Genomic DNA, 72,089 nt, shown 5'->3' on the forward strand with positions numbered 1-72,089 from the left:
CGAACAACTAAGAGTTCGATGACCATGATTCTTCCATCGTAATAGTATTTGTATGCATGTATGTACTGTTTTCCTGTTCAGATGAATGCAAGGAACGTATGCCGCCTTCAGGTGTATGCTTAAAAAAAATTGGTACGGCTATATTGTAAAATTTATTTGATTCACCAGAGCCATGGAGATTTGCAAGCGTGGGTATCGATTCAAGGAATCTTGTTATCTTGTGATAATTAAGCTGGATCTCTACAATTATAATGAATTTCCCCGTGCACTGCATGCACACATGTGGTGGGGTGATGAGTGCCCCGTGCAGTAATGGTGCCTTCGTGGTTTGAATGATCTTTTGGTTTCCTCCAATTTTTCATACTATTTGGCAGATTGCTTACACATTTTCTAATCACAGGTCTTGAATTGGGCCTGACTGAGAGTATTCATACAATGGGTATTCATGAAGCTCTGACCCTTCTTCATGCAGATCCAATTACTCATTTCATGAAGTTTTCACCTTCTTTTCTCTTCATTTTTGTTTTGTAAGAAGAACTACATCGTAAACAGATAACGATCACATGATCTTTCAGTGCCTACCCAGATAATGAAAGCTTTTAAGAAGTTCCTGGATGACTTGGCCAACACTTATCGCATGCTTGGATGTCCAAGGCTATATATATGTAGTCACACATCTGCTCACCTGCCTTAGGATTTAGGATGTTAAAGGTCCAGTGTTCATGAGTCTAGATGTGTTTTCTTTCATATTACTTTCAGTCTATGGAATACTCTGAAATATTGGAAGAAAGCAAAAGATCATGGTGAGCATTTACTATACTACTACGAGCCATTTCTACATGGACCTTCACTCGACAATCAGACAACGGTTTTGTACAATTATTGTTCTTCTGTGTAATGGTTTTTTATTCCGTTCGAATTAGATTCAACCAACCTCCAGGATCTGAAAATTGAAAGGTGGGGAAGCCAGACGTTGGAGGAAGATGCTTGCTCAAGTTTGAGCACATGTTGCTGTCTTCCATTACAGAGGCAAAAGTTGAAGAGTTTCTTGGATGCCCAGCGTCATGGGAGAAATTCGCAGAGCGTTGCACTGAATAACGTTGTATGCAATGAGCTTGTGCGATGCTGTTATAGGTTTGTTACGTATGTTAGAATAAGGTGGACCATAAAAGATAGTATGAATTACATATGTAGCAGTGTAACCCATTTAACTTTTCTAAGGTACAAGACGGCAAAATTAGAGTATTTGTGAGGTTGTGATCTCCCTTACTGGAATATGAAAGACACGTTTGTGAATTCATTGGACATTTCACTATTTTCTTTTTTCTTATAAAATCTGATATATTGGGTGCAACGAACACATATGTAATGTGCCTATTCAGCCTGCACACAAACAGTTGCAGTTCCCTCTGCACGGCTGCACATAAGCAAAGCTCGGTGGAAACCGATCGAGTACAGCCAACGTCCCAACTGGGCACAACTTTGCTGGCGTTGACGAGGGGAAATCGATCGAGTACACTCAACGTCCCAACCGGGCACAACTTTGCTGGCGTCGACGAGGGGAAACCGATCGAGTACACCCAACGTCCCAACCGGGCACAACTTTGCTGGCGTTGACGAGGGGACACGTAAGGTGATCTCCATGATGATCCGCCGGCATTGGCCGCCCCTCACCATCGGCTGTGAAATCACCCAGCGTGCCGACCTCATGGTCCCGCTCGATGATGATGCCGACTACTAAAATGCATCGAAATTGAAAGAAGTTTGCAACGCATACTTACATGATAATAAGGATGCGACACGACACAACACACATGATCGATTTCTACACCAGTAAATAAGATGTCAACATATATTAATTCGTATATCATCTCAAAATTGCACCCTTCACCTAAAGATTTGAATAGCCCCCTAGGCAGAGGTAACCTACATAAAATTAGGGTACTTAATGTCACCGCCCTAACCTACTACCGAGCCTCATATTCAAGAGATGCAAAACCATTTTAGCTTCAGGAGATCCAAAACCTTGCTCAACTTACCATTGCTACTTTAATCAATCAAAAGTTCAATACTGGCTGCCTACGGTTTTTATGTATTAGTGCCCCACCGACGGTCCAAGGAACCCACCTGCTGATGATGCAAAATCGGTTGCCCCACACAAGTCTGCTAAAGACCTTGCACAACCACTTCTGCCAAAATCTCAAGAGGAAGGGGACAAAAAGACCACGGAAAAACAAGAAACGGCAGCCAATCAACATAGGCAAAGAACCCACCACCAGATAAGCAGCAAATGGAGAAGCCCTACAAGGGAATCTGCGCAGAAAGGCACATGTCTGCTTCGAGTTATCTATGAGTAGTACTGAACACTGTGACACATCGCATTACCTCATAGCAAAACTATTCCTGGAAGGTTGCAATCACCTGGGCATTCAAAGGCAAGTGAATCTTCTTTCCCCTTAGTGCTGGTCAGGAAGGTCATCGAGGATGAACGGGCCGAGTTTCCCTGATCTGAAAAGAGTCAATAACTTCTTGGATGCTGGGCCATGTGAATCATCAAGCGGTTTGTGGGGTATTCTGAACACCTTTCGAAGGGCAACAAGCTGCGAGTCAATTAGACTTTCCAGCTCATTATCTTCATCGAGATTGCCTGTGAATTCCATGGCTGTACTGCACAGGGTTCTCTGGACCTCTATCACCAGGTCCTGTAATAGGAGGACAAGGTTGTTAGCTCCTATATATAGGAAATAGATGACTTGGAGGAAACCATTGATTACCACAGTACCATGGACACAGTAAGGTTAAATGTGCCATTTGCACCATACGAATAGTATGCATAATAACAGTGAACAACAAGCAGCTTTTGATTGGACAGAAAGATGATAGTGAGAGGTTCTGTCTAAGTTTATTATCCTGTGCTATCTTCAAATGTACTCCCTCTGTCGCAAAATAAGTGTCACTGCTTTAGTATAAAATTTATACTAACTTGGTACTAAATTTGCGTCACTTATTTTGGGACAGAGGGAGTAGATGACAACTGAAAACATTGAAAACAAACTCTGACACGCAAACACAAATGATGAAGCAAACAAGTGGGAACAATAAGGATTGAGCAGAAAAAACATGGAAATAATTGGCAAGTCAAAAAAATGTACTATGTTATAGCTCAATTATATTTAATTAGAATAATTAATAAGGTATGGCAGTTAGATACATTCACATGGAGTGAAAACAAAAAATGAACTATGTTATAGCTCAATACATAGCTTCAGGCTTGTTTTCACTCCAGTACTATGGGATGTGATAAAGTGAGGGGAAAATGAAAGAAAACAAGGCGGAAACTTGCTAGCTGATGTTGTAGCTAGTAGCACCAGAGCAAATCAAGTGATGAAGTCGCTGCTTGCCTTCCCTGCTAGCCGATGCTGTTGTCGCTCCTCTCTCTGCTAGCCGCTCCCACTCTCCGCTGCTGCTGCTGCTCCACTGGCTGCTACCTGCTTCTTTCCCAGGCTCCGTTGCTGCTCCGCTCCTGCCTGGCCGCTGACTCTGCAAGCAGCCAGGAAATTGATCTGCCGCAAGCAGCTGCTGCCGAGGAGCGCTGCCCAGGAATCGCAGCGCCGGCGACAAATCGATCCGCCTCCACGCTGCCCTGCTTCTCTTCCCTGCGAGCGAACGCCGCTGATTTTCCTTCGCTGCTTACCCTATGCCGCTAACTGCCTTCTCGCTGGGATTGGCACTGTATTCCTTTGCTGCTAGCCCGCCGCCACTGGCCTTTCCATCTTCGCCACCACGTTATGCCGGAGAGATGATGGGATATGTGGGTTGGGGGGGGGGGGGGGGGGGGGGGGAGCGACGTGGGTGGTGAAACGAGATTTTTTTTCCCGCTAAGAGCTGGAACCATGTAATTCCAAAGATTTGGAGGAATCGATGGATTCCGGATCTTGTAGCTAGAATAGCCACAAAATATGCCTAAATACGCTGATAGTTTAATCTGCAATGAATCAAAGATTGCGGCTTCAAAATTATCAACTCTGCCATGGTATTATACTAGTTTGCATGGCAAAGTTCTCATTATTCCGGACAATTTTGCAAGACACTAGGCCAGGATACAGCAGTGTCAAATGACCGAAGCAGCAAATTGTGGTACATAAAATGTCAGCAGTCTAGCATTAATGTATACTTTTTAGAAGAAAAAAAATATGGCAAAGAATTTATTTTGTAAATAAATTCACTATTGAATTTGTTGCCAGCAAAGCCGCACAAAGTTGGCTGAAATCCAACTTTGCTACACACACTCTGAGCAAACCTCCAAGCTGATTGTTTAATTTGCAAAGTTCAGAACAGAGTATGACAGAAAATAAACTAAGCAAAAACTAGATGTATGTGTAACTTTTGTTAATGACCCATCTTTGCCTACTGCTAGCCCCAGCTAGCAGTGAATTGAATATTGTGACTTCGATATATCATGAATACAAAGTGAAGATAAATGTATACCTAGCAGGTTGGCGATATCAATCACCAGCGCTTCACAATTACTTTGGAACTACCATGCCAGCTAGTGACAAGCTAGGAGCATAGAGTCCAACAGGGCAATTAACAAAGACGGTACCATGTCATGAAAAAAAAAACCGAAACCATGACTAGAAGCTACAAATAATGCAAGCTCACATCACATGTGAACCATAACCATTTCATGCTATTCCAGTGCATCTGATTTGAAAGACTTCAGGTAGTAGGATCCCACTGATTAAAAATATCCTTAGAGAGTTATTGTTATTTTCAAAATGCTAATCCATGTGATCCTCAAACCCTCATATATCTAATACATCCTAATGTCAGCAGATGGCACACAAGAAAAGTTTGCACGGTAGCACCTAAATATGGGTTTGGAGAGACATGACCCATAATTGGCTCATGCAGTGCATTTTTTTGTAAGAGCCAGTACCTGAACATACAAGGCATCAGAATTGTTAAAACGCCGCCTCCTCCGCAGTGAACCACTAGACCCTTTTTCACAACTGTCATCTGGCTCTTCATCAAATTCTTCTCTTCTGTGAAGCAATCGCTCCCAGTGTAGAGGAGTTTTTCTAATATTAAGAAGAGATAATAGATATTTGGCTATACGCTCCTCTCCAACCACCGAATCTTTGACAGCTCCTGCACATAAACAGAAAAGTACAATATTGATAAGTACGTGAAAATTCCAATATCAGAGGAGAGTAAAACTAGTAAACAAACCATGATGATCATTACAAGTAAGGCATGCCAATGATCTTGTTCTTCAGATAATTGTTGGCATAGTGAAAAGAACAGCACAGAATAAGAATCTAACCTGTCAGAGCAAGCTTTAGACCTGTTTCCATGTCTGGAATGCTTGGCACTAGAACACCTGGTGTATCAAGCACGTAAATGCTCGGTTGGCTTGCAATCTATCCAAAAAACACCTTATTGTTAAATGTACACAATTAATCATAACAGAAGAGACCAAACAACAGGGCACTGTCCTAGAAATGGCTCGTACTTCTACAAATGCACTCACTTGAATAAAGGCTCACTGTCACAGCAGTTTCATGTGTGGACAGTTGAAAAGTACTGAGCTGATTGTTTTCGTGAATGAGAATGGAGTCAGGGTTAAATGAATCAAGTACCAGCCGAGCGCGATGACAGGGCCACATATGGCATATGCTGGGCTGGCATGGGCCAAGGGCATATTTGGTTTGTAACCACACTTTATCAAATGTTAGGCAGACAAGTTAGGCAAGTGTTTGGTTGCAGCCACAACACACTTTCTTAACCTGTTACCCCACTTTTCATAGTCATTTGCTAGCCAACTTTTGCCACAAGTGTGCAACCAATTTTGCTGCCACAAAAACTGTGGCTTGCCACACTTGTAGCACAAAAGTGAGGTACAGCATGGAAGTCAACTACACATGCCCTAAATGAATTGTACTAGGTTTTGGGTTGCATGCCCAAGTTACCTATCGTCTGGATATGTTTAAAATGTATGCAGAACGAAGAGAATTGAGATCAAAGAAGTGAAGAAAGGCAATTCCTGGCATCTAATTTCTCATGTGTCTTTGTTCTTATGCTCTCCCCCAAATCTTAGCTAAGATTGTGCATATGTGCCGTGACTAGGATCTTCTATTTTGTGAGCTTCAAGGTACATAGGTAGCTAATTTAGTTGCCAGATGGAACTACAAAGCAAGACTTGCCAATATACATAAACTAACTATTATAAAAACTTCAATTAAAACATAGTTTATGTCTTCTTAGTAGGAAAAAGACGGAAATAGATTCCAAGCTTCCTGCAGTTACTCCATATCCATGGATGTGTGCCTATTCGCATTGAATACTACATCTAGTGTTGAATATGCGCAAATAACATAAAGTAAAAGAAAAAAAGGTACTCAGATATGACTCAATTGGGCAGTCATTCACATGCATAATATAACTGACAAAGCAGCCAGGCTAACATGTAACATCTGTTGTGTTTCCTGGTAACTAATACAGCGATAATGAGCGTCTGGAAAAAATAAATTAACAAATTCAGCTGTGTCATTGACCTCAGAGCCTCACCTTATATCCTGCAATGTCTTGTGTAACTCCAGGCAGAGGTCCAACTCTAGCCCGCTTGATCTTATCGTTCACTGGGAATAGAGCAACAATAAACATGGATAACCAAGGAAATAAACAATATCCGTCTTTATTCTAAAACTGACTCCTAATGCAGCACCCACATTAAGCCACATCAACCTAAAAAGGCCAGTCGTTGGATTATATCGAGGATCAATCAAGTCCAGTAAATCTTCACAGTTAAGACCTACAAACAGTCTTGTCTTTTGGTTAAATAAGACATCCCTTTATAAAATGGTGTCTCTTCGTTAAAAAAAACACGTCCCTTGGTGAAAAGATGTCTCCTCATGAAAAGACACGTCAGTTAGTGAAAAGGCATCTCTTCGTGGAAAGACACGTCCCTTGGTGAAATGATTTTTTTTTCATGGAAAAACATATTAGAAAATTTATGAAAAGAAACACAATATTTTTAGATTAGCACATTACAAAAGTTCACTTTGTAGCTTACAAAAGTTGCCGCCGCTGAAACTGCCTTAACTGTGCCAGAGAACAAATGTACTCCCTCCGATCTAAATTAATTGGCACACACTTAGTTTTGTACTAAGTGTGCGTCAATTAATTTGGATCGGAGGGTGTAGCAAAATTTAACATTTCAATTTGGATATGTGCTTTGCAACTCTGCTTAAAATGCAAAATTTATATAAAAATAAACTCACCAAAAAAATCTAATAATAACTGCAGCAAAGTGTGGGCTTTACACTAGTTTCTATTATAATGGTCATACCTGGAAATCTAGAATTGGCAATTCTATGAATGGCATTAATGAGTGCAGACTTTCCAACATTGGGGACACCAACCACCATAACAAGAAGTGTGGGCTCTTTCAAGATTGATTCCCTTAGTTTCAACTCCACAAGCCCAAGCAGCTGTTAATTAGAGAAGCAAACGTTCAACGTGTCAAGCCTACACTTAGGATTAAATGAAACAAATCATCATTTAGGCAAGGCAAAATTGAAAATCCAGCGCAGTAAAACTTAAAATACTTGCAGAGCCTAACGGAGGTTGAGTGAAATGAAACGATAAAGATATAAAAAATCCAGTTAATAACATACAAGACGCATTTCCATAAGTCTGAATCCTTGTACAAACCTACTTCAAGTGATATTCCTATTGATCGGAGAGTTACTATGAAGGTTCAGTCATCGTGTGTCCTATTATGTTAAGCCAGCTCGTGTCCTAGTAGGTTAACTTTAGAATTCCAGTAGATTCCCTAGTAGTGGAAGGTTTTGTTTGTGAATGACCTCTGCCAGCGCAGAATATAGAGTTTCAGAAGTGGTCTAGGCGTCTGGTGACCAGTTACCCCTACAGTTACTAATTAGGTAAATGAACCCCGCTCTCAAAGTTGCACAAAAGTTTCAGAGCATAGCATCTGATTGACGGTTTCAGTATAATACAGATATAGATGTCTTGTGAGGTTTACACAAAGAAAAATGGATAAACATGACAGTAACAGTTACTAACCTGATTAATAGAGTTGCTGCTATGTGCGTTTAATGAGATGCAATCTTGCTTACGTGACTGAAAATGATCAAGCCACATCTGCATAACGGCGTAAACATGATCTTGTGAGTATCAGCATCAGCACCAAATCTCATTGTGTATGATAACAGGATTAAATCTCAGAAGAAGCACATGATGAATGTTTGAACAAGAGATGGTGCTTCCGGCGTGAGGAGGCCGACCAAACTGCGGAGGCAAGAGATGGTGCTTCCGGCGTGAGGAGGCCGACCAAACTGCGGAGGCGCTTACATTCATTATATTGGGATTCGCAAGATCTTTCTTGTTTAGAGCAAGGATACGCCTCTTGGCCGCAAGCACCGGCTGAAGGTCTTCGTTCGCTGAGGATAACGGAATCTGGTCATGAGTCACATCAGTTGCGAGAAAGTGATCATCAGGCGAACAGAGAAACACAAGACACAAACACTCGTGAAATGAGAGGAAAGACATGCTGACAAAAATGGTTCAAGTTGCACGCAGGAAAGACATGCTGACAAAAATGGTACGGCTGTAACAAGAAGGGACATTTCATCGAACACCATGCGAGCACAGGGAAGCTGCCGCCCATGGGAGCGTCCCTTGTCGACAAGGGGAGACGTTTGCGAAACAGGGTGGCGGTGAGGAGGGGGAGGGGACGTACGCGGGCGTCGCGGACCTCGATGACGAGGTCGGCGAGCTTGAGGCGGTCGCGGATGGCGCGCGAGGCGGCAGCCATGTGGCCGGGGAACCAGTTGATGGCTCCGCCGCCGGCGTTCAAGGCCATCTCGCCGGCGCGCTTTCCCGCCCGCGTCAGACCCCGCATCCTGGCGTCGGCGGCGGCTCAACCCCGCGTCGGCGTCGGCGGCGGCGCTGCCACTCCGAGGGACGCCGTGTCTCTCGCTGCAAAAAGGCTTTACAAGTTGGGGGAAACCGTCAGTGCAGTGCTGGTTTTGTTTCCGGCCCAAGCAAGCCCACTACATGTTGCCTACTGGAGTACTACTGAATAAAAATGTATGACAGGTACGAGTATTTCCGAACGGAGGAAGTATAAGAATGCGCGCACGCACGCTCTATCCCTACGATCACTTACGAGATACTGACCCGACGCGTCATCTCGAGATCGACGTAATCGCCACAGATGCGTTCGTAGTTGACGGAAACGGTCTCCTCCTATCAAATGCACATTGCATGAAGTCTTGAAATAAATACAGAAAAATACGACTATTAGCGTCAAAGTTGACGACTTGAATCATATGAGCTACGTACGGGCAGTTTGCACACGTGTTGTGTCTTGTAAAAAAGTAATTAGGGTATTAGAGCTAGGTGGTCTAAGTTCCTATAACCGAGTCTTTCTGGCCCATGTGAACATATTTTCTTAATGTATTAATGAAGAGGGCCTCTCTAAACAGTGAAAATGGGTAGGTGTCCCTTAACGGCTATTTCTAGACAAATACATCGTCCACTTTTCTCATATTTGAAAATAGCATATCTTAAAATGTTTGATGTATGTTCTTGTCAGAATTTTATTGAATAAATAATAAGGATGGTTGTATGCATCAATTGTTGCAGAGGCCGGGGATCTTAACCTCCTTTTCTAAATAAAAGAAAATAGATCTTAGGAGGATGTTGGCAAAAAATAAGGGAAGACCCACTTTTTGACATACTGTTTCGTATTTTCAAAGGGTGCTGAATAGTAATTCAACTGATGCGGAGAACCTCGCCTACTTTCAAAGTCTTAAACAATGTGTTTATCTATCTTTCTTGATAAAAGTATGCAAACTCATCGAGTTGAAAAGTACGGACGGCTTATCCTGAACGATCTGCTCACGCTCAGGTGGCGCCCTTTTAAGATCGAACATGTGGTTGTTCACCATGGAAACCATAAGATGTAGAACTTCCCTATTAAAACATGTTGTTCAAAGGGTTCGTCTGTTCGTCCATTAAATATTCTGCTTTTTTTCTCTGTAGTTGCATTCAAATAATCATGGATATTTGTTTCTTTACTGGCTTTATATAACTCTGAAAATACAAATTATAATCAAGCCTCTTGTTCATACTCTCATCGAAGGGTGCTATTCTAATGCATGCACGTATGGGTCATCTCATTGGCTTTTTTTGCTGTGGTCTGGTTTTATTGGTTTACTCTTTATGTTTTCTTTACAGTTTTATTGGTTTTCTTCAGTTTTTATTTGACTTTTTCTTTCCTTTTTTAATATGTGTTTTCCTTACGTTTTCTCATTGACTTTCTTTGGTGTTCATTTGTTTTTTCGTTTTCTTTTGGATTTTTCGTGTTTTTATTTACTTTTTTGTTGTGGTTTTTCATTTTCATAAGGATTTCTCTTAATTTTTCATGTGTGTGCTTTCTTTACGGTTTTCATTGTTATTACTTTTGGGCTCCCCGATTTTCATTGTTTATTTACCAGGGTTTTTTCCATTTTGTTTTGTTTTCTTTACATTTTTCTTTTCGACATATATCTAATTTTTATACATATTTTACATTTTTTGTACATTAGTAACTTTTTATTCATGGTTAACATGTTTCAAATACATTATTAACATTTAGAAATATACTCTTTGATTTCTACATTTTTCTATTGTGTATATTTTTTTTATACATCAGGAATATTTTTCGATAAACGTTTAATATTTTATAAAAACATGGTTAATATTTTTCCCAAATATATATTTTGATGTCTACATTTTTTCGTACACATTGTTGATTTTTTGTATACATCAGAAACATTTTGTATATATGTCTAACATTTTTAATTGATAAAAAAGTTTAAATATATGTTTTTATGTCTATTTTTTCATACACGTAGTACATTTCATATACATCAGGAACATTTTTATATATATGTTTAGAATTTTAAATACATGGTTGGTATGTTTTTAAAATGCCAAATACACAATTTACAAAGACGTGAACATTCTTGGCCACAAACATTTTCTTTTTGAATGCTATCAATATTTTTGTTAGACATTACGCTAACAATTCTTTACGGCATGTTAATATTTATAAAATTCACGGTTTTCGGAAAAAATATCAATTTTATTTTTTGGAAATATATGTATTTAGAATGTTTGTCCAACATATATATAAAGGAAACAAAATAATTGAATGAATTCAAAAATAAAGGAAGAAACGAAATTAATTGAACGCCACTAGGGCCGGCCCGTTAGTAGTGAAGCCAGACGCGAGCGTACACTCGGTCTCGCACTAGGCGGCGTGCCCAAGAAAAACTAAGAGCACTTTCAGCAAGCCCCTAACACATACATGGTCACTTCCATGAGGATCTCCTCTCAACCTCGTGTTTCTCGCATTTCCCGAGCCTTGTAACGTCATCGTGCGGTACGACTTGGTGCTGACAACAAAGAGCTCGAGGAAGATATCACATTGTGTGTAATGTCAACCTTGATTGTTTCCGAGACCTCAGAGATATCTGAGTGGAGGCTCTTAGACAAGTGATCTTGTTATAAGAATGTGCTCTTGGGAAAAAATGTAATTGCCGATCTATGCACGGTCCGTCCTTCATGTTGATCTCTTCTTCCTTCATCTTGCAAAATTAAACGGAAAAAAGCGAAAACAGAATGGTCACATAATTTTGGAGCGTGTACTCGCACGATAAAAGAGAGGATAAAATGGGAGTTCTAGATGACTTCCTCAACACTATTTGCATGTTTTTAGTTGACAAAAACTATACACGGTCCTATGCTATATATACTCACCTACCTACCTTTTGAATAGGGCTGTCAAAGGTCCATTGACAAAACATGTTTTATTCTGTATCAGCTCCATCCTACAGTAAACACAGAGATATTGGAGGAAAACAAAACATCATGGTAAACATGCACCTTCCCGTGCCTGTTCCAGCATATCACCAGATTCAGAATTATAACTCTTTGCCAAGAACTCGAGAGTTATACAATTGTGTGTACAATTACCATATTTTTAGGCCAATATTTCTTATTCCAAATAGATTTTCTTCCTGTGCTGAATCCCCTCCGATTGAATGCCGAGACATCGATGAAGATGATGACATCGCATGTCATTGTTTCACTAGAAAGCCTGAGACCTCGATGATCTGCGAGTGGCAGCCCTTAGTCCAAGTGGTCCGGTCGATGGCCGATCTTTATTATGGCAAACAGAATTTTTTTTGCGGGTGGCGTCAAATTTTTTTTTGCACTCTGCTCCCTCCATATCCTCCCGGATTACCATAGTATCAATGCCCCTCTTCAGATTTTTGAAGCCCCTTTTCTCAGTTGAAGCCTCTGTCAAGCTGACATTATAAATGTACGGTATCTTCACACAACACAACAACACAACGAGTATATTCCATAATGTAGGAGTATCTCACTGAATTAACGTACCAAAGAGATGGATAAAAATTCAAAGTTTGGCGAATTTTCGCCAAATTTTCTACTCCGGTTTCTGTTCGTACTCCACAGTTGAACAATTTTAGCCCCATCTGACAAGTGGCCCTTATGTGTCAGGCTGATCTGCCTAGATCGGCCTAGTGGTTACTCGCCACTTATCAGGCTGATCTGCCTAGATCGGCCTAGTGCTTTGATCATTCCGTGTGCAAGTCAATACCATGGCTACGAAATTCGCCGGTACAATATGTGGTGTTAAGACATGACAATGGCCGGTAAACCGAAGGCGGACCAAAAAAAAGTAGTGCAAAACTGTTGCAGTGTATGTTACCCACAAAATTTGAAACAGCTGCAGAATGCTAGGCCTGTGAATGAAAACTGTTATGTTCCCGCAAAAAGTTGCGTAGATCGGTTAAATTTCGGTGATTGCATAGACCGGTTAAAGTTTGGTGATCGCATAGACCGGTTAAAGTTCCATGTATATCTAAACCGTTCACTATTCTTTGGACATCTCAGCGCCTGTAGCTCAGTGGATAGAGTGTCCGTTTCCTAAGCGGAATGCCGTAGGTGCGAGGGGGGTGATTGGATGTGGTGGTTGTGGATGGCAGAGAGGAGGAAATGGCCAATGTGACATAGGCTGGCGGGCCAGCAGTTGCAAGAGCGGGTGTCGCGCATGTTCGGTCCGTGTCAGCGGCGACGAAATCTAGCTCAAATTTTGGCCTGAAATGGGTCTATCAAGGATAAATAACGAATGCTCGTCCGTTTGGATCGACACGTTGGACCGTGATTTGTGTTCGTTTGCGTTCAAACGGACACGCATGTACAATTTGGATCCACACGCACTGGAGTTGCTCTATGGCATGCGATGAAGCGGCCGTCGTAGTGGCGATGGCATGAGTGGAGTTGTTGGCGCCGCCTCCTTGCAGCGCTGCTCTTCTTCCTCTTGCTGCCTCTCACAGCTCTCTCTTCTCTCATGTATCTTCCAAGAACACTCTCAGCACAACGACACACACAACAGGCAAACACACATGTACACACACCTCACCGTGAAGAAAAATAGCTTTGCCTCTTGCACCCGGTGAGAACACATGGACTACATTTTTCTCTTCTTCCCACAATTCAGAAGATGCAATTACACGGCCGGACACTCCCGGCTAAAATCGCAGCCACTAATCCATTACTTACTACCATGCACGCACGCTCCCACTGCTTGCATGCATGTACTCACAACGGTCCAGCCACACACATCGGCTTAGGTCCGATTACTACTCCACTTAGCCAGCTACACACATACATGTTTGAGCAATAATGCTAGACTTACGTAAAAGTCTACGAAATCTTACGTACTAACTCTTCATTTTCCTTAATCTAATACTTTACGTAAGTCTAGCATAGTCACTTCCAAATCTATCAGATAACAAACTAGGAGCTCCTCTACGCACGCCACAACTACTACGCCCACTTCTTTCTCCATATGTACCTGCTATGCGACTTGCCGCTCGGACTCCGCAGAACATAATGCATGCAGCTAACTGATAAGTCTAATCCTATGAATGTAATACTAATAACAAGATTAGTTTCAACATTCACCTGTCTAATCTTGTTAACTTATTTATCTCTTGAAGACCATGGTCATTGATGTTGCCGGTCCAACACGGAGACGGACGCGATTGCCATCTTGTCACATTGATTACCGCTGCCGCTGTTGGCCTTGATGAGAGCCACACCTCTTACGCCTTCACCACAAGCGTGCCGCCACCGCACGCTCGTTGTCGCATGTTTGCCACCGGTGCCGCAACTCGCCGATGACTCACCCCATGTTCACCACCGGCGATGCAACTCACCGGTGACTCGCCTCCATTTTTGCCACCGATGTCGCAACTCGCCAGTGACTCGCCTCCATATTGTCGACGATGACGCACTTTGTCGCCAACTCGGATATGGACGATGAACCCCTTATGGCAATGACCTCCGCAACATGGTCATACCCTCCTTGTTGTCGGTGACGCAATTTACCGGGCAACATACCATTCTCCATCGCTCGTGACCCAGCTCGACGATGATCGATGGAGACACGCACCAGCCACTAGCAGCATCGCGCCGCCAACGCCACCCACCTTGCGCCGACGATCCTCACCTCACATGGAGTCCGCCACGCCTCCACCATCGCGTCCGCCATAAGAGCCGCACCGACGCGCACCTCCATAGGCCGACACACGGCCCGAAGCGTCGCTCGGCTGCCGACGAACGCCGCCATCGTCGGCACGCCTCCGGCATGGCGACCACGCTCAAGATAATCAGGCTCATGATACCAATTGTTGGAGTTATCCAGGAGATCGATGGATACACACACGCAAGTACACGGTGGACACACCTACACTTCTCCGTGATACACAATGGAGAGGAAGAACACAAACACGAAGAGCTTTTCCGGCACACGCACTTGTACCTTTTCTGTATTCCTCACTCTCACTCTCGATGCAATGCAGATACATGGCTTAAATAGCCGACTCACTTGGCTATCACACAGCCACTACTCCACTACTTGCACGCACACAGCCGCAGCTTCTAGTGTTACAACACAGTTACAAATTAAACATGCTCTAACACTAATAACAAGATTAGTTCCAACAGGAGCGTCACTTGTCTAAACTTTGGATGGCAAGCTTGCCGGTGGGGGGAGTTTGGGATCTGGATGGTATGTGCTGGGTATGTTAGCAATTTTTGGAACAGCATGAAGCTTATAATATAATATATAAACATATATGTGAGCATGTATTGTATATAGAACTGAAACATCTATGAAAACAGGAAGCATGACTATCATATGAACCTGTAGATAGGGGATGAACAAATCATACACTCTAATAGCCGAGGATAAAATCACAGCGACGACTTTCTCAACAACCTTGTAGATCGTGGCTTCGGTGTCGACAAGGAAGTAATCGAAGCATAGGACGAAGACACTTCCCTAAAAGATTATTGTCCTTCTCCCGGTGCATAATCACAAAAGAGGTGTTGTGCCCACAGGCATATATAGTGGATGAAATTTTATCTGAGGGGCGACAGCTAGGATTGCCAACGCCTCCAATCATGAATAGAGCCAGTTAATGACTTAGGGTGTACAAATGTACTTCCACTACTTTGGTAACTAGCTTGCATACTATGGTGTAGCTCACACATATAGTACAACACTATACATAAAAAATAGAAGAGACTTGAGTAAAATTGTGATTTATTGAACTATGCACACCCACTGTTGAGATGCTCACGCTGCCTCCAATATATATGCCGTTAGGTGGCATGGCGTGGTGCGGCGGAGGCGATAGATGAGGAGCACGAGTGTATAACTCCTCTTCTCAAGTTCCAGTAAGCATGTGCAAGACAACCCGAAAGTGATCTTCTGAGCGCGAGCACACGTGCTCGCGGTATCCTTCCCGTATGTGGTCCTCGTGATCCACATTGTGACACGGATAAGCCTAGGTATTTCTCCCGTATATCTGTTAATGAACAACTCTGCTGGGCCACTTCTGCCCATAACTCCACACAGAATCTTAACAGTCTTTCTATATTTCCCTATGGCTTCGGCCACAGGTTTAAGAGCCACCACTGCTAGGAATACAATTTCTCCATGAGTTGATCAGGGATTGTCAATGAAGATTGTCTTTTTTTCCTTACGAAATGGCAATGAAGATTGTTGGCAATGATCAGGGACTTATAACACATATAATGAATCAATATCTAGTGGATTAGTTGAAATCTTAGAAATTCTCACCATCCGTCATGCGAATGACATTTCAACTAATCAGCTCATGAAGTTTTCACACCATTCTTTTATTTTGCAAGAGGAAACAAAAAATGAGTAGTAGGACAGTCACATCATTTTTACAGGGCTGACCCGTGTGATAAAGCAAGGAAACGGTTCTTGGGTGACTTGCTCACCACTATTTGTGTGCTTAGCTGACAAATACTATACACAGTCCTACGCGCTATATATACTCACCTAGCTCACGCATAAGGATGTCAAAGGTCCATTGCTATAAGTTTAAATATGCCTTCTTCTATACCAGTTTCATCCCATAGTAAACCCTAAGATAATGGAGGAAAACAAAACATCATGGTAAGCATTTGCTATTTTCGTGCTTGCGCCAGCAAATAAGTCAATCTAAAGTACGGTCATTTCCGCAAGAAACTTGAAAACTAGTCAATGATGTGTGCAATTATCATTATTTTTAGGCTAATATTTTTTCTTGTTCCAAATAGATCCGCCCGACATGGAATACCTGCCATCCGAAACACCGCAGGACCCAACTTTGAAGAAAAATGTCACACGGACTCTAGGATCACATTTCATCATTTCATCCGACAGCCAGAAACGTCGACGACTTGCAGGTGGCGTCTGTTTGGCCAGACGATGCTAGTGGAACTATCTTCTTTTGGTTAGTGAAAATACACCCGCCGTCCAGTCATCGAGCTGCTCGTTTGCTTCGTTGGGCACATAACAACAGAATTCAAAACAAGATCAACAGTTTGACACGGGATTCGACTTGAACCCATTCTGTTTATTGTAATTATGTATATCCCTGAATGTATCAGACTGATTTGTATCAACCTTACTGCTCCAGTTTCGATTTGCACTCCAACTGAACTGATTTGGCCGGTGGTTAGCCGTCACGTAAGAACCGTGTTTTCAGTCGGGGCGTACGTGCAAATAAATAAACGAAAATGGTGTATCATAGAAAAGAAATTATAACTTTTAAGTTCATTATTAGTTATCTATACTATAATAATACTGCAGAAAGCTTTCCTAGTTTGTATACAAAGTCTTGCACCATTCTTTTGAACAAATGAGCGCCTGTAGCTCAGTGGATAGAGCGTCCGTTTCCTAAGCGGAAGGCCGTAGGTTCGACCCCTACCTGGCGCGCTTTTTTATTTATTTTTTGCATTTCCAACTTTAAAAATTTAGACTCCTATATATTTCTACCAATCCACTGTCCTATCTTTCTTACCGTTACTCGATGCAAACCCTTTTTTTAACAGTGGCACACACAATCCATTCATCACTGGATGGAGGTCACTTTTCGGCACGCTCGTGCTTACATGAACCGTTCCTCCAATGGACTAGCTAACAGGATCTTTGTAAGTGCTTGCATTTTTTAAAAACATGACCTCTTGTCATGCAGAGTAAAGAGCCCAAACAAGCTCAATTCTAGATGTGACAACCAACCCCTGAAACAGCAGAGTGGAGGCGAAAGGATGGTGGGAATCCTCGGAATTGATGTCCGTGTCCGTCGAACCCAAGCCCCTCCTGCGGCCTCGTCCTCCTTCAACCAAGAACCCTCACAGCTGTAACGACGATGGCGAGCACTAACGAAACTGTTGCCATCGCACCCCCCCCCCCCCCCCCCGAAAGAGCGCGGGGTGACCAAGTGGGCCCCTTGACGATGGTGCTCAATGTGAAGAAGTTGTCGGTCGGCACGGGGGTGCCATCTCGTGGCTCCGCGGATGGTGGATGGTTGGAATGTTGAAAGTCGATCGGGTATTGTTAACAACTAGAGGATCCTATGTGTGGTGGTGCGGGAAATGGTTGATGGAAATTTGAGATGATAACAAAGAGAACTAAATAATAATATTCACATTTAAAAAAAATGTTCACTCTCTTTCATTTTTTTGTTCAAATCCCTGAAACAGCAGAGTGGAGCTGAAGTGGTCTTCATTTTCTTTTGTTCATGTTTCAAAAAACATTTTGATTTTCAAAAAATAAGGTTTGCTCTCTTTTAATTTCACGTCACAATTTTTTGAATTGTGAACCACAGTAATTGATACAATATTTTCCACAACTAGAGTAAAAATAATATTTCTTTAAATTCAAAAAACACAATTTTCAAAAAAAGTTTGTAATTTAAAATAATAATCAGTATTTCAATTTTGTTTTCAGGTTTTCAGAAATTGCGTGAAATTTCAAGAAGTGTTCATAATTTTCATCAAGGAGCTACAGTAGCAACTGCATAAATTTTACTTAGCTACAGTGCCTGCACCCTACGCTGAAAGGCTCCAAACAAGTTGGCCCAAGCTTCCCATCTTTGGGTTCGAAATACACGCTTGTTTCTCCATTTTGATTTTTTTAAACGGGTATTTGGAACCTTCTTATATTTTGGGGTAAAATCAACATCATAAAATTAAGAAGTGCATACGCATTGTTTGGTTAAATGGAGCGGTCGGTCTCTCACATGCATGCATATGTTAAAATTTTTTTAAAACAAGTACGATAAGGTACAGTCAGCAGGCTGTAAGGATTAAAATACTATATTTTTTCTGAGCTGGATGAGAGAGAAGGGAAGCGGGCTCTTCGTGAAGAGCCAGCTCTAGCACGTGCTCCTAGGTGATTTGTGAGAATGAAAGGTGGATCATATATGATAAAAGTAGTACTCTTTTATAGCTAACTATTGTACAAGCTAGCTATAAGATGAGCTATAAGACTGCTTATAGCCAGCAGTTGGCTATACTATTAACCATGCTCTTATCTCCTAACGCATGTGGATATTAGAATTAAATGCGTTCACATTGATTACTTCATTTAGGAAAAAACAAATTCACGTACATTTATTGTTGTCTGCCTCTATGTCCCTTCACTAGTAGGAAAGGGGTCATTAGTCCCGGTTCTGAAGGGTCTGTAGTCCCGGTTCTTCAACCGGGACTAAAGTTCCAAATTTTAGTTCCGGTTATGTTATGAACCGGGACAAAGGTGCTCCATGTGGCCGCTGTGGAGCTCGAGGGCAGGAGAACCTTTAGTCCCTGTTTGTAGCACCGACCGGGACTAAAAGGCGGCAACGCGTTAGCAACATCCAAGCGTTAGTTTTTTGAAAAAAGGGGTTTAGGGGTTTCATATTGTGTTTACCCCTTTTCTTTTCGTGTCCATCATCTTTGGTTCCTTATGCCTGTTGGTGTTCTCGGCCGATGCCACTATTGAGCTTCATTCAACTCGACGCTATCTAGTACGTTCATATAGCAATGAAGGAACTGTTACACGACATCGTCATGAATATAGAGATAAGTGACCTCTCTTTCTCCGTGCTTGATCCAACAACAAGTTTTCGTACATCCATTTGATGCTACTACATATAGTACACGTTCGTGCATATATACAATTATCTCTTGCGATCCCTAACTAGGGGTAGTTACCTCACATGTCCCATATACAACCATGTGGTAGCATACATACTACTTTATCATTGTAAGTATGTTGATATACTATATATAAGATACTTCAAACTGAGTTTTGTAAAAAAACTGCAAGTTGACTCATGATTTTTTATTATATTTGTGAAATACATACAAATATAGTTGTATTTCACAAACAAATATATATATTTCAATCAAAATAATAATCAAGCATGATAATGATATTGAAACTATAATGAATGAGAGACGCGCGGAACTAGCTAGTACTACTTACTTTGGAGTTGATCAAGGACTGACAATGAAGATTGCCTTTTTTCACGAAATGGCAATGAAAATTGTTGGCAATGGATATTGTTGGCAATGATGAGGGACTTATAACGCACATAAGGAATCAATATCTAGTGGATTAGTTGAAATCTTAGAAATTCTCACCATTCTTCATGCGAATGACATTTCAACTAATCAGCTCATGAAGTTTTCACACCATTCTTATATCTTCTTTTATTTTGCAAGAGGAAACGAAAAATGGGTAGTAGGACAGTCACATCAATTTTACAGGGCTGACGAGTGTGACAAAAAGGAAATGGTTCTTGGGTGACTTGCTCAACACTATTTGTGTGCTTAGCTGACAAATACTATACACAGTCATGCAGGCTATATATACTCACCTACCTCACGTATAAGGATGTCAAAGGTCCATTGCTATAAGTTTAAAATTGTCTTCTTCTATAGTAGTTTCACCCCCACAGTAAACGCTAAGATATTGGAGTAAAACAAAACATCATGGTAAGCATTTGCTATTTTCATGCTTGCACCAACAAATAAGTCAATTGAAAATGCAATCATTTTCGCAAGAAACTTGAAAACTAGTAAATCATGTGTACAATTATCATTATTTTTAGGTTAATATTTTTTTCTTGTTTCGAATAGATCCGCCGGACGCGGAATACCCGCCGGCCGAAACACGGTACGATCCAACGTTGGAGAAAAATGTCACACAAACTATAAGATCACATTTCATCATTTCATCCGAGAGCCAGAAACGACGGCGAGTTGCAGATGGCATCTGTTTGGCCCAACGATACCAATGGAACAATCTTCTTTCGGCGAGTGAAAATACACCCGCCATCCAAGCATCCAGCCGGCGGTTTGCTCCGCCGGGCACATAACAACAAAATCGAGAACGAGGTATGTTCAAGACGGGATTCGACTTGAACGCATTCTATTTATTGTGATTATGTATCTTCCTGAATGTATCAGACTGACAGAGAATGTTTTGAAAAGATTGACCGATTTGTATCAACCTTATTGCTCCAGTTTCGATTTCTACTTAAACGGAGCTTAGCTGATTTCGCCGCTGGTTAGCCGTCATGTAAGAACCATGTTTTCATTCGGGGTGTACGTGCAGATAAATAAACAAAAATGTTGTATCTCCAAAAAAATCGTTATAACTCTTAAGTTTATCAATGGTGAATTATTATACTTAATAATATACTGCACAAAGATGTTCTGCTTATCCAAAAGGCTTTGCACCATTATGTAAACAAATGAGCGCCTGTAGCTCAGTGGATAGAGCGTCCGTTTCCTAAGCGGAAGGTCGTAGGTTCGACCCCTACCTGGCGCGTTCTTTTTCACCTTCCTGTTTTTTTTTACTTTTACTAGATCCTCTGTCCCGCTTTTTACTACACCCTTTTTCCCAGAAAGATTAATACAAATAAATGAATCTAAAACCATAGATATATTTACTTATGCGATAAATAATTCCGGATAGAAAAGGTTACCTTTCTGTTTTTACTTTTTACTATGTCATTTGTTCCTTTTTTTACTACATCTTCTGTTCTAAATTTACTTCTCACGAAAATGAATAAAAATAGATGTATCGAAAATTAAAATATGTCTACATATATTTATTTATGCGACAATTAATACCGAACGAAAGAGATACTAAATAATAATTATAATTTCCTTCACTATCTTAGGGCATCTCCAACACCGACTAACCCTGTAATATTGGTACAAAATAGCAAGCAATAACTAGCCTTTGGTGTAACATGAGCTAAGATCTCTTTTGAAATAGGCTTTCGTCCATTTTATAAATAAAGCACCAAGTCCACATCCAAAAGTATCCCAACAAAAGCTAGCACAAATACACCCAAAGAAACCGCAAAAGAACGCATGATCCCTTGGCTTAGGCAACGGATGCCAATGGTGCAGGAAAGCGAGAAAATTTAAGAAAAAACGTTAAAGACGCGCCACAAGAAAATACTCTCGATCACCATCTTATTCCTCGTGGCCCATAGGGTCCAGGACATAGCAACAAAGATTAGCTATAAAAGGCTTAGGATGTAGCAACATGAGCTAAGTTGCAACAGGGAAATACTGGAATCAAAGTAGCGGGGACAAAAAAATCGGTGCCATATTTAGTTTTGATTCATTTGACATCGGTGCCCTCCATTGCCTGGTGCTTTAAAAAAATTGTAACAACCGGAGCAAGTAGTTGCACCGATGCCAAATTCACCGAGGCAATAAAAAAGTACATATCTTGCATGTAGACTACTCCCTCCGTTCTAAAATATAAGACCTTTTAGATATTTCACTAAGAGACTACATACGAAGCAAAATAAGTGAATGTATACTCTAAAATATGACTATATACATCCATATGTAGTTTATAGAGCAATATCTAAAAGGTCTTATATTTAGGAACGGAGGGAGTAGATGGAAAGAGTTCCGTATGGGGTGAACACTAGTACTTCGGTCAATTATTTTGCTAGATGTGGGCCAGTCTTTCACTGGTGCCAAATTGTCTACATTGTGAGAGGGATGCCAAAAGCTTTTCATCACACATTGATGTATACATGGCACACTTGTCAGAATTTTGGCACCAGATACATAGTGGACGACCTTAGGTGGTTCTAGGTGTCAGTCGATTTGTGTTAGCCTCAGATCGATGGCCTCTCCGCTGCATGATTAGGCTGGGAGTAGTCGTTGCATCTTCATTCGTTCGTCGAACTTGTCGCGCTACTCCACCTCACACAATTTGGCATCCCACCACATGGAAAATCCCTACTTCGCCCCTTCATCCCGCCCTTCCACGTCTTGCCGCCCATGGCATCGCGCACCTCCGTTTGATGCCCTCCGCAACCTCATCTGTTTTAGTAACTCTGGCGTAGCTGGTTGCAGCCCCCCAATGTACGTGGTTGTAGATCTCGATGTCACGATTGTAGCATCTCCAATGATGGTTCGTAACATCTTGTATGCGCGAGATCATGGTAGGCGTCATCCCCTCCCGGCGCGTTGTTGATTTAGGCTTCGTTGATGACCTTTCGCAGCTCCTACATCACACATCCGTAGCACCACTTCACACCGAGAGGCACCCTCGTGGCATACACCGAGGTTGGTTGAGGCAATCACTGTCCACGGTTGCAGAAAAGGCATCTTCACTTTAGGTTGAAGTATTGACATGGTCAGCATCGTCATGTGGTCGTAGCATTGCCGATGGCTAGTTCCAGCATCGCCGGGGGAACGTCCCAGCATAGCCGACTACCGGTTCTAGCATTGTCGGGCACTGTCCCAAAATCTATCTTCCAAATCAAAACATCGTCTCGCGCACGGTTCCAGCTCATCGTGTTTGTTGTATGTCGCATCATGGTCCTCTCCTATATCATTGCTGACGCATTGAAGCATCATCTCTCTCCCTTGCCGCCCTGCCGCACCATCGCAAGTGTCCCTCACAATCCCAATCCCCCATCGCCCCATTCAAATAGGTTCAGATACCCCTATGACAAAGGCCTTGTGAATCGCTTCGGAGATAGCCATCGCTCCTCGCGGATAGTTTCAGGAATCTTGTAAGTTTAGTTTTGTAAGATTCTACCATGGTCTTAGAAAAAATCGTCCAAAGACGTAGTAATTTACAATATTATAATTTCCGAAGATCATGTAATACCGATAGAAAACACCAAGCAACAACGGTCCTTTGGCGCAACAGGAAAAATTCCGAAACAGAGGAGGGAAGACAAAAACAAGACCGTCGGGGAAATGTGTCGGCCGACAAGCGCTAGTCACAAATCAACGGCCTCCTGCGTCGCACCATTAGGCTAGCAGCATCAGTTGGGTTTTCACCGTCGCTCTCGTTGCAACCCTCCTCCTCATAGTCTCGAGCCTCCCACCGCATGAAAAACTCCCTCCCTCGCCCCTCCAGGTCTCACCGCCCATGGCATCACACACGTCGACGTGCTGCAACACCCCCATCGCACGCCTCTTGTAGCCTCATCTGTCGTAGTAGCCCCAGTGTCTTTAGTTCCATCTCCCCAACCTACACGGTTGTAGCATCCGGAATACACGGTCGCAACAATATCCAACGTGTTGTCTATTTAGGCTTCGCTGATGACCTTTTGCAGCTCCTACATCACATATCCGTAGCACCACTTCACACCGAGAGGCACCCTCGTGGCATACACCAAGGTTGGTTGAGGCAATCACTCTCCACGGTTGCAGAAAAGGCATCTTCACTTTAGGTTGAAGTATTGACATGGTCAGCATCGTCATGTGGTCGTAGCATTACCGATGGCTAGTTCCAGCATCGCCGGGGGCCAGTCCCAGCATACCCGACTACCGGTTCTAGCATTGTCGGACGCGGTCCCAAAATATATCTTCCAAGTCAAAGCATCGTCTCGCGCACGGTTCTAGCTCATCATCTTGTCGTTTCTAGCTCATTGTGTTTGTTGTATGTCGCATAATGGTCCTCTCCTATATCATTTGTCAACGCATTGAAGCATCATCTCTCTCCCTTGCCGCCCTGCCGCACCATCGCAAGTGTCCCTCACAATCCCAATCCCCCATCGCCCCATTCAAATAGGTTCAGATACCCCTATGACAAAGGCCTTGTGAATCGCTTCGGAGATAGCCCTCGCTCCTCGCAGATAGTTTCAGGAATCTTGTAAGTTTAGTTTTGTAAGATTCTACCATGGTCTTAGAAAAAATCGTCCAAAGACGTAGTAATTTACAATATTATAATTTCCGAAGATCATGTAATACCGATAGAAAACACCAAGCAACAACGGTCCTTTGGCGCAACAGGAAAAATTCCGAAACAGAGGAGGGAAGAAAAAATCAAGACCGTTGGGGAAATGTGTCAGCCGACAAGCGCTAGTCACAAATCAACGGCCTCCTGCGTTGCACCATTAGGCTAGCGGCATCTGTTGGGTTTTCACCGTCGCTGTCGTTGCAACCCTCCTCCTCATAGTCTCGAGCCTCCCACCGCATGAAAAACTCCCTCCCTCGTGTTGGGGCATAGTTTATGCCTAAGTAATTTTGGTGATTGATGACAGTACCGCAAAGGACTAACCGTGTGTGATTAAGATTTCAGATAACACACGTCAACGGCACAAGACGACTCGCCCCCTCGTTCGTGGAACAGAAGGCCGGCGTTCTCTACGATTCTCTTTATTTGAGTCATAGGAAAGCCGTACTATTAAGAGGGGAACCGTAGTGGAAAGGTTTGGGTGGAATCAATCTTTGCACGCGCACACTTCACATATTTTCCCCTTGCCAGCATCTTTGGAGTGGCTCCCGCCTTTGTGTTTCCCTCTTCTGTGCAAATGGTCCCCCAGCGGTAGTACCGCTCCAGGAGCTCAGTACCGCCTGCCTAGCGGTTGTACGTGGACGGACCTTTTTGCGAAGATTTTCTTGGCGGTGGTAGTGCGTATGCACTACCAGGGGCCCAGCGGTAGTACCGCTGCAGCCAGCGGTAGTACCGCTGCATCGAGCGGTAGTACCGCTAGATTCGGGCTGAGAATGGGAAAACGGTTGGATTCCCCCCTCCCACTATATAAAGGGTTCTTCTAGCTGTGGAACCTAATCTCTTACCCTCCCAAGCTCCATTGTTACTCCCTAAGCTCAAAAGTGCCCGATCTCTCTCCCTAGCCAATCAAACTTGTTGATTCTTTAGGGATTGGTTGAGAAGGCCTAGATTCACACTTCCACCAAGAGAAAAGTTGATTCCCCCACCAATCCCTTGCGGATCTTGTTACTCTTGGTTGTTTGAGCATCCTAGACGGTTGAGGTCACCTCGAAGCCACATTCCATTGTGGTGAAGCTTCGTGGTCTTGTTGGGAGCCTCCAAGCTTTGTGTGGAGTTTGCCCCAACCTTGTTTGTAAAGGTTCGGTTGCCGCCTTCAAGGACACCTATAGTGGAATCACGGTACCTTGCATCGTGCGAGGGCGTGAGGAGAATACGGTGGCCTTAGTGGCTTATTGGGGAGCATTGTGCCTCCACACCGCTCCAACGGAGACGTACTTCCTATCAAAGGGAAGGAACTTCGGTAACACATCCTCGTCTCCATCGGTTCCACTTGTGGTTATCTCTAACCTTTACTTTGTGTATGCTTATGTTGTCGTCTATCTCTTACTTGCCTTAGTAGCTCTCGTTATTAGCTTCATTAGGGTTCACCCCATTGTTGTAATATTTGTGAACCCATATGTTGTTTACCATAACTTGCTAAGATTAATTAAAAAGTGGTCGTTGCCTATTCACCCCCCTCTAGTCAACCATATCGATCCTTTCACCTCGCCCCTCCACGTCTCACCGCCCCATGGCATCACACATGTCGACGTGCTGCGACACCCCCATCGCACGCCTCTTGTAGCCTCATCTGTCGTAGTAGCCCCAGTGTCTTTAGTTCCAGCTCCCCAACCTACACGGTTGTAGCATCCGGCATACACGGTCGCAGCAATATCCGACGTGTTGTCTATTTAGGCTTCGATGATGACCTTTTGCAGCTCCTACATCACATATCCGTAGCACCACTTCACACCGAGAGGCACCCTCGTGGCATACACCGAGGTTGGTTGAGGCAATCACTGTCCACGGTTGCAGAAAAGGCATCTTCACTTTAGGTTGAAGTATTGACATGGTCAGCATCGTCATGTGGTCGTAGCATTGCCGATGGCTAGTTCCAGCATCGCCGGGGGAACGTCCCAGCATAGCCGACTACCGGTTCTAGCATTGTCGGGCACTGTCCCAAAATCTATCTTCCAAATCAAAGCATCGTCTCGCGCACGGTTCCAGCTCATCGTGTTTGTTGTATGTCGCATCATGGTCCTCTCCTATATCATTGCTGACGCATTGAAGCATCATCTCTCTCCCTTGCCGCCCTGCCGCACCATCGCAAGTGTCCCTCACAATCCCAATCCCCCATCGCCCCATTCAAATAGGTTCAGATACCCCTATGACAAAGGCCTTGTGAATCGCTTCGGAGATAGCCATCGCTCCTCGCGGATAGTTTCAGGAATCTTGTAAGTTTAGTTTTGTAAGATTCTACCATGGTCTTAGAAAAAATCGTCCAAAGACGTAGTAATTTACAATATTATAATTTCCGAAGATCATGTAATACCGATAGAAAACACCAAGCAACAACGGTCCTTTGGCGCAACAGGAAAAATTCCGAAACAGAGGAGGGAAGACAAAAACAAGACCGTCGGGGAAATGTGTCGGCCGACAAGCGCTAGTCACAAATCAACGGCCTCCTGCGTCGCACCATTAGGCTAGCAGCATCAGTTGGGTTTTCACCGTCGCTCTCGTTGCAACCCTCCTCCTCATAGTCTCGAGCCTCCCACCGCATGAAAAACTCCCTCCCTCGCCCCTCCAGGTCTCACCGCCCATGGCATCACACACGTCGACGTGCTGCAACACCCCCATCGCACGCCTCTTGTAGCCTCATCTGTCGTAGTAGCCCCAGTGTCTTTAGTTCCAGCTCCCCAACCTACACGGTTGTAGCATCCGGCATACACGGTCGCAACAATATCCGACGTGTTGTCTATTTAGGCTTCGCTGATGACCTTTTGCAGCTCCTATCCGTAGCACCACTTCACACCGAGAGGCACCCTCGTGGCATACACCAAGGTTGGTTGAGGCAATCACTCTCCACGGTTGCAGAAAAGGCATCTTCACTTTAGGTTGAAGTATTGACATGGTCAGCATCGTCATGTGGTCGTAGCATTACCGATGGCTAGTTCCAGCATCGCCGGGGGCCAGTCCCAGCATACCCGACTACCGGTTCTAGCATTGTCGGACGCGGTCCCAAAATATATCTTCCAAGTCAAAGCATCGTCTCGCGCACGGTTCTAGCTCATCGTCTTGTCGTTTCTAGCTCATTGTGTTTGTTGTATGTCGCATAATGGTCCTCTCCTATATCATTTGTCAACGCATTGAAGCATCATCTCTCTCCCTTGCCGCCCTGCCGCACCATCGCAAGTGTCCCTCACAATCCCAATCCCCCATCGCCCCATTCAAATAGGTTCAGATACCCCTATGACAAAGGCCTTGTGAATCGCTTCGGAGATAGCCCTCGCTCCTCGCAGATAGTTTCAGGAATCTTGTAAGTTTAGTTTTGTAAGATTCTACCATGGTCTTAGAAAAAATCGTCCAAAGATGTAGTAATTTACAATATTATAATTTCCGAAGATCATGTAATACCGATAGAAAACACCAAGCAACAACGGTCCTTTGGCGCAACAGGAAAAATTCCGAAACAGAGGAGGGAAGAAAAAATCAAGACCGTTGGGGAAATGTGTCGGCCGACAAGCGCTAGTCACAAATCAACGGCCTCCTGCGTCGCACCATTAGGCTAGCGGCATCTGTTGGGTTTTCACCGTCGCTGTCGTTGCAACCCTCCTCCTCATAGTCTCGAGCCTCCCACCGCATGAAAAACTCCCTCCCTCGTGTTGGGGCATAGTTTATGCCTAAGTAATTTTGGTGATTGATGACAGTACCGCAAAGGACTAACCGTGTGTGATTAAGATTTCAGATAACACACGTCAACGGCACAAGACGACTCGCCCCCTCGTTCGTGGAACAGAAGGCCGGCGTTCTCTACGATTCTCTTTATTTGAGTCATAGGAAAGCCGTACTATTAAGAGGGGAACCGTAGTGGAAAGGTTTGGGTGGAATCAATCTTTGCACGCGCACACTTCACATATTTTCCCCTTGCCAGCATCTTTGGAGTGGCTCCCGCCTTTGTGTTTCCCTCTTCTGTGCAAATGGTCCCCCAGCGGTAGTACCGCTCCAGGAGCTCAGTACCGCCTGCCTAGCGGTTGTACGTGGACGGACCTTTTTGCGAAGATTTTCTTGGCGGTGGTAGTGCGTATGCACTACCAGGGGCCCAGCGGTAGTATCGCTGCAGCCAGCGGTAGTACCGCTGCATCGAGCGGTAGTACCGCTAGATTCGGGCTGAGAATGGGAAAACGGTTGGATTCCCCCCCTCCCACTATATAAAGGGTTCTTCTAGCTGTGGAACCTAATCTCTTACCCTCCCAAGCTCCATTGTTACTCCCTAAGCTCAAAAGTGTCCGATCTCTCTCCCTAGCCAATCAAACTTGTTGATTCTTTAGGGATTGGTTGACAAGGCCTAGATCCACACTTCCACCAAGAGAAAAGTTGATTCCCCCTCCAATCCCTTGCGGATCTTGTTACTCTTGGGTGTTTGAGCATCCTAGACGGTTGAGGTCACCTCGAAGCCACATTCCATTGTGGTGAAGCTTCGTGGTCTTGTTGGGAGCCTCCAAGCTTTGTGTGGAGTTTGCCCCAACCTTGTTTGTAAAGGTTCGGTCGCCGCCTTCAAGGGCACCTATAGTGGAATCACGGTACCTTGCATCGTGCGAGGGCGTGAGGAGAATACGGTGGCCTTAGTGGCTTATTGGGGAGCATTGTGCCTCCACACCGCTCCAACGGAGACGTACTTCTTGTCAAAGGGAAGGAACTTCGGTAACACATCCTCGTCTCCATCGGTTCCACTTGTGGTTATCTCTAACCTTTACTTTGTGTATGCTTATGTTGTCGTCTATCTCTTACTTGTCTTAGTAGCTCTCGTTATTAGCTTCATTAGGGTTCACCCCATTGTTGTAATATTTGTGAACCCACATGTTGTTTACCTTAACTTGCTAAGATTAATTAAAAAGTGGTCGTTGTCTATTCACCCCCCCTCTAGTCAACCATATCGATCCTTTCACCTCGCCCCTCCCGATCTCACCGCCCCATGGCATCACACACGTCGACGTGCTGCGACACCCCCATCGCACGCCTCTTGTAGCCTCATCTGTCGTAGTAGCCCCAGTGTCTTTAGTTCCAGCTCCCCAACCTACATGGTTGTAGCATCCGGCATACACGGTCGCAACAATATCCGACGTGTTGTCTATTTAGGCTTCGCTGATGACCTTTTGCAGCTCCTACATCACATATCCGTAGCACCACTTCACACCGAGAGGCACCCTCATGGCATACACCGAGGTTGGTTGAGGCAATCACTGTCCACGGTTGCAGAAAAGGCATCTTCACTTTAGGTTGAAGTATTGACATGGTCAGCATCGTCATGTGGTCGTAGCATTACCGATGGCTAGTTCCAGCATCGCCGGGGGCCAGTCCCAGCATACCCGACTACCGGTTCTAGCATTGTCGGGCGCGGTCCCAAAATATATCTTCCAAGTCAAAGCATCGTCTCGCGCACGGTTCTAGCTCATCGTCTTGTCGTTTCTAGCTCATTGTGTTTGTTGTATGTCGCATAATGGTCCTCTCCTATATCATTTGTCAACGCATTGAAGCATCATCTCTCTCCCTTGCCGCCCTGCCGCACCATTGCAAGTGTCCCCCGCAAATCCCAGTCCTCCGTCGCCCCATTCAAATAGCTTCAGATACCCCTATGACAAAGGCCTCGTGAATCGCTTCGGAGACAGCCCTCCTCCTCGCGGATAGTTTCAGGAATCTTGTAAGTTTAGTTTTGTAAGATTCTACCATGGTCTTAGAAAAAACCGTCCAAAGACGTAGAAATTTACAATATTACAGTTTCCGAAGATCATGTAGTACTGATAGAAAACACCAAGCAACAACGGTCCTTTGGTGCAACAGGAAAAAAATCCGAAACACACGAGGGGGGACAGGAACAAGACGGTTGGGGGAATGTGTCGGCCGACTAGCGACAGTCGCAAATCAGTGGCCTCCTCCGTCGCACGATTAGAGCAAGTACAATAGAGCTGAGTCAGCTGGCTATAAGGAATAAACTAATATATTTTTGTTTAGTTAGAGGAAAGAGAAGAGGAGGGAGAAGGTAAGCGGACTCTTAGCTAAGAGCCAGCTCTAGCACGTGCTCTAGGCATTTTGTAAGTATGAAAGGTGGACCATATAATGAAGAAGTAGTACACCTTTGCAATGAACTATTATACATATGGGCTATAGATGACATGACAATGACTTATAGCCGGAGGCGGGCTATACTATCGTAGTTGCTCTTAGGCTAGCAGCATCTCTTGGGTTTTCACAGCATCCGTCGCACGATTAGGAAAAAGTGCGGGTCGACGCCGGAAGGCCGAAAAATCCATGGCGGGAATGGTCGGCGTTGGCGCCACCAGTTCCCGCCTCCTCCTCCCCCTATTTACCAGGCGCACCCCCCTCCGCCTCGCAACCCACCCCAACCTCCCCCACCGCCGAACCCTCGCAGGCGCAGCGACGACGACGATGGCCGCCACCAACGGCGCCGCCGCGGCCGACCCTGTGCACGAACAGCCCAAGGCGGCGGCGGCGGAGGCGCAGCCAACGCCGCAGATGCTGCTCAAGGTGAAGCGGCTGTCGGCCAGCGCCGTGCTGCCGTCGCGCGGCTCCGCGCTGGCGGCCGGCTACGACCTGTCCAGCGCGGTGGGCGTGACGGTGCCGGCCCGCGGCAAGGCGCTCGTCGCCACCGACCTCAGCGTCGCCGTCCCGCACGGCACCTACGCGCGCATCGGTACGCACGCCGCCATGCCCTTCCCCTCGCCCTCCTCCTCCTCCTCCTCCGCCATGCCCTTAACCTGTTCGACGGAATGTTTCCGCATGGCAGCGCCGCGGTCGGGGCTGGCTTGGAAGCACGCGATCGACGTGGGGGCCGGCGTGGTGGACGCCGACTACCGGGGCCCCGTCGGCGTCGTCCTCTTCAACCACTCCGACGCCGACTTCGCCGTCAAGCCCGGGGACCGCGTCGCGCAGCTGGTCCTCGAGAGGATCGCCACGCCGGACGTCGCCGAGGTGGACGACCTCGACGCCACCGTCAGGGGCGACGGCGGCTTCGGCTCCACCGGCGTCTGATGGCTGGGCCTCCATGGAACACTGGTGCATGGCGAGAGAGCTGCTGGGGTGGAGGCGACCCGTGTCTATGTGTTCCAACGGGAACCACTATCATTTCTCAACTTTTCATGTTAGCCATGGTAGGATGTAGTAAGTATGCAGTCAATTTCTCTTGGATGGTTTGGATGATGGTTATGGGCGAAAGAACTCGATTGTTACCGTGCTTCATGTTCTTCTGAATTTTAACCATGGAGATTTCTGGATGGCTGGGATTATATGGGTCGCAAATTTCTGAATTTCAGGATGCCAGAATGTGTAGCGCAGGAAAGCAGAGCACACCCAAAAATTCCAGTGTTCTTGATTCTTGTATGTAGGGAATCACTCTAGTGTTTTTCTTTTTGACAAAAGGCGGCTTCATATATTCATTCAGAGATTTGTTCAGTGCAAATAAGGGCCCTGATAGATAATATCAGGAGACACATTAAACCAGCAAGCCCTTGTATCATGTTTGGCTGACTTTGCAAGAACATGAGCTGCCTCGTTACAAGAAACGACCAACACCAACACGAGTAAAATTACATGACATGGACTTTTGAGCCCTTCTCTTAGTATCAAAGACTATGACTAAACTAGCACAATCACAAGCTATGAGCCGCCTAACACGAGTAAAATTACATGACATGAACTCTGGAGCCCTTCTCTTAGTATCAAAGACTATGGCACCTATGTAAGATATGTCCTTCTCCCCAGTCACAAGCTAAAACCGACGACCGCCGGGTGCTGCAACCGGCGATCAAAGAGCTACAACCGCCTTTTGTTTTTGCCGAGACCGGTGAGAAATTTCGCTGGGACCAGCGACGACGAGCCTTTTTTTTTTGCTGGAACCAGTTTCCTTTTTTTGTTGGAACCATGTTTTTATTTTGCTGGAATCATGTCATGCTTGCTGGATTCATATCACTGTTTTTTGCTGGAACCATCACACTTTTTTGTTGGAACCAGTGTTGATAGATGCTACAATTGGCTAGCGAAGATGTTTACTGCCATCAATGGCGGACGACGATGTAGTAAGGCAGAGATGAAGATGCTACAACAATGGATGGAAAATGCTACAACTGGCTACGCAAATTGATATGAGCCATCTGATGCTGTCGGCGAGGATTCGTGCCGGAACCGATGAGCACTCGGGGAGGAGGTCCTGCGAGGGCGGCGAATCCCGACGGTACTTCAAGCTCTCGGTCACTCACGTGGGTTTTGACGGGGTGTCGGTGATGCTCGTTGCAGCCTTCCGTTTCTCCCGTGCGGAAAGAGGACAACGCGAGGTGGAGCGATATGACGGCTGACATGGGCAAAATCGCACGGCTTATGGGTGATCGGCCCAAATTTAGGCCGGCGCACAGGCGCCCATCATTGCACTTTTCAATATACTAGATTACTCTTACCAGAAATGTTAAATGACATGCAAAAAGACCATGTTACCCCTAGTAATGTAGTAGAAGTTATTAAATGACATGCTAAAAGTAGGAACACTGTTGGAAAAAGTGCCAAAAAAGTCCTAAAAAGACCCTCCCATAGGGACTTCTTCCTTTAGTCCCAAATACCACCTTTTGATCCCTAAAAGTCTCTCCTGTTTGTTTCACATGGGACTAAAATGGACTTTTTTTAGTCCATACACAAAAAGTCCCTGAAAACAAACACCTTTTCTTTGATGTTTGACGAAGCTATGATGTGTCGAAGGAAGATGTTTGATGACGACAAATCTAGATATGGTCACATGGCTACTTTATGATGAAATACTTTTGCTCATCATTTTTATTGGCTAACCTACAATTTTTTTTACATTCATACATAAGGTTGCACTTGCACAACTTTTTTGTTTGAAGCTGGGCCTCGACGTCGGCGAACCACGCGCGGAGGACTCAAGTGGCGCGGGGGAGGAGGTAGGCCGGGGTGCAGGGAGGACGGTGCGGCGGAGGATGAGGACCGGCGGCCGATCCAGATGGGGTTGGGAGGCGCGGTCGCTCGACTCGGGCGTGGGGCAGAAATAAGAAACGTTATTTTCACTTATTTACTGTAGTGCGGGTTGATTACTCGAAACGGCAGGGGCTTTTGTGCAAAAACGATGCTTTATTATTATAACAAACATGCCCGTGCATTGCAACGGGAGAAAAAAAAATCATCTCTTAAACAAACTTCATGATATTATCAAATATTTTGAATTTTTTTATTATGCTATACAACAAGGAACATGATAAGTGGTGATGTAAAAAAACATAAAGGAAGGATATTTTTTAAATATATTAAAGGTGTTTACATTTCATCATACAACAGAAATATCTACCTAGTTGTCGCCTTGCCGTATATGTTTACCCCTTTGTTATCGTTTTTCCTCAGTGATGCCCAACAAATATTTTATTATAATGAAAATAAAAAGTATATTTTAGTATTCAATGATAACATGTGCATAAGAGCATTATTTTTGTTTTATTGATATATGTGTTTGTAAATTTAATCCAAGTCGAGACTTAATTTGGTTGCAAACATATTAGGCAACTTCACACTGAAAATAATCAATCTGTCAGGACACACATATCATATGTTTAATGTTGCATATCAATATTGATATTCTTAAAAAATAAATTATGAACATAATTTCAAACAATATCGAAAGCCACTGGTTTATATAAAGCTTGTATTAGCAGCTTCATATACATCATCGTCTATAGCATGTGTATTGTGCACTACGCGAAATTAAGATGATGATTATGTACGTATTATAACCTTCAACATATAATATCTGATAGGAATGAGCATCCCATATAATGCCAATAATTGCTATTGCGAGAGCATCAAATAATTATATTTACGACATTTATATGAGTATGAAACATAAACAATAGACATTTTTAAAATATCACATATAAAGAAGGTATTAAAAATATTAATTAAGGTTGCAACCAAAACATAATTTTAAAAATATGTTAGATTTGAATTTCTGGTTTAAATGATATGAATATTTCGAAAACATTTTGAATCTGCATGTAAAAATGAATATAAGAAGGTAAAAAAGATTACCTGGGCAAAAAAGTGCAACTCGTCAACTAAGCCCACATTTGGACGAGTTATATCCTACACCCATCAAAAAATCGAAGAGAAAAGAGGGCGGAAATAAAAGAGCAAGGATGGGATTCGAGAACCCAGGCTGCCTAGCTAGAAGCACGCCAATTCAACTAGGAGGACACCTTTGTACTCATGATAATTTGGAGGATTGCCTGCTCTTAACCAATGTGAACGAACGAACCATTCTCTCACTTGCGGGTGGCATGGTGGGTAATTATTCACAACTTTGAGGGTAAATATTATGACGTACGACAGAAGCAATAACTGCTTTATTATTAGGGAAAGACTAGCAAAAAATGTCCGTGCGTTGCAACGGGTAAAACAAATCCTTACACACATGGTGCTCTATTTGTATTGCATTTTTTTTGTACGGCCATAATATCCACCTATTAACAACAAACGTGATCAATCCTAATCGTCCATGTTGTCTGTAGTAGAAACAATGATCCATCTTCAATTTGGACACTATAGGTAATGTTTTGAATTTTGATTTGATTTTTTGTGGCAACATACATTTATGTTGTGTCAATGCACTAATATTTTTTGAATTTTTCCGAACATTTTAGAATGTGCAACGGGTATTCGGTGCACCAGATACATCCCCATATGTGTTTTTCATGTAGAATCATAAAAGGTATAGTTTTCGTTGGCCTGGTCTGAAAGATTCAGTGATTGAAAATACTTGAGATAAATTGATCTTTTAGTGCTTCAGATTACAATTGCTTGACATATAATACCAAATTATATTTTATGTGCTTCCGCCAAGTCATGTGTGTGTACTTGCCCGATTTAAAAAATAAATAAAAAAGTGAGATATGCAGGACTCAAATCTGGGTCTTAGGTGTATGTAGAAGTTTGGTACCCCAACCAGTGCGCCACTCCCACGTTCGTTGCAGGATCACTTATTAATAAACCAATCACGACGCAGCGCCTATTGGACATGTATAGGTTGCATGCTTCGTAATATGCCGGCCAGAGCTTTTTCTATTCCCTTGAAAATGTCTATTGTGTAAAAAACGTACGTATAGACAGCATTGCTCCATAATATGTCGGCAGAGCTTTTTCTATTCCCTTGAAAATGTCTATTGTGTAAAAAAAGTACGTATAGGCAGCATTGCTCCATAATATGTCGGCAGAGCTTTTTCTATTCCCTTGAAAATGTCTATTGTGTAAAAAAAAATACGTATAGGCAGCTTGCTCCATAATATGCCGGGCAGAGCCTTTTCTATTCCCTTGAAAATGTCTATTGTGTAAAAAAAAAGTATTAACTACTTTAAAATGATTAGCATGATTAACTATTTTTGCAATATATGAATATTTTAAAAAGTATTTAATCTATCAAAAAAAGTGTAGAGAAGTTAAACAGAGAATCCGGATCGAATTATTACACTGTGTGAAACATGTACTCATTAAAAAAGGAAAAAACATAAAAAAGTAAAGGAAGCAAAGGGATTCGAACCTGTGTCTTCAACTTAGAAGAGCAAGGCTCTCTTCACCCCGCTAGTGTTCGACACTCGTTATAGAATGGCATAGGTCAGTATAAGGAATACGCGCTGGGCGATGACTTAAGGAAAACTGAATCATTTTTTGACTTACGGGTGACATGGTGGGTAATTTATGCCAACTTTAGGGGTAATTTTGATGCCGGACGACAGAAGCTATATTTGCTTTATTATTATTATATAATATAATATAATATAATATAATATAATATAATTATAATTATAATTATAATATAATAATAGGTATAGGTATAAGATAAGATATAAGATAAAAGATAAGATAAGATAAGATTAGGGAGAGACTAGATTACTCTTACCAGATCCTTTCTTTATGAAGTTTTGATTTCGCATCAATTCACCTCTATCATAGGAATGTTAATTTTGGAAGGAATTAATGGAGTCGATCCTCGCCGTCCTATAAATAGCACAAGGCCTTTGAGTCCATCGCATCACGTGTGCTTGTGAAGCTAGACTAGACGAGATTGTCAATCACAACTCCCACCAGGTTCAGGGGCCAATATGAATCTCAAGTTAGCAACGATTCTTTTCTTTGCGCTGCTTGGATGCAATGCGTTCTCTGTGCAGGGTAAGTATATACACCCCCTGTGTATGTATGTATGTATGTATGTATGTATCTATTCCTATTTGTATCACTAGTACAAATGCCCGTGCGTTGCAACGGGCTATAAATTTAATAAAAGTCGGTCTTTGTATTATTATTATTATTATTATAATTAATTGATTTTCTATGATTAACAGTTTCATTTGCAATTTTGTGCACTGTTTGTGCTTGGAACAAACAAAACGACCTGTTATACACAACACACAATATCAGAAAAGGGAAAATCTAAGGAGAAGCACCGCATAACAGCTCCCCCATGCGGCGGTTCATGCACTTGCAAGAATCTTCTACCTCATGATTACATCATCGTATTAAATGTTTTTTAAATTTTAAAAATGATTTATCTCACAGATTAATAATTTGATTGAAGATTCGTCTTCACCGTTAGGTTTGTCTCGATGAGACCTTCAAAATAAGATTGCATGTTGACATGTTTCAAGGATTTTTTTTTCGTCGTTCCTAGTTGCCACATTTATGTCATAATAGTTGTCATCATACGAGTGTACAGTTGTCATAAAATTTATACATAGTTACCGTAACAATAATTTTATACTTTTTAAGTATTGCAGTATTATGTGGAACTAAAAAATAGTTATTAAAGCACTAACAATAAGAAAGCAAATTCATGAACGAGCACAAGTACAATGAATCAAGTTTTCTAATGGGTTATATTGACATTCATAAACCCGATAACCAAGTTGATTTAATGTGAGAACTATGCGACAAATAATGTGACAAATAAGTGATAATAATCTGGCAAGTACCGACGAAAACAAAAGTTATCGAAACATGTCGATATGGGATCTAGTTTTGAAGATCTCGTTGTGATAAAGTCAGTGGTGAAAACGGATTATTAATTGAGAGAACGGTTTGAGAGATAAATCTTTTTTAAAATGCAAAATCAAAAGATGGTTACATGTAAGCACGAGCGTTGCAACGGGAGACAAAAATATTACGTTATAGCCAAATAAGTATGGCTCAATACCCCGACATATGAGCATCCTCTATTTTTGTACTTAACACGGTGGCCCATCATGTTGTCACTTATCTTTTCTTCCATCCTCGTCAATGATGGTTGTGGTTAAATTTTGTTGATTGATGCCCACTATCTTTTTTATAAAATGCATGGACAGTTTTTTACTCAGTTTATGAACTTTTTTTAAATGGGTAATAAATTTTCAAATTCAAGATTTTTTTAGTTTTTCTCAACGTTATTTTTACTTCCTAGACATTTTCTTCGAATTCACTAATATGTTTTAGATAAATGGTCATTTTAAAAATCATCAACATTTTATATTTCCTGAATATATTTTTTCAAAATTGTGAATCATTTTATAACATGTGAACAGTTTTTAAAAATCATCAATTTTTTAAACCGTGAACGTTTTATTATTTCCTGAACCTATGTTTCAATTCCGAAACATTCTACGGTTTCATGAACAATATTTTTCAAAACTCAAAAAATTGGAATTTTGAAAAATCATGAATTAGTTTAAAGAAGTACAAAATAAATGTTATAATAAAACATGGGCTGGCCCATGAACTTGTGTTTGCTGCTATAAAAAGAGAAAATCAGTGTCCATGTGATCAAGTTTTGTTGATTCATGTAAACTTATCTTTTTCCTAAAATGCATGGACAGTTTTTTATTCAGTGAACATTTTTTAAATCAATGATTTTTTTTTTGTAAATGGGGAACAACTTGGGTATTTGATTTTTGAAAATTTATAGACATTGTGTGAATTATTTTATAATATGCAAACATTTTTTAAAACGATCAACAATTTTTGAATCCGTGAACATTTTCTGATTTTCTGAACCTTTGTTTTAATGTCCAAACATTCTATGATTTCATGAACATTTTTTTCAAAACTAAAAAAATTGGAATTTTGGAAAATCATGTATTAATTTAAAGAAAAAAATGTATTGAAATAATAAAACATGGGCTGGTCCATTAACCCATGTTTGCTGCTATATACAAAGAGAAATAATAGGGATGCAAAAAATGTGTGCCTACCAGGGGTCCAACCTGGGTGTGCTGTGTGGAAGGCAGCCGCTCTAGCCACCACACCGAGCGCCTGCTCATGATTTTTAGTTCTCATATCTTAATAAGTGCACACGACGATGACTTTGACAAAATAAATCTGAACCGTTTTTTCACTTATGGATGGCATAGTGTGTAATTTAAGCCAACTTTAAGGGTAATTTTAATGACATATCACAGAAGCAATATGTTCTTTATTAATAGGTAAAGATTACCTCAGCAAGCCACGAGAATGTACGGAAATCAACAAAGATGCAACACATGTTGTATCCGAAGTCGCACTTGCCTATTGAGAGGCGCCACCTCCATAGCCCTTCAGGGATTCAGCACGTGAAGCCAAACAAACCGCAAAGTCCTTCATAAGATTTCATTATGCATGCCGGGGTAGTCTTTAGGCGGAAAAAAGTACAGGGCACATTCCCTGCATCTCCCTATATCAAGCTCAAACTTCCCCCAGTGTCCAAAGACAAGATCATGTGCCGTCACCCTCAGTACTATGGACATCCGCCTCAGAGCCACCACATTGTTGAGGATGCACAATACCATAGCCACCACATTGTTGAGGATGCACAATACCATCTCAAGCTGACTTCTTAGACCCATAAATCATGAAACCTTGAACTGCTCGATGGGTGCATGGCTGAAAATGCGAGCAAGCTTCAGGCTCGTTGGAAAACCCTACCGACACATGTGGAAGCATATGAAAATGTAAGGTTGTCGAAAGTTAGATAACTATACACAAGCAGCATTGGAGACTGAACCTTAGTTATCCTCTATTTAAATTAAATTTAACATTCCAAATTACAGTTCCATGTAGTCCAATCTAGTATAACTTACAGTGCAGTACAAACTACGACGAACCAAATGCAACAATCACTAAGCAGACATCGTTTGTCTCAGAAGATAAACAAGGACACTTACATTTACACGAGCTTTTGCAGAAGAGGGGCCAACTCTATAAGACTCACTAAGCGAAGAATCCCATTCCTGGCTCTCGAGTTCCTCGGAATACTTACAATCAGTCAGTCACCCCCAGTTTTATCAGATCACTGAACTTCCTCAGGCACTTTGAAATTCTTGATGGTGGTACTATGTAGACAAACAATAACACGCAAATCTAGCTGAGTAGCTAGTTTCATAGGCACACATTATTCACTTCAATACAGGTAATTCACAGCAAATATTGATCACTCCTATGAGGGGGCATCACAGAATACAAGGTTATATCAGTTGTTGGTTCACAAAACCTTCCTAAGAAAAACTATATCAAATATAAAGAAAGATCTTGCTCTTTGCACTTGGGTCCTTCTGTCAATTCTCAGGTTTCACTTTGGCATCTCCATTAGGAAGAGCAATTTGGGACTGAGCCAACCTCTTTGACTCCTGGATAAAAATGAGTCAATAAGAAGCTAAAGCAGCAAAATACAAATGAATGAATAAGAATTATTTTATGCTCATTTAACAGTCCAATCTGAAAGCTAAAAATTAGCAGGACGAAACCGTAGTTGTGTAAATCTACAAAGAATGCATCACCAACACAAAAGTAAATTCCGACCTCACCTAGATTAAGTCCTCACACCAAAATCGGCTTAAGTAGCAGGTTCCAACAGAACATAGATATATACAGGTCTTGCTCTCACAACTTCCGGAAGGGGGCGAAAGATGTATTGAGCGATGTGATAACTAAAACATGGAGCTGCATATGATTGCTAAAGTAGTAAAATATGATCACTACACTGTTACTGGTCGACTCGAAGATGAGCGTTAAACAAAATTTTCAGTGAAGATAAACATGTGAAGGAACAACCGATCCTAAGAATGCAGGCGTATTTCCACTTACATCAGCAGAAGTAGCACGTATCTGCCTGTATGCTTCAATGTCGTCTGGAAAAGCTTCTTCCAGCTCCTCAAGAAGATGCTTCCTTAGGCTCTGAGACAAACATATTGACAATATTATTTCACAATTGTAATCGTGAACCAGCTCCTCTTGAAGATCGTATAGAACACAGACAAAAAGTATCATAATCATAGAGGAAACAATTATACGAGCTTCTTGCGTCTATTTTGATCAAGAGTTCAGGACATATATCGGTGTACAAAAGTCATAAGAACTCAACGCCTAGAGTTGGAAGCAAAACATCACAGAAGAAAAATGGCAGGGTAAACTTGGCGAAATGAATGCACAGCTTGAATCATAATCAGAAGTAGTACAAACGTAGCTATTAGGATACGAGGCGGTGAAATGAAAAGTAGCCCCTGGTAACCAAGATAGTCTTGTCAACTGAACTCACGGTTATCCATGCACCAATAAATCATAACGAACACTACAAAATGGTAGGCCTTAATTAGAGTTTGAGGTATACATCAGTTTCATAAATTCTATACACGTATTGGATATAAAATTGCATCTACCCTTCTTATAAAGCTCCATAATACAGTGACAGGAATCTGCATCAACAACACAATGAACACTGGTCCTACAATTCCACATTCAGTTAGGGCAGATTACTAGCAGTAAATGGGGGTAACATGGAACACCAGAAAGCTTCGAATATGGAAAGTCTCCTTAAGAACTGATTGACGGTAGTTTGTACACCATTACCAATTTAAGGTGGATAGGAAGGGGGTGATTCTGTTCTTCCTGAGAATAAGTTGTCATAGTGCAACTGAATTGCATAATGGAATTTAATTCATGAAAACAGAGATGGATTCCCGTGATTGTAGTTTGGATGCCACTATATCGAGTGACATGGCTATGCTGGTTCCTTTTCACATGGTCAACACAATTTACCCCCTTCAAACTACACCAATGTCGACTTATATGAAAAGCAGACTTCTGTGGCAGTAATACCATTTATGTTTTCATCAAAAAGTTCCACTCAAAATAAATCAACAAGCTTTGTGAGTGTCGCTAATCTTCATCCACTGTGTCCTAAAATACTACAAACTCTATCGAGCATATCTCTGGGTACGATTGGTTCATAGACGAACTTGTCCACACTTAACAATGATGCAAGCCATACTTACCTTGAAAGCATCGGTCTTGCCCTTGGTGATCTGGTTCTTGGCGATGCAGCTGTTGAGCACGTCCCTCGTGAACTCATCGGGGTTTTCCCGTCATCAATCAAACTAACAACGCAAGCAACAATCAGGAACACACACAGTTCGGGCGAGAGGGTCAACATCAATGAGCGACAGAGCAAGAGAAGAGGCTAAAGGATCTCACTTGACGACCTCCATGGGCACCTGGATGTTGCACCCGTCGGCGAGCTTCTGCATCGTGTCGAGCTCCGCTAGGAGCGCGTTCCTGCATCGTACAACACACCAAACCCTAAGGGATCCGCGCACGCAGAAAAGCCGCGGGATTAAAAGGGGGTCGCCGGGGAGGTCTGCCGCGGGTGGTGCGGGGAAGCAAGGGAGCTTACAGGCGCTGGAGGAGGGGGAGCTGGGACGCGGAGCTGAAGGAGGAGACGTTGAGGTTGAGCTGGTGGAGCAGGCCCAGGGTCTTCTGGATCGAGCCCGTGACCTGCGCCAGGTTCTGCTTCGACGGGTCCCCTCCCGCCCTTGTACGCCGTTACCAGAAGCGGCCGCGACGGCGGCGGCGGAAGAAGAGTTCGGGGCAGTGCTGTCCATGGCGAAGTCAGCAGGCGGTAGGTGCCCGCCAGCGGGTTGCAGACGGCGAGCGCCTTGGGCGGGTGGGCTGCGCTGGATGCGGGAGACGACGTTGAGGATGAGGAGGAAGGGAGGGGCGCGGGGGGTGGGCCGGTCTCGATCCAGAGGTAGAGGAGGGAGCCGGAGGAGGCGACGGGGGAGAAGGCCTGGTGGGGGAGGAAGGAGGTGAAGGGGAAGCGGAGCCAGCAGCGGCGGTCGGGGTCGAAGGCGTGGAGGCATCCCCCACCTTCCGGGCGCCGGTGGCGGAGCAGCAGCAGGCGGAGCGCCGGCAGCAGCGCGAACGGCGCCGTGAGGGCCTCCCGGAAGAGGCGCGACACGGGGCGGCACGCCACGGCGTCCCGTAGCTGCAGCCGCAGGAGGAGGAGGTTGCGGGGTTCATCTTCTTGAGACTTTGGCGGCGAGCGTCTTCGGGAGCAAGTGTCGTCCGCGCGCTGCCCCGCTCCGCGCCCAGCCGTCGCGCCGCCCGTTGCCAGCTGCGTCCTGCGCAACCGTCGATTGGATTTGGCGAGCGCGCCGTCTGCTGCCGCCATTCCTCCTCGCCTCGGAAAACATATAGGGTCTTAATCATAAAAGTGAAACGTTTTCCTCACTAAAGAAAGGACTGCGGATTTATTAACACAAAACGGAAGGGCCTTTTTACAAAAATGTCGTGACGGACGACCAGAAACCCTATTTGCTTTGTTATTAGGGAGAGATAGGAGTATTAGATATACCAATCTCTTTACAACAAGAATTGCAGATCTTCTGACTGTATTTATCCTTTCTGATAACATTCATTTTGTACGTGTTTTGTTATTGATTGAGAGAGCAGGTGGCCAGCAGCTAGAAGAGATGCAAGACAATTCAAATCCTGATTTCATATTGTGCTTGAGGGATAGCTGCCATGGCCACACCTGTTGGTGTTGCGCCACAATGTGGCCTGGTAGACATTGCTGGGAGAATCAGGATGATTGCATGAATGTATGCCCGCACAAGCAATCGTTTCCGTTACCAATGGAGCATGAGCAGACCAAGCTCTGGTCCGAGACTCGTGCAAGATGATTAGTAATAATAGTGATAATAATGGATAGTAATATATTTGCCTGAGGCATTCAACATGTTGGAATACAGAAATCATAGACTATCAGAAATGAGTTGGTATTTGGGGAAGTGAGCGAGAGCCACACCCCGCGACCCCCCGTGACTCCCTAGGGTTCCCTCCCTCCTCCCTCCCCCCCCCCCGGCCGTCCCCGCCCCCCTCCCCCTCCCCCTCCCGGATCCGCCCCGGACCGCCTCAACCGGAGGTGGCCGGGGCGGCGCGAGCCCCGCCCCTCTTCGGCCTCCCTCCTCCTCCTTCCCTCCCTGCCGCCCCCGACGCTTGGCCAGGTGGGGTGGGCGGCGACGGGACTGCCTGTCCCCGCGCACGCGGCTCCCTGCCTGGGGCATGAGGGCGGCGACGGTGCTCCTTGGCTCGACGATGGTCCGGCGACCCGGCAGCAGTGGCTGGCGACGCGCGAGGTGGTGGTGTTGCCCCTTGGCGATGAGATGGCGTGGTGACGCAGGTTGGCCAGTGGCGCGACCCCGGCCCATATCTGGGCCCTGTGGGGCCCATCTGGGTCCTAGCATGGCTTCATCTCGTCTGTGTAGTGGGGAGGAGGAGCAGCTCGGACGGGGGGCGGCGACGCCGAAGGCGCGACTGCTGCAGCGCGATGGCGGGAGCTTTACGGGCGTGGAGAGCCCTGCCGGACTTGTGGGCCCACGGGCCTGGTATGCTCCTGCTATTGTGCCCGGTCGGCTACCGTCGTCGACGGTGGAGGTTGTACCCTTCCGCGTGCCGACGGTGTTGTGGCCCCTAGTCCCGGCTCCTACTCTCCGCTGTGCAGGCCTTACTTCATGGTGCCGTGGTGAGACGGCGTGGAGGCTTCATGACCGCGGTGGCGCAAGATGGTGGTCGGTTTGGTGGCAGGCTCTGGAGCATCCGAGGTGAAGGTTGGGATCGGGGGAAACCCCTGTCGGCCTGGCCGACACCGACGCGGCGACGCCTGTGGGTGCCGCCGGACCTTCCTGGAGGGCGTCGGGGGCGATCCTTCCTCTTGCCTCGTCACGTACCGGGGGAAACCCTTGGCTGCAGCGTCGTCATCGTCACGGTCCTTCTTGGAGGTGTTGATTGGTACCGGTGCTTCGGAGCCTTGGAGCTTGGTGGGAGATCTTCGGTGGGCGCAGTGGTCGTGAAGCGTCTTCGTTTCCGTCGATCCGCCGTTGTCGGCATTTTCCTCTTGTTGTTTCTCTTTCGTTTCTTTTGGGTGTGATTGTGCTGCTTCCGCCCCAGCACCTGCTGTTGACTGTATCGGTTGGTTGCTTTGTAATACAAAGCGAGGGGAAACCCTTTTTCGGGGGAGGGGGGGGGGGAGGGGGATAGACTACAGAGATCATGTGTTTAGAACTTCAGGGCCTCTTCGATTAGCAGGATTGTAAAAACGCATGAATAGAAAAAACACTGGATTAGAATGTCATGCACATTGGATTCCTACAGGATTAGAGTTTGTTTCATTGTATCACAGGAAAAATATATATTTCTTCCAAAAGGTTGAAGTGGATGTTAGAATTCCTATGAAATGTACAGTACAAATGAATCCTTAGGAAAAAAAAATCTATAGGATTCAATCCTGCGAATCAAACAACCAACAGAAGTCCTTTGACTCAAAATAGGCTCTCAATGTATTGTCTCTTATTTCTAAGTATGAGCCTATTATTTTGATGGATTGTCTGTTATTTCTAGTGCTGAGCATTAATAGTTGCAGACACGAGGTAGAACAGGAAAGCAGAGCATATTGGAATCTTGCAGCATAGACACAACACAGGGGTTAGTATAGAAGCTGAATCCAATAACGCCATGCAGAGCGCTACATACGACATACTTGATTCTTCAGACCACAGCTCAATCTCAACAGAGCTACGTACAAGATTGCAACCAGAAAACAGAGAGTGCAAAGCAGAGTAATTGGATCCATACCAACGCATGGACATGATCAGAAATTACAATTTCAGAGCATGCAGGAAAGACAGTAAAAATTGAAGAAAGCCAACACCAGCAATTATGCAGGCAACCTCTCGTTCAAGCAACCGGGCGAAACCATACCAATCAATGGAACAAGAGACATCAATAGTCTGCTAAAATGGCGTGTCGCAAGCACACCAGATGATAGTTTCCAATTCAGAAATTAAGAACTTGTTCCACTAAGTAATTCAGAAATTCAGAAATTAAGAAATTCAGAAATTAACCAACTAAGTATGTACATGGCAGACAAAAGAAACCCTAGTATATAGTAGTAGCAATAAGAGAACATAGTTTGGTCCCTTAGAAAAAAGAAGACAAGATCGTAAGCGTAGTTTCGGCATGACCAGAGAAACTGCATGAGGATGCTTATGTAGCAAATCAGGCGAAAACTGCCATCCAAAAGAATGAGGCTGCTGCTTCTATCTATTATAGCTCTTCCCTTATGCTGCACAGATCTGGAAGCTTCATTATTCCTTGTCCATCATCAGCAAATCCTTTCCTTTCTTGGTACCTGCCGTCTGCGGAGAGGCACAACAGAGGGCACAAAGTCAGCATGGAGCAGAGGATGATGGCATTTTGCGAGTGAAAAACAAAGAACAGAGGGCTGGGGGTCGTGCTGTGCTGATACTTACAGATTCAGTTGGAATCAGTTTCTGCTTTGACAGATGCTTGTGGAACTTTGTACGTCACGGCTTCATCATTGGTCTTGAACACGGACCCAACCTCCTCCTCGCTGAAAAATGCAAAAATAACAACTGCCAACTTTCTGAATTCCTTCATTGAGAAACTTGTAGAAATTCAGCAAAAGATGAATAGGCATTCGCTTTAGGTATCTGTTAGCATTAACAGGTGCATAGGTAACAGCTTAGAAATTATACATCAGGAACAAAAGCATCGACTTTGTCATGCATATGAAATCGCTTAGGTTCACTAGATAACAAAATGCACCGTCAATTTTCAGTGCCCTGCTTTAATTAACATGACCAAACAAGTGTTTTTATAGGCATATTATACAACAGCAAAGGCGCCCTAATGATAGCACAGGCCCCTGTTCAATGAATTTAAAGATAGCAGTGTCATTGTATATAGATCAAGCAGTAATGTGCATCATCTATTATCTAATATTCTTGCTAGGAGGAAAACCAACTTTCTGGGTAACCATTGTATAAACTCAACAGTACTGTCCAGAAACATTCTGAGGTTAAAAGAATTAAAAACATTCTGAGGTTAAAAGAATTAAAAGCATCCTGAGGTTAAACAGAAACCTAATCAGCCAGTTTAACTAAACAGCGATGGCACAGGCCAACCAATGAAACCTAAAGAAGGATGATCCAATATTCCAATTGACAGCAAGTTCCGAGTCATGAACTACATTCCACAAGGAAATTGACAGGCCGACCAATGAAATCTAAAGAAGAATGATCCAATTGACAGCAAGTATACGTCAACACGTCTAGTCAATGTGCATGCTAGCATCCATCTAGTCATAAAGCGCGTCCCGTTGTTAATTACACATAGTCAAGAGTCAAGACAAGCTCAACTTTCAGGAAAGTTGATGCACATTTCCACGAAAGCCCACCAAACAAATTGCATCAGCTTAATAATATAATTAAAGGTGCAAAGGGTCCAAATAAAACTTGCACATGAGAAAGCCATATCCAAATGACAAGAGGAATTCATCAATAGAAATTAAGGTTTGCATCAGAAACATGAAAAGTTAGCCGTGCAGAGGTTCTATGGATCCAAGGAAACTTGCATATCAGAAAACTAGAGGAACAGTCAACACTTAACTAGCCAATATGCATGTGGATATCACCAATGATATACTACCAGTCATGCAAATTTCCAAGGGTCCAGATATGCTTTCACATCAGAAACACAAGAACCTAAAGAAGATGGTCCAACTCTCAACAGCAACACGTACACATCAACTCAGTCGAGCCTTCCAGGAAGGTTTGTGACAGTAATATAAATCCAAACTTAAGTCAGTCCTGAAAAGGTCTAATGGATCCAAATAAACATGCAATTCAGATAACTACAGAAAACAGTCAACACCACCGACCAGCATTTAGTCATGCAGAGTTGTACTGATGGTTCAGATATGCTTTCACATCAGAAACATTCAGAAATCAGAATTGAACAGAGCTGACAGGTACCATCTAGGAGTATTACTCACATAAAGAGGGGAGTTCTTTATTAGTTAAGAAAAAGCCCAACTTTCAGGAAATTGTATCATCTAAACAATTAGCCATGCATAGGTGTTTCACATCAGAAACCTGCATAAGTGCAGACTGAGACTTTCAGGACACTTGACAATACATATCCACACTAGAAAATTTAGTCAGTCCAGTGGATTGTAATGAACTTGCAAATCAGAAAACAGACTAGAGGAACAGTCAACACGTATATATCTAGTCAATGTTCATGCTGATATCACCATCCATCCACTAGTTCTAGAGATGTGGACATGCTTTCACATCAGGATTCAGAATTCAGAATGAAACCCATATCAGATCCAAGAACGGAGTATTTTCTGAACCGTACCTGTAGATGTCTGCGTACGAGTTGACGTAGGGGATGAAATCCGAGTAGTAGGTCCCGCCGGAGAGGGGGCCGATGGAGCGGGTGACCCTGCCGTCCAAGTCGACGGCGAGGACGAGCTGCTCGAGCGGGTCCCACATGACGACCTCGGCGGCGCCCTGGGAGCGGAGCAGGGTCATGCGGTCGTGGTACCACATCTCGTGGGCGTGGAACTGGCCGGCCCAGGCCCAGTTGGCCTGGTCGTCGGCGGCGGCGTGGCCGGGCGCCATGTAGAGCACGGCCACCTCCTTGGCGGCCTGGTCGACGCAGGCGACGCAGAGGTTGCCCTCCATCTCGCCGATCTCCCAGTCCTTGTCGCGGCCGTCGCCCACCTCGTGCGGCGCCGGGATGAGGTCGACGCAGCCCGTCTCCGGCGTGTAGCAGAGGATGTGGCCGATGGTGGTGCGCCAGAAGGCGCGGCCCCGCGCGGCGACGGCCGACCGCGCGACGACCGTCTCCGGCGCGCAGACGTCGCCCCCCACGCGCCAGTCCCAGGTGCGGGTGGAGAAGGACTCGACCGCCCACACCCCGTCGTGCACCTGGTAGGCGACGACGAGGTGGTAGTGGCGGAACCCCCCGGCGGGGGCCTCGTCGTCCTCGAAGGCGATGACGACGGCCGGGTCGGCGCCGAGGCGGTGGTCGCGGGTCTGGTAGGGGAGGCGCACGCGGCGGAAGGTGAGCGGGTTGGCGAGGTAGTAGAAGCCGGTGGCGAGGCCGCGGAGGCAGACGAGGCCGCGCGACGAGGCGAGCACCGACACCCTCTCCGGGAAGGCCGCGAAGGATGGGTCCGGGATGAGCTGCTTGGCGCTGCGCACCGGGTCGAAGGCCGCGTAGGCCACCGCGTCCGACGGCGTGTGGTGGAACATTCCCGACAGCGGCCGCGCCAGCCGCCCCGCCAAGGCCTGCTCCTCCTCCTCGTCCACCTCGAACGGGTCCTCCTCCTCCGACGAGCCCGCCGAATCCATGCCGTCGTCGTCGCCGTCGCCGTCGCCGTCGCCGGTCTCGTCGTCCTCCTGATGGTCTTCGTCGTCGTCGTCGGAGGAGGAGGGGAGGAAGAGGAGGGAGGTGGAGGCGGGGAGGGCGAGGACGCCGCGGTCGTCGTCGGAGGAGTCGGCGGGATTGTCGGCGCGGAGGAGGACCCACTCGTCGTCGTCGTCGTCGGAGGAGGAGTCCATGGCTGGATGGTTAGGGTTTTGGAGGAGGTCGGGGATTCGATCCATGGGAGGCTGCGAAGGAGGAGGTGGGGGGGGGGGGCGGATGGCGGCCACAATTTATATGGGCTGCGGATGATATGGCGTCGGTTTGCTTCCTTGCGGGGTACGATGTGGGCCCGGGCCCACTTGTCGGCGTCGGGAGGGGAGGCGTGGCCGCGACGGAAACGCGCTGCTGGACACGCGGGGACACGCTGGACTGCCTCCCGCTCGATCGATCCATTTCCCTTGGGAAGAAGTTAATTAAGGAGCTCTAAAATCTGAGAACCTGCGAAGTGCCTCTTGTCCAGCTCTGCAATTTTTACCTGCTGCTCCTTCAACTCCGGAAGCAATTTTTACCTGCTGCTCCTTCAACTCCGGAAGTGGAGATGCGGAGTGGAGGACATCCGAACAAGCCTTAACTCGGTGGACTCTACGCTAGAGTCAATTACATTACTAGTGGTGGTAGAGCTTGGCATGAACGGTCACTGCAAGTTGTGGTGTACTACATTGAAGCGATACAAAAAAACTTGGCTTTCTGATGTAAATATGGTGCATAACTCGTTTTTATACAATCCTTGACGCTGACTAGGCATGCCGGCGGGCATGGGCCCGCCGCTGATGACCAGACGGTGGGGGTGGAGTCGGTTTTTTTCCTTCGAAAAAATTGGCGCAAAATAACATTGTAAGGCCCACCTGCTAGAAACAGCACGAATCACATTAAGAGGAGAAACTGTCCAGTAATTCGAAGCGCGCCTTACTGAAACAACCGATGTCATTTGCTGTTGAACGTAGACGTCGCCTTGTCTTCTTGCGACAATATGCTCTCACCACACTCTTTGAAAAGGGATGAACGCCCCCGCCCTAGGGCGTCGGGCCGAGCGAACCCCCACGAGCGAGGGGACAAAGAGGCCCAGCTGCCGCCGGAGACGAGGGAGGAGGAGCCCGACGGCTCACTCAATGGTTTCCTCCCCGTCGCCATGCGGGGGACGATAAGAAAGAGGGAGAGGGGAAAAAATGGCCTCCATCCTCTTCCTTATTTGCAGGAATACGGTGGATAGGGCAAAACGACGATGGTCGATAAGGAAAGAGGCAGGATCGAAAAATAATATAAAGGTTCATAAGAAGAAGTGCATAACATCCGAAACAGAATAGTAACATCAAGGACCCCTATGACATGGAACAACCAGTACCGTCACTAGAATGACCCGTTGACACGATGTTGTCGTCGCTCCTTTGCCGAAGCCGGTCTGACCTTATCGGCGACAGGCAAAAAAATCTCCATGCACGTGCCTATCAAGACCAACACTCGACGTCGCCGTCCGTCTTTACCGTGGTGTTTTTACGTTATTTCCGTGACATTGATATGATCGGGCAGCCTGTTCGGGATAACAAAGAAAACATGACTTATCACGAAATGGGTGCGGGCGAAGAGAGGGAAGGGGGCAAAGGAAACGAACGAGGAAGGAAGGTTCGATCCAAGGCTTGACGTGATTAACATGGCGAAGACCTTGACTTGGCGCTCGTCCAAGTGACTGATGTGATGTAAACGAGAGACCTTGATCGGTTCAATGGATTCAGCACTTTGGACGGTAGCTTTGGATTATGAATAATGTGTCTTCTTAGCGTGTCTTTCATCACGCGCACGCGGGCAAATTCACAACGACGAGACGTGTGTGGTACCTAGTGCCAATGGTTTACTGAAGAGCCGACTGAATGCCAGAAGGAAGAAGGAAACTCAAGCCTACGCATGCGCTCGACTCCCGTTTGTTTTCTTTAACATAATACACATACAAACGTTCATATACATGGCGAATTCTATTTAACGTCACAGGTGCCCGTCACTTTGCAATTTTGCAGACGGTAGGGCCGATTGAATGTCAGAAGGAAAATCAAGCCTACACACGCGCTCGTTTTCCGTTTTCCTTTTTTTAACACAATACAGATACAAGCGTTCATATACATGGCGAATTCTATTTGGCGTCACAGGCGTCCATTACTGTGCAATTTTGCAAATGGGCGCCTGCAGCGCCCTCGTGCTGGGCTGACCCATGTAGGGTTTTCTTCATGTTTTTATTCGAAAAAATTTAATACGTTGGTCGCGGTTCAAACCTTTAACTGCCAGCATAGAGACATTGTCACGCAACCATTCCACCACCACGAAGCAGCTTCTGATAAGTTAGAAACCTTTCTCTCTTTTATTCTTTCATTCTCTTTTTTTTTCTTTTTTTCCAATTCTTTTTTTTTTTCACTTCAACATTTTTTCCTTTTTTTTTCTTTGACCTGGTTCAACTATTTGAAAAGAGTTCATTGAATTTATTTATTTTAAATGATGAACTTCTTTCAAATTTGATGGGTTTTTGCGAAATCAGTGAACTTTTTTTCAAATTTGATGATTTTTTTTCAAATTTAATGAACTGATTTTCAAAATCAGTGATTTTTTTCCAAATTTGATGAACTCTATTCAAATTTGATGAACTGTTTTTCAAAACTGGTGATTTTTTTAAATTTGATGAACTCTTTTGAAATTCAATGAACTTTTTTTCGAAACCGGTGAACTTTTTTTAAAATTTGATGATCTCTTTTCAAATATGATGACCTTATTTCCAAAATCGATGAACTTTTTTCAAAATTGGTGAACTTTTTTTAAAATTCGTTCGGTGTTTTTTAAAATTTTGTTTTTTTTCAAAATCAATAAACATTTTTCTAAAGCACTGATTTTTTTTCCAAATTCGATGAACTTTTTAAAATTTAAATGAACTATTTCAAAATTCGTGAACCATTTGAGAATCTTATTTTTATCATTTTTTTCAATTTTCTATTTCTGTTTTTTGAAAGTCAACCGTTGAAATGAGCGACCACACGGAGCGAGGAGCGCTCAGAGCGGGGGAGCGCGTCGCTCCACTGGGCCGGCCCAAATCTGAGCTACTGCAGGCGCCAATTCATGATCAGGCGCCTGCAGCACCGATTAGGGATTTCCCATATACATACATATACGTCCACTCCCGTTTTCATCATTCATCATCATCGATCAAAACGGAGAAGGTATATTTGTATGTATTGTTTCGGACTTTTTATATTTGTATGTATTATTTTGGGCTTTTCATGTTTATACGTACTTTTAAAGTTTTGGGCCAGGTGGGGTGGGGCCAGGGTCCATTCGTACGTATTGATAAGAATTTACTTGAGACCGTGCATGTGTGAAGAGGCGTGATTCATGATCATAATTCAGCCGAGCCTTTGCTTCACACCATATGATGCAACATCCTTTTACAAATCCATAAGATTTGAACCAAACATCAGAATTAATATCCGCTTTCATTGTTAAAATCTTTGTGACGTCCTATTCGAAACTAGGTCCCGTATGGGTATATTCCGATAAAACTTTTTTTACGCAATTTATTTCTCGTTAGGTGCAACTGGCTAGTAGTCGATGTGCAATTACATCATAGTCAATGTGCAACTTTTCTGGGCGTGCAATTTTCACTCATGCAAAATATGTGTGAATTCAATATATTTGGATTTCTTTTAAAGTCAAAACTTTTGAACCTAGCATTAAAATTAAGACCCACTTTTACCATTGGGATCCTCATGTCGTGCTCTTCAAAACTAGAAACACTTGGGTATAATTTCGATGATTTTATTTTGTGCAATTTAGTCGACGTTAGATGCAATTTGTCTAGTAGTTGATGTTTTTTTTTTGAAAAGGAGGCATCGCCCCGGCCTCTGCATCGAGTGATGCATGCAGCCATTTTATTAAGTACGAAGTAGTCTGAAAGAAATACAAAGAAGTCCGAGTAGCTGAAGAAAAAAACATAAGAACAGAGTTACAAGGTGACCAAAACGCCCACACCAATGATACCCATCGATATACAAGACTATGGCCCTATCCTATTAGCATGCCGCCATCCATATCGGTTGAAGATAACCTGAGCTACCATCTTCCATCGGACACACCCAGTAACCAAAGGCTCCCTGGTTTCCACATGAGTGAGTAAGGACCACATGCGGATCAAGGCGCTAGCCCTGAAGATGACCTGCAAAAAATTAATATAGTGTATTCTGTTAAAAACTAGATCATTTCTGCAGTTCCATATAGCCCACAGAATAGCACAAGTTCCAACCCGAATTAGTTTGACGTAAAGTACATTAACTCCGTCCAGCCACGTCCCAAATAACATGTTAATGCTAGTAGGCGGGGCAATGTTAAAAGTAATTTGAATTGAGCGCCATAATAGTTTAGCCATAGGGCAGTCCAGAAAGAGGTGCTTAATCGTCTCATGCGTCTGACAGAAGCTACATCTTTTATTTCCTTTCCAGTGTCTTTTAGCCAAGTTATCCTTAGTTAAAACAACTCCTTTGTGAACAAACCACATGAAGATTTTTATCTTAAGGGGAACTTTGACCTTCCATATATTCATGGACTTAGGATTAGGCGACGTATCAATAATATGGTCATACATCGATTTCACTGAGAAAGTACCATTGGTGGTCAACCTCCAACGAATACTATCAGGAAAATCAGACAGGGTAACATCCATTAGCCTTCTGACTAGATGTAACCATCTAACCCATCTATTTCCGATCAAGGCTCTACGAAATTGAATGTTGAGAGGAGCCTCTTGTAACACTGCCGCAACGGATGTCTGTTTTTGCTATGCAATATTATAGAGTTGGGGATTCTGTAGAGCCAAGGGATCTTCTCCTAACCAAGTATCCTCCCAGAATCTAATATTTTCACCATTGCCTATGATGAATCTAGTCCTGTTAAAGAAAGCAGCCTTTGTCCTCATGAGACCCTTCCAGAAGGGTGAATCGCGAGGTCTCGCAGTGACCTGAGCTAAGGTCTTTTGCTGTAGATACTTGTTCTTTAGAATGTGTATCCACATCCCTTGAGATTCGACGGACAGTCTGAATAGCCACTTGCTAAGCAGACACCTATTCTTAACCTCTAAATTTTCAATCCCCAAACCTCCCTGATCCTTGGGTCCACAAATAATATCCCATCTAGCCAGTCTATATTTAGTCTTTACCTCGTCACTCTGCTAGAAAAATCGAGATCGATAAAAATCCAACCTTTTCCGCACCCCAACAGGTACTTCAAAAAAGGATAGAAGAAACATTGGCATACTTGTCAACACTGAGTTGACAAGAACCAATTGTCCTCCGTAGGATAATAGCTTGCCCTTCCAGCAGCTTAGTTTTTTCTCAAAACGATCCTCGATACATCTCCACTCCTTGATGGTCAACTTCCGGTGATGAATGGGAATTCCTAAGTATGTAAACGGTAGCTTACCACCCTCACAACCAAAAAGTTGATTGTACGTGAGTTGTTCTGCTTGTGCATCCCCAAAACAGAAGAGCTCACTTTTATGAAAATTAATCTTCAACCCAGATAGCTGTTCAAATAAGCATAGTATGAGTTTCAAGTTTCTGGCCTTTTTGAGATCATGTTCCATGAAAAGGATCGTGTCGTCCGCGTATTGTAGGATCAAGACACCCCCATCAACTAGATGAGGTACTAGTCCCCCTACTAAATCTTTGTCATTAGCCCTCCTGATCATTAGCGCCAACATGTCCGCAACAATGTTAAGTAAAATGGGTGACATAGGATCTCCTTGTCTAAGTCCCTTAAGTGTCTGAAATAAATGACCAACATCATCATTTACTTTAATACCGACACTACCATTTTTTGTAAAACAGTCTACGTGTTTTCGCCAAATATCGCCAAACCCTTTCATACGGAGAGTTTGTTGGAGGAAAGACCATTTGACTTTGTCGTATGCCTTTTCAAAATCAACCTTAAATAAAACTCCATTGAGCTTCTTGGAGTGCAATTCATGAAGGATCTCATGCAGTACGACAACCCCTTCAAGAATATTCCTACCAGGCATAAAAGCCGTATGCGAAGATTGCACGACCGAATGTGCCATCTTAGTTATCCTGTCAGTTCCCACCTTTGTGAAAATTTTAAAGCTAACATTCAGCAGAAAGATAGGACGAAATTGTTCAATTCTAGAAGCACCCTCTTTCTTCGGTAGTAACGTTATCGTACCAAAATTAAGATGGAAGAGTTGTAGGTGTCCAGAGAACAAATCATGGAACATGGACATAAGATCTGCCTTAATAATATGCCAACATTTCTTATAAAACTCAGCTGGGAACCTGTCGGGGATATACCCCGCAGTGTAACCCGGCTTGGAGTATGACCCGCCAAGGACTTGGCGACTCACCGGCGACTCAGCAGTGACCTGGCGGGCGACTCATACTTGTCCCCACAGGCGAATGAGATAAATGACGAAGGCCCAAGGCCCGGCGTACACCGTGGCATAAGGCGACTCATAGAGAGGCCAGGAGGGCCGACTCACATAGAATTCCCAAGAAGAGGAGAGACTCCCTCACAAAGGAAACAAGACCCGGATTAGGATTCAAGAGAGACTAGTCCTATTCCTACTCCTAGTAGGACTCTACATGTAAACCTACCCCTTCCACCTATATAAGGAGGGGTAAGGCGCCCCAAGAGGGAAGAGGATCCACAACTTAGGTCTAGACAAGACAAATCATGAGACAGACTAGACACCCACGAGATTAGAGGTGGCGAGTCTGCACCCTTGTAATTGAGATCATCTTCATCAATGAAGCACAAGCAGGACGTAGGCTTTTACCTCCATCGGAGGGGCCGAACCTGGGTAAACTCGCGTCTCTCGATTCCGACCAACCCCTTCAAGCCGCCACATGGTTGCGATGGCCTCACACCTAAGTTCTCTCACGAGGACATCTGCCGTGACAAAACCACGACAGTTGGCGCCCACCGTGGGGCAGATCGTATGGTGGTATTGTGTTCTTGGAGGGAATTCTTCAGGGATCGAGAAACTCAAGATTGATTGGATGGAGAAAATCCAGAAAGTTAATTGTTCAACGATCAAAATTGTGACTATCAGCTCGAGATTTGGGATAAGAGATATTAGGGTTATCACGCGCTGCCGCCGCGCATAGATGATTCATCGATTCCGACTGGAGATTGTTTTCCGCCGCTGCAGCCGCTTTTTACGTCACCCCGTGGGGACCACTTGGCGGGTTGTGGAATCCGGAAACATATCAATCGCCGAGACTGAAAGGAATCAAGTCTACTTATTTTGCCTTTTAAGCGGCTGCGGTGCGCTGGTCGCCAAAATCATCGTTGAAACTGTGAGACCATGACCTAGGCTTCAAGGCCCGAAGCTGCTGCGGTGCTACTATTACCTCACGTCATGACAAAGCATCAAATCGTATTGGTTTAAGTGCTAATAGACAGGCGCTGGAAAAATTGGGTACATTAACCGGTTGAGAACAGAACCCAAGGAATAATCAGATCAGCAAGACAACGCCATATTTTAAAATCAGATCAGCAAGTCATTATCCAGAAGGGAGAGCTAGCAACATGCGTGAGGGACTCAAGTTGGATTTGATGGATAAATAATAATACTGGGAGTACTGCTTCATATTACTACAAGAGCATCCGTGAGCTACTATTGTTTGCCTGGTCATCCATGAAGGGATTCATCAAGCCGGACGCGTCATGGAAACGGTAGCCCATGTAAACATAGACATGGAGGAGGATCCTGTACACGAAATCAACAAGGAACGGCCCGTCCCGGAAACTAGAAGTGGCGACCGGCCTCCATCTCCGTCTCGCCTGGTGCAGGCCATCGACCGCGGCCTAACCTGGTCCAGAGCCGTCGCCTCGCCCAACGCCTCCTCGTGAGCTGCTGACGCGCCAGCTCCGCCTCGCCGCCCGCTTTGCCGCGCCCAAGCACTTCCATGCACAGCTCCGCCTCGCCAGTGTCTTCCTTTATTCACCCCGCCAAACACCAGCCTCTCCGCCTTGGCCGCGCCTGCTTTGGCCATGCCGCGCTTGCCGCCGCCATAGCCCTGCAGAATCGCTAGGTTGCTAGCAGAAAGATAAAGGAGCAGCATAGGAGCATCAGTTCATAAGTTTACGTGATCGACGCTCACATGGAAGCAAGCACGCAGTTTGCATCTAGTGAATCAATGTTTCCAATTAAAGAGAGACTAACACTAGGATGATTGCCCTGTTGGGCTGAAGTTGCACGAGTCCGAGTCGTCGAGGCAGCCGATGCAAACTGATGAGAAGCAAAGCAGCAGAGTCCTCGTGAAGACCAAACTAGATATATACCAACGATCAACGTACTAGTACTCCAACCAGTACTCGTTACGTTAGGAAGCTACTATAATCCAAGGAAAAAGGAGGAAAGAAGAGAAGCATCAGCTCGTAAAGTCACCGGATGGCACATGGTGGCAGTCCATGCATGGCGTACTGTGCTGAAAAGAGGTCACGTATGAGATCAAGCCATCAGATAGGTCGCACCTTCTGTTTCTCCTCGAGCCACCTCGCCTGGGCTTGACAATGCCCTCCGCAACTGTACCTTGTTTCCGTTTCCGCCCGCCTTTTTCTCTGGCTAATCCCCGTCCGCACCACGAGCCGCCTCTGCGCTTCATCTGCGGAGACAGGTCGGGCCTTCGAGCCGCCTTTGCCGACAGCGGTCTAGACACAAGGTTTAGTTTTTGTGACAAGGCTAACAGCGACTGGAGCTTTCTTACCGGGACAAGTACAACTGCTGTGTCGGCGTCGGCGTGGATGCTGACTCACTTTCCCTCCGACGGTGCACCACATCGAGGAGTTGAGGATCACCGATGGGGACTCTGGATGCCACTTGCCTTTGATGCACCTCGAGGCTGTTATACTTGTGAAAAAACTAATGCCACAAAATCCCAACACAAATCCGGTTGCTATGTTGCTGCTGTTTACCAACAATCAGAACAAAAGTGCACAAACTGACTAGGATGGTACACTGGATATTTAAAATATGGTCGCTGCAACCATTGCTCTTCCCAGCTGGATTCCACCGAATCAAGACATCAAATCATCTGCTCATCCCAGGGCAGAGACAAAGGGAGATTACATCGGTTTTGAGGAGACACCAGATCAACCGAAGTTGGACATATATTTGTTTCTGTCTGTACTACATCAAGCATTATCAAGCACCAGCGTTTGTATTCTTACAACAAAAATCAGGTGATATTCATCCAATTTATTTTAAAAAGCATACATTAATTTCCTTGAGAACTATTACTTTTTCTGTAATATTTTTACAGGATACTTATTTGTTGAAAAAAGGAGTTATACCGCGGCTATGGAGTTTGCGCCAATATGACTATGTCCGCACCGGTTTACAACGCAGTGATCAAACTTGCCATCACCGTCGGTTTACAATGACGTGGCTAACTCTCACGTCGGCACAATCAAGACGACTTGCAATGACGCGGCCAACTCTCACATCCGCGCAACCAAGACAGCTTGCAATGGCGCGAGCAATTCTCGAACCGTGCCAAAACGCCAGACTCGCCTCTCCCACTGGTGCCACTCTAGGTCGTTTCGTTTGACCTCGACTTTGAGTCACCTAGCCTCCACTTTCGCCTTGCCTTGCTGCTGTGCCGCAACCCGCCGCGTCGGTTACACATTGTGGTCTTGGGTTCGTTACACATTGACGGAGATAGAAGAATTGCAAAGGAGTGTGAGGAAGGAGACGCGGCCTATGCGGAAGTCGCCTGCGCGGCGGAAGAGCTCAAAAACCATCGGGCCAATGTTGACCCGGCAGACATGTCACCGCTCAAGAAGCCGACTACAGATTCCGAGTCGCCCCTCTAGTTCAAACCAACGGATGACACGAAGACAGTCGACTTCGTCCCTAGCGATTCATCCAAGCAGTTTACCATTGGAACGGGTCTGGACCCCAAATAGGAAAGCGTGCTCATCGAATTCATCCGTGAGAATCGGGACATCTTCGCATGGAAGCCCTCTGACATGCCGGGTGTACCGAGAGAATTCGCTGAGCACCATCTTAATATTGACCAAAAATGCAAACCTGTCCAACAGTACCTTCGCAGGTTTAACGAGGAGCGACGGAAGGCGATTGGAGAGGAAGTCGCCCGTCTTTTAGCCGCCGGGTTCATCGTGGAAGTCTTTCACCCCAAATGGCTAGCTAACCCGGTGTTAGTACTCAAGAAGAATGGCACGTTCCGTATGTGTATTGACTATACGGACCTCAACAGAGCTTGTCCCAAGGATCCTTTCGCTCTTCCCCGCATCGACCAAATCATTGACTCGGTGGCCGGGTGCGAACGATTATGATTTTTGGACGCCTATTGAGGTTATCATCAGATCAAAATGGCTGTGGAAGATCAGGAGAAGACCTTGTGGTCTTGGGTTCGTTACACATTGCTGCTCAAGGAGAAGAACAAGGAAGTCCCGAGTCGCCGCAAGCAATCGACCCGTCACTTGGGGGCTACACTATTCAGATCATAATTTCTAAAGTGCCACGTTGTTGCAGGCAAGACAACCCGACCCTTGGGGGCTACAACACTAAGTTGTTTCATAGATCATGAGGTTCAAATTGAAGACCCGGCACATCACACACTGATGACCCGGCCCTTGGGGGCTACAGGTAATATGGATATATCAAAAAAATTAAAGAGCACATTTCATTCTGTCATGAAGGTGAAGTATTGGGAGACCGGTTCAGCATATTTTTATCTAGTTGAAGCATTGAAAGACCGGCTCAACATCACACGGATTTGTCAATTGGAGTTCAGTTGTTTGACGGGGCACTACTAATTATGATGACCCGCCATTGTCAATCATGACCCGCCATTGTCAATCATAACCTGCCGAAGCAAAAGAAGCTAGTTCAACATTGTGTGGATTTCTTATTTCCCAAATTTTCATCAAGCCAAAGCATTGGAGGCCGACTCAATGGCATATGTATTTTATTACAAAGGACACGTACCTACGAGATAATTGAAGGCGGTTAGAAGAAACCCATATTTTTCAAGGAGCCACTTCAGTAAATCAAGCCAGCCAGAGGAGCAAGCCGGTCCCTTAAACTTATTTATTATTCTTATTTCAGGAGCTTACCATGAACAAATTCAAGCTAATCTTGGGGGCTAATGTCGGGGATATACCCCGCAGTGTAACCCGGCTTGGAGTATGACCCGCCAAGGACTTGGCGACTCACCGGCGACTCAGCAGTGACCTGGCGGGCGACTCATACTTGTCCCCACAGGCGAATGAGATAAATGACGAAGGCCCAAGGCCCGGCGTACACCGTGGCATAAGGCGACTCATAGAGAGGCCAGGAGGGCCGACTCACATAGAATTCCCAAGAAGAGGAGAGACTCCCTCACAAAGGAAACAAGACCCGGATTAGGATTCAAGAGAGACTAGTCCTATTCCTACTCCTAGTAGGACTCTACATGTAAACCTACCCCTTCCACCTATATAAGGAGGGGTAAGGCGCCCCAAGAGGGAAGAGGATCCACAACTTAGGTCTAGACAAGACAAATCATGAGACAGACCAGACACCCACGAGACTAGAGGTGGCGAGTCTGCACCCTTGTAATTGAGATCATCTTCATCAATGAAGCACAAGCAGGACGTAGGCTTTTACCTCCATCGGAGGGGCCGAACCTGGGTAAACTCGCGTCTCTCGATTCCGACCAACCCCTTCAAGCCGCCACATGGTTGCGATGGCCTCACACCTAAGTTCTCTCACGAGGACATCTGCCGTGACAAAACCACGACAGAACCCGTCCGGCCCAGGAGCTTTACCGTTTTTCATACCCTCAATCGCCTGTAGCACCTCTTTCTCTAGGAATGGTGCGGAGAGACTCTCATTGTCGGTTTGTCCAACTTGAGGAATATCCGCAATCTGATGCTCGTCCATAGAGACAGAGCTATGATCTGGAGCACCAAACAACCGTTTGTAGTAGTTTGAGATATACAATTTAAGATTCTCATGACCTACTATGGTACCCTCGTCCTGCTCAAGCTGTAAGATTCTCTTTTTCCTATGTTTGCCATTTGCAATTAAGTGGAAAAACTTTGTGTTGTTATCCCCGTGGACAATTGCCCTAACCTTGGCTCTGGCAGCCCATTTCATTTCCTCCTCTCGAAGGAGGGCACGAACTCTTTGTCTGGCTTCATACTTTGACGACCTTTCATGTGTTGGAAATATGCCCTAGAGGCAATAATAAAATGGTTATTATCATATTTCCTTGTTCATGATAATCGTCTATTGTTCATGCTATAATTGTATTAACAGGAAACAGTAATACATGTGTGAATAAATAGATCACAATGTGTCCCTAGCAAGCCTCTAGTTGGCTAGCTCGTTAGTCAATAGATGATCATGGTTTCCTGATCATGGGCATTAGATGTCATTGATAACGGGATCACATCATTAGGAGAATGATGTGATGGACAAGATCCAATCCTAAGCATAGCAGTAGATCGTATTGTTCGTATGCTAAAGCTTTTCTAATGTCAAGTATCTTTTCCTTCGACCGTGAGATTGTGCAACTCCCGGATACCGTAGGAGTGCTTTGGGTGTATCAAACGTCACAACGTAACTGGGTGACTATAAAGGTGCACTACGGGAACCTCCGAAAGTGTCTGTTGGGTTGGTACGAATCGAGATCGGGATTTGTCACTCCGTGTGACGGAGAGGTATCTCTGGGCCCACTCGGTAGAACATCATCATGAGCTCAATGTGACTAAGGAGTTAGTCACACGATGACGTGCTACGGAACGAGTAAAGAGACTTACCGGAAACGAGATTGGACAAGGTATAGGTATACCGACGATCGAATCTCGGGCAAGTTCTATACCGACAGGCAAAGGGAATCGTATACGGGATTGATTGAATCCTTGACATCGTGGTTCATCCGATGAGATCATCGTGGAGAAAGTGGGAGCCACCATGGGTATCCAGACCTTGCTGATGGTTATTGGCCAAAGAGGTGTCTCGGTCATGTCTGCTTGTCTCCCGAACCCGTAGGGTCTACACACTTAAGGTTCGATGACGCTAGGGTTATCGGGAATTGTTATACGAGGTTATCGAAAGATGTTCGGAGTCCCGGATGAGATCCCGGACGTCACGAGGAGCTCCAGAATGGTCCGGAGGTAAAGATTGATATATAGGACGGATGGTTTCGGATACCGGAAGTGTTTCGGGCATCACCGATAACGTACCGGGACCACCGGGACCACCGGAGGTGGCCCCGAGGGACCACCGAAGGGGGGCAACGACCCCGGGAGGTAAGGTGGGCCAAGTGGGGGTGGGAACCAGCCCCTAGGTGGGCTGGTGCGCCTCCCCACTCAGCCCAATGCGTAGGGGAGAGAAAAGGGGGGGGGGGCAAACCCTAAGCCAGGTGGGCCTAAGGCCCACCAGATGGTGCGCCACCCCCTCCTCCCCCCTCTGGCCGCCGCACCTCCCATCTGGGGGGGCTGCCGCACCCCCTAGGGTGGGAACCCTAGGGGTGGCACCCCCTCTCCCCTCCCCCTATATATATCAGGCACTTTTGGCCATTGAGAGACAGACTTTTCCCTCTCCCTCGGCGCAGCCCTGCTCTTCTTTCTCCTCCTCTGTGCCGGTGCTTGGCGAAGCTCTGCCGGGAGACCTCGTCTCTCCATTGACACCACGCCGTCGTGCTGCTGGAGTTCTTCCCCAACCTCTCCCTCCTCCTTGCTGGATCAAGGTGCGGGAGACATCACCGGGCTGCACGTGTGTTGAACGCGGAGGTGCCGTAGTTCGGCACTAGATCGGAATCGCTGCGAGTACGACTCCATCAACCGCGTTCTACCAACGCTTCCGCTTAGCGATCTTCAAAGGTATGAAGATGCTCTTACCCCTGTCTCGTTGCTGGTCTCTCCATAGGAAGATCTGAATATGCGTAGGAAAATTTTGAATTTATGCTACGTTACCCAACAGTGGTATTAGAGCTAGGTTTTCTATGCGTAGATTCTATGCACGAGTAGAACACAAAAGTTGTGGGCGATGATTTGTCAATTTGCTTGCCGCTACTAGTCTTATTCTTTTCTGGCGGTATTGTGGGATGAAGCGGCCCGGACTGACTTTACACGTACGCTTACGTGAGACTGGTTCCACCGACAGACATGCACACCGTGCATAAGGGTGGCTAGCGGGTGTCTGTCTCTCCTACTCTAGTCGGATTGGATTTGATGAAAAGGGTCCTTATGAAGGGTAAATAGCTTTGGCATATCATCGTTGTGGCTGTCATGTAGGTAAGAAGGCGCTCTTGCTAGAAACCCAAATCAGCCACGTAAAACTTGCAACAACAATTAGAGGACGTCTAACTTGTTTTTGCAGGGTTTGACATGTGATGTGATATGGCCAAAGTTGTGATGTTGCATGTATGATGTATGAGATGATCATGTTATTGTAATAGGTTTCACGACTTGCATGTTTATGAGTATGACAACCGGCAGGAGCCATAGGAGTTGTCTTAATTTATTGTATGAGATGCAACGCCATGTGCTTACTACTTTTACTTCATTGCCAACGGTTAGCTATAGTAGTAGTGATAGTAGTAGTTGGCGTGACGACTTCACGGAGACACGATGATGGAGATCATGATGATGGAGATCATGGTGTCACGCCGGTGACGATGATGATCATGCGATGCCTGAAGATGGAGATCGAAAGAGCAAAGATGATAATGGCCATATCATGTCACTATATGATTGCATTGTGATGTTTATCATGTTTTACATCTTATTGCTTAGAACGATGGTAGCATAATAAGATGATCCCTCTTAAAATTTTGAGAACGTATTCCCCTAAGTGTGCACCGTTGCGAAGGTTCGTTGTCTCGAAGCACCACGTGATGATCGGGTGTGATAGATTCTAACGTTCGCATACAACGGGTGTAAGCCAGATTTACACACGCGAAACACCTAGGTTGACTCGACGAGCTTAGCATGTACATACATGACCTCGAATACAAGAGACTGAAAGTTCGAACATGAGTCGTATGGTTGAATACGATCAGCATGCAGTTGCTCACCATGGTGACTAGTCCGTCTCACGTGATGATCGGACACGGGTTAGTCAACATGGATCATGTATCACTTAGATGACTAGAGGGATGTCGATTTAAGTGGGAGTTCATACTTAATTTGATTAAATGAACTTAGTTGTCATGAACTTAGTCTAAAAGTTGTCTTTATAAATATTGTAGATGGCCAACGTCAACCTCAATTTCAACGCATTCCTAGAGAAAAACAAGCTGGAGATGATGGTAGCAACTATGCGGACTGGGTTCGCAACTTGAAGCTCATCCTTGAAGCAGCTAAAAAGGCTTATGTCCTTGATGCGCCGCTAGGTGACCCTCCCGCTCCCGCAGCAGCCCAGGACATTCTGAACGTCTGGCAAACGCGGAGTGATGACTACTCTCTGGTTAGGTGTGGCATGTTATACAGTTTAGAAACGGGGCTCCAAAGGCGTTTTGAGCAACACGGGGCATATGAGATGTTCCAGGACCTGAAGCTAGTTTTTCAAGCTCATGCCCGTGTCGAGAGATATGAAGTCTCCGACAAGTTCTTTAGCTGTAAGATGGAGGAGAACAGTTCTGTCAGTGAGCACATACTCAAAATGTCTGGGTTACACGGTCGTCTGACTTCACTTGGAGTCGAACTTCCGGATGATGCTATAATTGACAGAATCCTCCAGCTCTCCCACCAAGCTACAAAGGCTTTGTGCTTAACTACAACATGCAAGGGATGGAGAAGACCATTCCCGAGTTGTACTCGATGCTCAAATCTGCAGAAGTAGAAATCAAGAAAGAGCATCAAGTGTTGATGGTCAACAAGACCACTAGTTTCAAGAAAGGCAAGGGTAAGAAGAACTTCAAGAAAGACGGCAAGGCTGTTGCCGCGCCCGGTAAGCCAGATGCCGGGAAGAAGAAAAAGAATGGACCCAAGTCTGAGACTGAGTGCTTCTATTGCAAGGGAAAAGGTCACTCGAAGCGGAACTGCCCCAAATACTTAGCGGACAAGAAGGCCGGCAACATTAAAGGTATATGTGATATACATGTTATTGATGTGTACCTTACCAGCGCTCGTAGTAGCTCCTGGGTATTTGATACCGGTGCTGTTGCTCACATTTGCAACTCAAAGCAGGAACTGCGGAATAAGCGGAGACTGGCCAAGGACGAGGTGACGATGCGTGTCGGGAATGGTTCAAAGGTCGATGTGATCGCCGTCGGCACGCTGCCTCTACATCTACCATCGGGATTAGTTTTAAACCTTAATAATTGTTATTTAGTACGAGCTTTAAGCATGAACATTGTATCAGGGTCTTGCTTAATGCGAGACGGCTACTCATTTAAGTCAGAGAATAATGGTTGTTCTATTTATATGAGTGATATGTTTTATGGTCATGCTCCGCTGGTGAATGGTTTATTCTTGATGAATCTCGATCGTGATGTTACACATATTCATAGTGTGAGTACCAAAAGATGTAAAGTTGATAATGATAGTCCCACATACTTGTGGCACTGCCACCTTGGTCATATCGGCGTTAAGCGCATGAAGAAGCTCCATACTGATGGACTATTAGAGTCTCTTGACTTTGAATCATTTGACACATGCGAACCGTGCCTCATGGGCAAAATGACTAAGACTCCATTCTCAGGAATAATGGAGAGAGCAACCGACTTATTGGAAATAATACATACTGATGTGTGTGGTCCAATGAACGTTGAAGCTCGCGGTGGTTATCGTTATGTTCTCACTCTCACCGATGATTTGAGTAGGTATGGGTATATCTACTTGATGAAGCACAAATCTGAGACGTTTGAAAAGTTCAAGGAATTTCAGAGTGAGGTTGAGAATCAACGTGACAGAAAAATTAAATGTCTACGATCTGATCGTGGAGGAGAATATTTGAGTCACGAGTTTGGCACACACCTAAGGAAGTGTGAAATTGTTTCACAACTGACGCCGCCTGGCACACCGCAACGCAATGGAGTGTCTGAACGTCGTAATCGCACTTTATTAGATATGGTACGATCTATGATGTCTCTTACCGACTTACCGCTATCATTTTGGGGATATGCATTAGAAACTGCAGCATTCACGTTAAATAGGGCACCGTCTAAATCCGTTGAGACGACACCGTATGAACTATGGTTTGGCAAGAAACCTAAGTTGTCGTTTCTTAAAGTTTGGGGCTGCGATGATTATGTGAAGAAACTTCAACCAGAAAAGCTCGAACCCAAAGCGGAGAAATGCGTATTCATAGGATACCCTAAGGAAACTATTGGGTATACCTTCTATCTTAGATCCGAAGGTAAAACCTTTGTTGCCAAGAACGGATCCTTTCTAGAGAAAGAGTTTCTCTCGAAAGAAGTAAGTGGGAGGAAGGTAGAACTTGATGAGGTAATTACACCCCCTCTCGAACAGGATACTAGCGCAGCGCGGGAAGTTGTTCCTGTGGCGCCTACACCGACTGAAGAGGAAGTTAATGATGACGATCATGAAGCTTCGGATCAAGTTACTACCGAACCACGAAGGTCCACAAGGGCACGCTTCACACCAGAGTGGTACGGCAACCCTGTGATGGAAATCATGTTGTTAGACAACGGTGAACCTTCGAACTATGAAGAAGCGATGGCGGGCTCGGATTCCAACAAATGGCTTGAGGCTATGAAATCCGAGATAGGATCCATGTATGAGAACAAATTATGGACTTTCGTGGACTTGCCCGATGACCGGCGAGCCATAGAAAATAAATGGATCTTCAAGAAGAAGACTCATGCAAACGGTAATGTAACCGTTTACAAAGCTCGACTTGTCGCAAAGGGTTTTCGACAAATTCAAGGAGTTGACTACGAAGAGACTTTCTCTCCCGTAGCGAAGCTGAAATCAGTCCGAATCATGTTAGCAATTGCCGCCTTTTATTATTATGAAATTTGGCAAATGGACGTCAAAACAGCGTCCCTTAACGGGAACCTTAAGGAAGAGTTGTATATGATGCAACCAGAAGGTTTTGTCGACCCTAAGGGTGCTAACAAAGTGTGCAAGCTCCAACGCTCCATCTATGGGCTGGTGCAAGCATCTCGGAGTTGGAACATTTGCTTTAATGAGGTGATTAAAGCATTTGGGTTCATACAGGTTTACGGAGAAGCCTGTCTGTACAAGAAAGTGAGTGGGAGCTCTGTAGCTTTCCTCATACTGTATGTGGATGACATATTATTGATGGGGAATAATATAGAGATGTTGGAGAGCATAAAGGCCTATTTGAACAAGAGTTTTTCAATGAAGGACCTTGGAGAAGCTGCATACATATTAGGCATCAAGATCTATAGAGATAGATCGAGACTCCTCATAGGTCTTTCGCAAAGTACATACCTTGACAAGATATTGAAAAAGTTCAATATGGAAAACTCAAAGAAAGGGTTCTTGCCAGTTTTGCAAGGTATGAGATTGAGTAAGACTCAGTCGCCGACCACGGCAGCAGATAGAGAGAAGATGAGTTCTGTCCCCTACGCTTCAGGCGTGAGCTCTCTAATGTATGCCATGCTGTGTACCAGACCTGATATAAACCTTGCCGCAAGTTTGGTAGGGAGGTACCAAAGTGATCCAGGTATGGAACACTGGACAGCGGTCAAGAATATCCTTAAGTACCTGAAAAGGACTAAGGAAATGTTTCTCGTTTATGGAGGTGACGAAGAGCTCGTCGTAAAGGGTTACGTCGACGCTAGCTTCGACACAGATCCGGATGACTCTAAGTCACAGACCGGATACGTATATGTGTTGAATGGTGGGGCAGTGAGCTTGTGCAGCAGCAAGCAAGAAGTCGTGGCAGCATCTACATGTGAAGCGGAGTACATAGCTGCTTCAGAAGCAGCTCATGAAGGAATTTGGATGAAGGAGCTCATCACTGACCTTGGAGTGGTTCCAAGCGCGTCGGGTCCAATGACACTCTTCTGTGATAACACTGGGGCCATTGCCATAGCCAAGGAGCCCAGGTTTCACCGGAAGACGAAGCACATCAAACGCCGCTACAACTCTATCCAGGACCATGTCCAGAGTGGAGTGATAGATATTTGTGAAGTACACACGGATCTGAATATTGCAGACCCGTTGACTAAACCTCTTCCACGAGCAAAACATGATCAACACCATAATGCTATGGGTGTTCGATACATCACAATGTAACTAGATTATTGACTCTAGTGCAAGTGGGATACTGTTGGAAATATGCCCTAGAGGCAATAATAAAATGGTTATTATCATATTTCCTTGTTCATGATAATCGTCTATTGTTCATGCTATAATTGTATTAACAGGAAACAGTAATACATGTGTGAATAAATAGATCACAATGTGTCCCTAGCAAGCCTCTAGTTGGCTAGCTCGTTAGTCAATAGATGATAATGGTTTCCTGATCATGGGCATTAGATGTCATTGATAACGAGATCACATCATTAGGAGAATGATGTGATGGACAAGATCCAATCCTAAGCATAGCAGTAGATCGTATTGTTCGTATGCTAAAGCTTTTCTAATGTCAAGTATCTTTTCCTTCGACCGTGAGATTGTGCAACTCCCGGATACCGTAGGAGTGCTTTGGGTGTATCAAACGTCACAACGTAACTGGGTGACTATAAAGGTGCACTACGGGTACCTCCGAAAGTGTCTGTTGGGTTGGTACGAATCGAGATCGGGATTTGTCACTCCGTGTGACGGAGAGGTATCTCTGGGCCCACTCGGTAGAACATCATCATGAGCTCAATGTGACTAAGGAGTTAGTCACACGATGACGTGCTACAGAACGAGTAAAGAGACTTACCGGAAACGAGATTGAACAAGGTATAGGTATACCGACGATCGAATCTCGGGCAAGTTCTATACCGACAGACAAAGGGAATCATATACGGGATTGATTGAATCCTTGACATCGTGGTTCATCCGATGAGATCATCGTGGAGCAAGTGGGAGCCACCATGGGTATCCAGACCCCGCTGATGGTTATTGGCCAGAGAGGTGTCTCGGTTATGTCTGCCTGTCTCCCGAACCCGTAGGGTCTACACACTTAAGGTTCGATGACGCTAGGGTTATAGGGAATTGTTATACGAGGTTACCGAAAGATGTTCGGAGTCCCGTATGAGATCCCGGACGTCACGAGGAGCTCCGGAATGGTCCGGAGGTAAAGATTGATATATAGGACGGATGGTTTCGGATACCGGAAGTGTTTCGGGCATCACCGGTAACGTACCGGGACCACCGGAGGTGGCCCCGGGGGACCACCGAAGGGGGGCAACGACCCCGGGAGGTAAGGTGGGCCAAGTGGGGGTGGGAACCAGCCCCTAGGTGGGCTGGTGCGCCTCCCCACTCAGCCCAATGCGCAGGGGAGAGAAAAGGGGGGGCAAACCCTAAGCCAGGTGGGCCTAAGGCCCACCAGATGGTGCGCCACCCCCTCCTCCCCCTCTGGCCACCGCACCTCCCATCTGGGGGGGCTGCCGCACCCCCTAGGGTGGGAACCCTAGGGGTGGCACCCCCTCTCCCCTCCCCCTATATATATCGGGCACTTTTGGCCATTGAGAGACAAACTTTTCCCTCTCCCTCGGCGCAGCCGTGCTCTTCTTTCTCCTCCTCTGTGCCGGTGCTTGGCGAAGCTCTGCCGGGAGACCTCGTCTCTCCATCGACACCACGCCGTCGTGTTGCTGGAGTTCTTCCCCAACCTCTCCCTCCTCCTTGCTGGATCAAGGTGCGGGAGACGTCACCGGGCTGCACGTGTGTTGAACGCGGAGGTGCCGTAGTTCGACACTAGATCGGAATCGCTGCGAGTACGACTCCATCAACCGCGTTCTAGCAATGCTTCCGCTTAGCGATCTTCAAAGGTATGAAGATGCTCTTACCCCTCTCTCGTTGCTGGTCTCTCCATAGGAAGATCTGAATATGCGTAGGAAATTTTTGAATTTATGCTACGTTACCCAACATCATGTTCATCCAACATGCAGGTCTCTGCCTTACGATCCAGAGCCTCTATGAATTGGAGCAGTCGGTCTTGCTCATCCTTATAAATCCCCGAAACATTCTTAGCCCAACCTCTCAAGAATTGTCTAAGGTGTCGTATTTTATTTTGCCAAACGTCTACACTAGATTTCCCACCCGTATCCTTGCTCCATTCTCTAGCAATCATGTCTATAAAACCCTCATGTGTGAACCAACTTGATTCAAAGGAGAAAGTAACTTTTTTTCCTTTGTGAGTGGCATTGCCAGAATCTAGCAAAAGTGGAGTATGATAAGATATAGCCCTCTGCATAGCAGAAACTATGACTAATGGAAACTTCTATTCCCAGTCAACACTAGTAAGTACCCTGTCCAATTTTTCAAAAGTCTGATTATGTAAAGAGTTGGCCCAAGTATATTTCCTACATGAGAGTTCAATCTCCCGTAGGTTTAGGCTCTCTATAATTGTATTGAACATAAAGGGCCATCTACCATCAAAATTATCGTTGCTTTTAAAAATGGGAGAGATTTTCACTTCCCGGCCTCTTCACCAACAAGGGATGCATACGACCATTTTAGTATGAGTACCAAGATAAACATGGTCCTCAGAATTTTTTAAATGAGTATCAAGATTTTTTTGATGAGTGGTTTTACCACACGCCAAACTTGATCCTTAATAAATGGGAGAAAACTCCCTGTGCATCACCTGTCAATTCTAGGAATTGAACTCGGGTCGTTGGGCTGCACAACCGCATGCCCAACCACTGAGCCAAGGCTCTCTTTGCTAAAAATGGGAGAGATTTTCACTTCCCGGCCTCTGCACCAACAAGGGATGCATACGGCCATTTTAGTATGAGTACCATTCTAGTAGTTGATGTACAACTAACTAACAACCGATGTGCAATTTTCTCCCTATCCATGGATAGGCAGTTTTCATTGATGGCACCTCCACCTCAAACTACCGCTGATAGTGAGATGTGCAATTTGATCTATTGCTCAGGCCAATTGTCTAGTAGTTGATGTGCAACTTTCTTCTGTCCGTGGATGTGTAGCTTTCTTTGTTTGCTACCTCGGCCAACTGCCTAGCAGTGGATGTGCAACTTCGGATGCTCCCCCGACCAACAACTTAATAGTAATGCGCAACTTTCCTCAGTAACTCCGGCATATGTGTAATTTTTCTTGCTAGCACCCCGTCTAAACCACCCCTGCTAGTGAGATTGTGCAATTTCTGTCAATATGCAAATTTGCAGTACCCTTGTCGATGTGCAATTTTTACCATCCAGCTATCCCTGCCAGTGAGATGTGCAGCTTCGTCTGTTGCCTAGGCCAACTACTTAGCGGACTATGTGCAACTAAAGTCTATTGCCTCCACCAACTGAAATTGCACATCCACAAGTAGTAAGGGTAGGAAGTTGCACATCGACTACGAGGAAATTGGCTACGACAACACGTTAAGTTGCACATATCGCTGATAGGATATGTAGGGTTGGGTGCGCAGCAGTCCTACCAGTGAGATGTGCAGCTTCGTCTGTTGCCTAGGCCAACTACTTAGCGGACTATGTGTGTGACAGCCCGATGCCGACGTTCCAGAAGATTCCCCTCTCTTTCCGTTTTCGTCGTGTGGCTTATTTTATTTGTCGTGTCATCATCGCATCCTGCGCATCATTTGCATTGCATCGGCATCTCCGTTGCCGCCAGTTTT

At 45.0% G+C, this 72,089-nt stretch overlaps 3 protein-coding genes, 2 non-coding genes and 1 pseudogene across 6 annotated transcripts; 3 read left to right on the forward strand and 3 right to left on the reverse strand.

Moving 5' to 3' along the window:
• Positions 1 to 2,231: 2,231 nt before the first annotated feature.
• LOC123396123 (short integuments 2, mitochondrial) lies at positions 2,232 to 9,025 on the reverse strand. Of its 2 annotated transcripts, XM_045091170.1 has the most exons (8): positions 8,765 to 9,025; positions 8,377 to 8,481; positions 8,089 to 8,166; positions 7,352 to 7,493; positions 6,571 to 6,641; positions 5,327 to 5,423; positions 4,940 to 5,151; positions 2,232 to 2,702 (listed from the first exon to the last, which is right to left on the reverse strand). In XM_045091170.1, exons 1-8 carry the CDS (start codon positions 8,924 to 8,926, stop codon positions 2,457 to 2,459), a joined length of 1,113 nt encoding a protein of 370 aa, XP_044947105.1. In that variant the 5' UTR covers positions 8,927 to 9,025; the 3' UTR covers positions 2,232 to 2,456. The 2 variants fall into 2 exon arrangements, with proteins under 2 accessions (XP_044947105.1, XP_044947106.1); XM_045091171.1 differs by lacking the exons at positions 8,377 to 8,481; positions 8,765 to 9,025 and adding an exon at positions 8,260 to 8,370.
• An 8,303-nt stretch (positions 9,026 to 17,328) lies between these two features.
• Positions 17,329 to 17,401, forward strand: TRNAR-CCU. Its single transcript has one exon. It is a non-coding gene; the product is annotated as a tRNA-Arg (tRNA).
• A 3,809-nt stretch (positions 17,402 to 21,210) lies between these two features.
• On the forward strand, positions 21,211 to 21,283 carry TRNAR-CCU. The gene has a single exon. It is a non-coding gene; the product is annotated as a tRNA-Arg (tRNA).
• A 9,681-nt stretch (positions 21,284 to 30,964) lies between these two features.
• On the forward strand, positions 30,965 to 32,010 carry LOC123398124 (deoxyuridine 5'-triphosphate nucleotidohydrolase-like). The gene is made up of 2 exons (XM_045092629.1): positions 30,965 to 31,430; positions 31,524 to 32,010. The coding sequence occupies exons 1-2, from the start codon at positions 31,028 to 31,030 to the stop codon at positions 31,766 to 31,768; spliced, it is 648 nt and encodes a 215-aa protein (XP_044948564.1). The 5' UTR covers positions 30,965 to 31,027; the 3' UTR covers positions 31,769 to 32,010.
• Positions 32,011 to 40,341: 8,331 nt separating this feature from the next.
• LOC123400072 lies at positions 40,342 to 42,663 on the reverse strand (annotated as a pseudogene).
• A 3,187-nt stretch (positions 42,664 to 45,850) lies between these two features.
• On the reverse strand, positions 45,851 to 49,543 carry LOC123395977. The gene is made up of 3 exons (XM_045091003.1): positions 48,284 to 49,543; positions 46,372 to 46,472; positions 45,851 to 46,250 (listed from the first exon to the last, which is right to left on the reverse strand). The coding sequence occupies exons 1-2, from the start codon at positions 49,537 to 49,539 to the stop codon at positions 46,376 to 46,378; spliced, it is 1,353 nt and encodes a 450-aa protein (XP_044946938.1). The 5' UTR covers positions 49,540 to 49,543; the 3' UTR covers positions 45,851 to 46,250; positions 46,372 to 46,375.
• Between the last annotated feature and the right edge of the window lie 22,546 nt (positions 49,544 to 72,089).

Source organism: Hordeum vulgare, chromosome 5H (assembly GCF_904849725.1).
Source record: "Hordeum vulgare subsp. vulgare chromosome 5H, MorexV3_pseudomolecules_assembly, whole genome shotgun sequence".
Classification (NCBI taxonomy): Eukaryota; Viridiplantae; Streptophyta; class Magnoliopsida; order Poales; family Poaceae; genus Hordeum; species Hordeum vulgare.

Coding starts and splice junctions, on each gene's coding strand:
- LOC123396123 (XM_045091170.1), bottom strand. CDS start 8,926: ATGCGGGGTCTGACGCGGGCGGGAAAGCGCGCCGGCGAGATGGCCTTG. Junction 7,494..8,088: donor GCAGCAACTCTATTAATCAG/GTTAGTAACTGT, acceptor TCTAATTAACAG/CTGCTTGGGCTTGTGGAGTT. Junction 6,642..7,351: donor TGCCAATTCTAGATTTCCAG/GTATGACCATTA, acceptor CTCTATTCCCAG/TGAACGATAAGATCAAGCGG.
- LOC123398124 (XM_045092629.1), top strand. CDS start 31,028: ATGGCGGGAATGGTCGGCGTTGGCGCCACCAGTTCCCGCCTCCTCCTC. Junction 31,431..31,523: donor CGGCACCTACGCGCGCATCG/GTACGCACGCCG, acceptor TCCGCATGGCAG/CGCCGCGGTCGGGGCTGGCT.
- LOC123395977 (XM_045091003.1), bottom strand. CDS start 49,539: ATGGATCGAATCCCCGACCTCCTCCAAAACCCTAACCATCCAGCCATG. Junction 46,473..48,283: donor TCGTACGCAGACATCTACAG/GTACGGTTCAGA, acceptor TGCATTTTTCAG/CGAGGAGGAGGTTGGGTCCG.